Source organism: Manis javanica, chromosome 3 (assembly GCF_040802235.1).
Source record: "Manis javanica isolate MJ-LG chromosome 3, MJ_LKY, whole genome shotgun sequence".
Classification (NCBI taxonomy): domain Eukaryota; kingdom Metazoa; phylum Chordata; class Mammalia; order Pholidota; family Manidae; genus Manis; species Manis javanica.
The window spans coordinates 208,376,183-208,448,271 of NC_133158.1; the positions used below are offsets into that span (position 1 = coordinate 208,376,183).

The 72,089-nt window shown below is 43.5% G+C and overlaps 2 protein-coding genes and 1 pseudogene across 2 annotated transcripts; 1 reads left to right on the forward strand and 2 right to left on the reverse strand.

The window, feature by feature from the left end:
• Positions 1–16,433: 16,433 nt before the first annotated feature.
• Positions 16,434–21,951, forward strand: NEFM (neurofilament medium chain). Its single transcript, XM_017673495.3, has 3 exons — positions 16,434–17,979; positions 18,704–18,828; positions 20,083–21,951. The coding sequence occupies exons 1-3, from the start codon at positions 16,588–16,590 to the stop codon at positions 21,455–21,457; spliced, it is 2,892 nt and encodes a 963-aa protein (XP_017528984.3). The 5' UTR covers positions 16,434–16,587; the 3' UTR covers positions 21,458–21,951.
• A 21,680-nt stretch (positions 21,952–43,631) lies between these two features.
• NEFL (neurofilament light chain) lies at positions 43,632–48,952 on the reverse strand. The gene is made up of 4 exons (XM_017673494.3): positions 47,788–48,952; positions 46,678–46,802; positions 45,939–46,258; positions 43,632–45,354 (listed from the first exon to the last, which is right to left on the reverse strand). Exons 1-4 carry the CDS (start codon positions 48,832–48,834, stop codon positions 45,212–45,214), a joined length of 1,635 nt encoding a protein of 544 aa, XP_017528983.2. The 5' UTR covers positions 48,835–48,952; the 3' UTR covers positions 43,632–45,211.
• A 20,059-nt stretch (positions 48,953–69,011) lies between these two features.
• Positions 69,012–69,105, reverse strand: LOC118973603 (U6 spliceosomal RNA; annotated as a pseudogene).
• Positions 69,106–72,089: the final 2,984 nt, after the last annotated feature.

Genomic DNA, 72,089 nt, shown 5'->3' on the forward strand with positions numbered 1-72,089 from the left:
ATTTGGTATTAGGGAAAAATAAAAAGTGAGGCATCAAGCAGGACACTCAGACTGGGGAAATGACAGTGACATCATCAAATAAAGGAACATTTGGGTTCCCATTTTTGGATGCTTCTGGCCAGAAGATCATTCTAGAGGAAACTTAAACAGTTGAAGGTCTAGATTAAGTACTGAAGTCTGTCCATGTGTCTATAAACATGTAAATAGTCTTTTACAAGTTAGTATCTTTAAATCACAGTCTTAAGCCAATATAAACAGGTTTAGAACTAGTCAAGTGGGCTCTCGAATGTAAACCAAGCTATGTGTCCTCAGTAATCCACAAGTCCAGGTATAGGTATATGGGTTTTCTACTTTGATGCACGCATTCTCCTCCCACAAATCCCTCACCCCTGGATCACCTAGAAAAGGGAAAGTCAAGGTGCATGAGTCCTATAGTATTGAGGGTTCATTCACATCAAATGATCCTTACTTACTATGCTCTGATGATCTTGCAGCCTGGTGACCTTTAAGCAAATGGCATAATCTTAGAAAAAGTGATGCAGGAGCTGCAGATGCAGCAGAATGCATCACCAGATTTTCAGGATAAAATTGAGGATACCAAGCAATGCACATTTGTGGCCACTCTGCTTGAGCTTCTGACCCTAGCAGGTGGAGGGCGTCTCTGCCCACCTGCCTCAGCACAGAGACCGCAGAAGTGAAAAGGGAAAATGACCTCATCGAGAGATAAAAGTGCATTCTCCAATAAATGAACAAGTGAAGGTACCAGTTCACAAACAAGGCAAAATCCCCACACACTTCTTCGTAGCTAACCTCATGCCCACCCCTCCCCAGTCAAACACATTCCCACACATGATCACATCATTTGATCTAGAATGAAGGCCTTTGAAGGGAGCTTTGGCTCCAGCCATAATGTGATAAGCCAGGAAAATACTACCTTTCTTTTATTTCTGTCATACTAACCCTTTAGTACCACCCAAATGGGTGGCACCTAAGGATTCACCACGAAAAGCTGTGTGTTCTGGAAAGAACATTCCAATTCCAACTCTGTGGCTTCCTAGCTGTGACACACTTCTTTGAATGCCACTTTTCTAATGTATAAAATGAGAACAATGCAGACTTCACAGCAGCATTTGGAGGATTAAAGATAATGTACGGAACTGTACATAGAACAATTGACCTTCCTGCACGATTGCTCCCAGCCAGAGTGCTCCGTCTGCCATTATTCCAACGTCCATCTCCACTGCGGTTTCTTTAGAACCCGGGCCTGATCTTATTTGTTCCTGATTTTCCAAGGAAGACCACAGCGTCTGGCACATTGTAAATGAAAACGGGAAAACAGTTGCTTTGAAGCGTAGGAGGCGTCTATACTTAGTCGCTGTTACATTCTGAGCAAGCCTTCATTTAGCATCAGAAATTTGTCTGACAATATTCAGATCTATGCTGGACACATTTCTGGCTGGGCACCCTGAGGCCGGTGGGGAGAACTCACAGCTCCTAAGCCTAACATTTCAATCATTGTATAACCCCAATCAATGGAACTGACCAACCAGTTGAATGAATGAATGAACACATCTCTGTGAAGCAGATTCTGAAAAGGAAGTTGATAAAAATCATTTAAGAAAAGATCTAAGCAATAATGTGGCTCAAATTACCGATAACCATGATATATTACCCGGCTGAGTTTGTTTCCCTGGTTCTTGTTCCCGCTGTAACAAAGAATTGAAAGACAGAGACACAATAGCAAAGCAGTTAAAGTCTTATTGAATACACTCCCAGGGAGGAGTGGCCCAGAGTCAAGGTGGACAGTAGGCTGGAGGCCTTTACATTGCATTCTGGCCAGGAGGCACCTCCTTGACCGACGGGGTGAGGTCATTTGATTGACAGGCCCATCTATGCAGCCATCCCTCTCAGGGTGCATGTCCTTTTCCATGGTTAGGAGGGGTTTGGGCAGTTCCTAGTTCTGTCTGATTATGCCCACGTTGGCATCTGGTGGGGAGCAAGGAAGTTACCTGCCAGCAAAGCCTTTGTTGTCTTCACACAGGACCCCCTACCTGGGCAGAGTTTGGGCAGTTTTATCTTTAAACCTTAACTTCCCCTTCCCCGTCTGCTCATGTCTGTCTCTTCACCTGATGTTCCTGACAGATGGAAGAGATGATTTTTCTTTGTTCCAGTGAACTAATCAGTCCCAAGCAAAGAAAAGGCTGGAGCAGTAGAACCACCAAGGGCATTTTTAATGCTGAGAACTACAGGTTATCCCAGGACATAGTAAATAACTTCCAAAAGAGGAACCAGAACATACACTAAAGGGAAGAGCCTCTTGTAAGAGAATTACGATCATAAACTGGGATAAGTAACACAAGCGCACATTGTTTCTGGACCCTTGATCAGGTTCAGGGGGAACCGTATCATGCTTTAGAAAATTGTGATTCTGAGTGAAGTATGTAGCAAGACCCCAAGAGATATTGCTTCATGTTTAGTAGTATTTTATTCATCTACTACATGAAATACATCATTTTAACTCAAATGTGGACCCTCCTCTTAGTAGATTTTTGTAAAGCAAGCTAAGTTCCATCTACCTAAGACCTTTTTGTTTCAAGTATGACCAGATTCAATGAATCTCTCAAAGAACTTTTCAGTCCTCAGAGCCTACCCATTTTGTTCCATCAATCAGATCACTGCAAATCAGAGGCTGGCAAAAAGTAAGGCCTAGCAACGGGTTCCAGCCCCTGCTCAATAACACTTTAAAATGTTTTAATCCTCTCCTGCCTCACTTTCCCTAGATGGACAGTCACAAATTTGGCTCACAGAAGCATTGTCCCTGACAACGAATCTGGGTGCTTCCCAATCACTTTGGAAATATAAAATGTGATAGAAATGTTCAATTTTTAAAAATGACATGTGACACAGTTGCTATTTTTACTACTAACAAGAACCCACGCACTTTTTTAAAAATAACCTAAGTTCAAAACCAAGAAGGAATCCAAGCCAAGATATCGAAGGCTGCACTTTGATTTCAGAGGCACCGCCTATCCGGACCATCACATTGTCCTTGTCACCCAGGAATGGAATAGATTCCTGGGGGAAAACCACTAGTTTGGAAGGCCCGCCCTCTTCGATGTCCTCTGAAAGCAGAGGTTCTGGCTCCCAGCACCTCGTCCGTCCGGACAAGCATCAGCCACAGGCACAGGAAGCCTTTTGTTCCCCTTTCTCCCCCTCTGTGCAAGCCCCTCCAAGTAAACACAATGCATGACCTTAACTGAAGCTTAGAGCAAAACCAAAGGGGAGACCAATGAAGCTGATGAGCGTCTAGCGTGCCCAGCAAGCGGTACATTCAGCACCTCAAGGTAAGGATTTTCCTTTGGGGTCAAAAAGGTCAAAACCAACAGTTTTCTCCATACTGATTAGAAGAGATCACTGGAAAAGAAACTTTCAACTATCACAGTCCAGCTTTCCACATGATCACCAAACATTCGTTGACTATGTCTATAAAACGCTGAAATGCATAATCACCCTGTCATTGTTCCCAGTTAAAATTTACTTTGAAGGTGGCATGACTAGATACTATCTTGGTCAGCATGGGAGATAAGCAGAAGATGGAGAGAAGCCAGGAGCTGCACGGCCACAGACATCCTCCGTGCCAGCCGGACTCCTGAAATGGCACGATGCCTGGCTCTTGCTAGGGCACGTCTGACTTTGCTTGACCTATACTCTTGGCTTTGGGAAGGAGTTCCCAGGTGAATAACCAAAGTAAGAAACCAAATCTAAATTTAAGCAAACCTAACCACGTTGCTTTCAAAAGGCAAGGAAAAGACAAGAGTCAAAACCCTGTTTCCTCTGAGTCTAGGTGCTCATTGTAGAGAAGGCAGAACTTGACTTTCTTAACCTGGCACTCATACCGGACATTTCCTTGGATTTATTGAGTTCAGTGAGTCTATTTCCAGAGCACTCTTTCTTTCTTACTATTGTTCAAGGCACTGGCAGAGATTAAGGGAGGAGTGGGGAAGACAAAATGGAATTCAGGAGAGGTGTCTGCCTTTAAGGAGCTAGAAGTCCCACTGTAGGGACGAGATGCACCCACATGTGCCATATAAAGCAGTAGGACCCCAGAGAATCAGTCAGCCCTGTGATACCCAACTGTAGTGCAGGGGGAACTTAAAGAAGAAAATAGAGGTGGCACAGTCTTCGCAGCAGGTAGGGCCTGAGCCGTGCTTCGGCGGACAGACTGGATGGGAGTTGAGTCGTAGATTAAGTGAATTCAGGAAGAACAGAAGCCATAACATTGAAATTCCAAGCATCGCACCCAGTGGCTCAACTAATGCATCACAAATCTCACTTTTGGAACCCTGGTATGGTGGCATCAAATAGATGTATGTCCAATTTTGGCTCTGCCGTCATGAACCCCTTGAACTTGGGTATACTGCAAAACATCTCTGGAGGTCTATTCTCTTACAAAAGGGCATCGGCCTTTTAGGTTTCCTGAGATCATAAAGCAAGGTGTGTACAGAGCCAGCTGACAGAAGAGTTCAAATAACATTAGGTTCCTTTCACCTTAGGAGCACACCAACAGTCATACCTGTGGCAGAGACAGTTATTTATCCACCAATGTCAGTTCCCTCCTTCTTCTATAATAACAGAGTTCTAGCTGGGCCAGACATGCACTTACCAGAAGCCCTGCCAGCTCCTCCATCAGTGTGACTTTGTCCTGCCCAGCGGCACGTAAGCAGAAGTGATGTGTGTCTCCTCCAGGCTTTGAAAAGCACCTGTCACTTTTCTTCTTGTGAGTCAGCATGTGGTTTTGTCTGAAATCCAACTCTGACCATGCAGACTAGGACATTGCCCTGGCATGTGGCAAAGAGACAAGTGCCCAGGAATCTAGGACCTCCCAAAATGACTCTATGGAGCAAAGCAGGCCACCCACCCTCAGGATCAGTCCAGAAAGGAATAAACTTCTTTGTTCTCGTCATCACTCATTTGGGGTCTCTTGCCACATCAACCTAACCTTTTCTCCTAATTTACACAAGATCTCATTTGTCCTTTGAAAACATAGTCTGTTTTAGGTAGAGCAGATATTATTCCCATTTGACAGACAAGCACGTAAAGGCCAAGGGAAGTCCAAGATCACCTGACCTGTACATGTTCTCCTGTCACTGATTCCCAGAGCCTTAGTCTTTGCGTGCGACAACTTTGTCTCTTCTCATTCCTGAGATTGTGAACGGAAGAACCGTTTAGATTTCGGTGTTGATGAAGGTTTGACAGGGTTGAATATTACATTTCAAATATAGAATCATGAAACTAGGCTTTAAATTAAACTGCACATTGCAAGCGGCTTTCATAATTGTTGCTATTACACATTTCTTGCCACTGTAAAATTTCAAGGAGCATTAGAAGATGTGATTGCAAGGCAGAGTTCTAGAATGAATCCAGGGCAGGAATGTTTCACATCGGGGGTAATTTACACCCATAATGTAATTAAACAGGAGGCAATTTGCATTCAGGTTTGCACATTACAGTATTTTGTTCTGATTATAAAAATTAAAAAGAAAAAACCCTGGCAAGTGCAGGAGGTTTTTGAGTGTTCTGACAGTTAATATTTTAGACAGATGACATTGGGAAAGAGGACTTTTTAATCCTTTTCTGGAGGCTTAGCAGTTTGCCAAGAAAATAATAAGCTGTCTGTCAGATATTTTAATATGAAGCATGCTGTGATAAATAAGTGTTTTCACCCCCACTTTATTTTTGCTCAAATGTATTTATAAGTCTTCTCTGATTCTAACCTATTAACAGGATCTGCCTATAAATAAAAGATCTGAAAAGCATAAGCCTAGCCACTCAAAACAGAGAGGCATCACTGAGTGTTATATTAGAAGGAAGTTAGAATTGAAGGTTATTGAAAAAATATTCACTGATTCTATCCCACACCTGTATTGTGGTAAAAAGAGCTCTGGCTCCTTTTTTCAAACCCTAAAGACCTGTGCCAGGTATTTCAATTCTGTGTCCCAGTCTCCTATTTAAAAAAAGAGACATGTAATATCATCTCAATGGGCTGATATGTATATTAAGTAAGATGTTTACAGAAATGTGCCAAGCTTACAATAGGAGCTCAATAAATACTTGCTACATAGTTCAAGCCAAGCATAGAGAAAGAGCTAATCTAACAGTAGCTAGCATTTATTGAGCATGGCTCTAAAACAACTCTATGAGAGGGTGCTAACATTATCCCTACCGTATTACAGATGAAGAAACCAGTGAATGGAAAGAATTGGTGACTGTGTCTAAATTCACCCAGCTGGGAATTGGAGAAGGCAGGATTCGAACTCAGGAACCCAGGTTCTCAGTTTGTAGGTGAGTACCAGGCTACATTACCTCATCCTATAGGCAGGCTTCCTCTCCTGTCTCTAAATCCATGGACCTTCCAATTTGTGCTTTTCCAGATGCATCATTAGTGGTCCTGAGATAAAGATTTGGTCTGTATCAAAGCTGAATGCACTTTCACAAAATTACATGTTCTGTTCATACACGTAGCTCCTAAAACTGGTATCAAGAGAAGGAATGGAAATGAAAAGGAAAACGAAATGAGAGTAATCCGCTCTGCATGATCCGTTCCATGTGTTACCCTGGCCAGGCAACTTTCTGTTTCTGTTATATCTGTATGCAAGAACCTTCGACAGTGAAGAGAGAGGGGTGTCCTGTGAAATATATGTATATACGGGGTCATTTGAGAAAATATTTTTTTTTATTATCCAGACATTGAACTATTTGCCTGAAATCAAGCACCCAACAGCATTCTGAGTGAACAGATTTATAATCAGCTTAGTTTTTTTTAACTGCTAAATCTGGTAAACCAAGGCACATCCATTTATTTCTGGTTTACCTAGAGCAAATTCTTGTCTGCCTGTTGAGTCTTTAAACTCTTCATGGAAGGGTTGTATGATGTACTTGTCTTTAATCTTCTGTAGTGCCCGGGAGCACCTCCCCCATGCCCGGTGCGGCGCTGAGCACGCGGAGGTGAGGTCACTCAGTCATAATGATAGTAGCAGTAACTGCCATGTACACAGCATTGTCACAGGCTGAGCACTTTGCACACACTATTTCATTTAATCCTCAAAAATACACTAGCAAAGAGGCATCATTATTATTGCTGTCTTCCAAATGAAGAAAATGACACTTGGCGTGGGCCATTTGTCCTGTGTAATTCAGAGTAGGGCCTTCCCTGCTAGAAAAAGAAATTCAACCACGTGGAAGATTCTTCACTGGGTCACCACAGACACCCCCGAGTGAGCATGTACATGTGGTCCAACTTCCCCCAACCCCTGCACTTGGTTATCTGCCCACACTTTATATGGTGGGGTGTGTGTTAGACTGTATCGTGACCCCCCCACCAAATACAGTTGACCCTTGAACAACAAGGGGGTTATGGGTGCCCACCCCTCCCCCAGCCCAGCAGTTGAAAATCTGAGGATAAGCTGCCTCCCTGAAACTTTACTACTGTTAGTCTACTGTTGACTGGAAGCCTTACCAATAGCATGAACAGTTGATTAACACACACTTGGTAGGTTGTACATATTATATACTGTATTCTCACAAAAATGTACGCTACAAAAAAGGAAATGTTTTCTCATACTGTCACAGATCGGCAAAAAAATTTCCAATTTTTTACTGAGAAAAGTCCTCAAAGAGGTGAACTTGCACAAGTCAAACCCATGTGGTTCAAAGGTTAACTCTATGTCTACACCCTGCTCTGTGCACCTGTGACTATGTTACCTCGCATAACAAGAAAGACTTTAGAGGTATAATTAACTGAAGGATCCTGCTATGGACTGAGTTGGGTTCCCCAAAATTCATATGTTGGAGCCCTAACCCCCAGCACCTCAGAATATACCTGTGTTTGGAGATGGGACCTTTAAATTGGTTATTAAGTCAGAATGGTGTTGCTAGAGGGGCCCTAAGCCAGTCTGACTCGTGTCTGTGTAAGAAGAGGAGAGGAGAACACAGGAAAGAGACACCGCACAGCAGACACATGCATACACAGAGGGATGACCTTGGGGACACAGGGAGAAGACAGCCATCTTCAAACGAAGGAGAAAGGCCTCAGGAGAAACCAATCCTGGGGACACCTTGATCTTGACTTCCCAGCCTCCAGACTGTGAGGAAATACATGTCTATTGTTCCAGCCCCCAGTCTGTGGTTTTTGTTCCAGCAGCCCTGGGGAAATAACACAGATCATAAAATGGGGAGGTTATCCTGGATTATCAGACAGGGGGAACTAATCGCCAGGGCTGTATAAGGAGGCAGAGGGGTCAGAGTGCGAGGAGGAGGCGATGTGAGCGGCAGCAGAGGTCAGGGAGGAGAGAAGATGTGCCATTGCTGACTTTGGAAACAGAGGAAGGGACCACAGACTGAGAAATGCGGACAGCTCCCAGAGACTGGAAAAGCAAGGTGGCTTCTCCGCAGCTCCCAGAAGGAGTATGACCAGGCCAACCCTTTGATTTTAGCCCTCTAAGACTGATCTTAGATCTGACCTCCAGAACCATCAGATAATAAATTTGTGTACTTTTCAGCGACCAAGTTGGTGGCAATTTGCTCCAGCAGCCGTCTGAAACAAACACGAGGGCTTACATTACCATTCACTGCTCCTCCAAACCCTGTCCTTCCTCTAGTCACCCCTGCCTCTCCTCACCCACCTTTCTGAACTTAAACCTCCTCCTGTCTCACTGGATTATTGCAATAGCCTGCAGACTTCTCTTCCTGCTGGCCATCCTCTCCACTTTCCAGACTATTCTGCTCACTTCTGCCAATGTGATTTTTCTGAAACTGTTCTTAAAAGCTTTAACTGCCTCTCATCAGCTATAAGATAGATGCAAAGGTCATGACATAGGAAGCCTTCCGTGGTATCTCTCTGCCTCCACCTCCAGCCTGGGCTGCATCTCCTATCTTGGCATCCTTGACCCTCTTTCTATTCCGGGCCGAATTTCCTCTCTCCAGCCTTGTCTGTGTCCCCTTCTCTCCAGCCTGGGCTGCATGACCCTGTCTCTCTGTCCTGGGCCATAGCCCCTCCCTCCAGTCAGGACCCCATTCTGGTCCCTTGCGATCCTTGAGCATCCTGTTCTTGTCCTCACCTCACTGCCTCTGTTTGTTTTCTCTGCTTGTTCACCTAGACATTTCCTAGTTATACCTCAAAACTCACCTCTGGTGTCACCTCCTCTAGAAAGCTCTCCAGGGGCCCTTCTGCCCTTATCACCAACTGTTTGGTTGCTCACCTCCACGCTCCCATGACACACTTGATCTCGAGCAGAGCTAGAGATAGCAGCCCCTTATTTCCCTCAATGTCACTCTTTCACTTGCCTGAACGCTTCATTGGATTATGTTCATCCAAGTTAAGACTGTGCCTTTCATATCATTCCTCAGTGTCCCGCATAGTACCTGACATTGAAGAAACTAGTGGTTGCTTGAAAGTTTTAGGAAAAAAGAACTTCATTTTCTCATTCATGCCATAAATACTGATCGGGCACCCACTATCCATAAAGCTCCGTGGGACACACAAATACGTCTACGACTTGGTATCTGCCACTTGGAATTTTAAGTTTAATCAGAGTTGAGATGTTTTTTAAACGTCCAGCAGGTGGTAGTACCTAACCAAACAAAGCCCTGAGCTTCAGGGTTTAAGAGGAAGAATCCGTACCTGGAAAAAGTGGAAAGGATGTGGCGAACAGGAGGCTTCCCAGGGCCAGGTCATGGGAGCACACGAGACTGGCTACCCAGAAACAGAAGACTCTCATTACTGCGATGTGGGACTTCAACAGACACCTAACGGCTTGATCATGACATGACCGTGCCCCTTGTTCAAGAGGGCCCAGGAGCACACTCCTATGAGTTTCCAAGGAGACATCACATTTCCAAGTTTATTGAACATGACAAAAGGGAAGGAACTTGTAGACTAACAGGAGGCAGGAGAAAATGCAAATTGCATTCGATGAGTCACAGTGGCTAGGGGAGAATTTGTTTCATCATTAGCGTTCCTAATATTTTTATGTAATCCAAATGCAGAAGCTGATTGCTAATGACTAATAGAGGATACATGCTTTCTTTTCAAGGTCAGCTTTTCTTCAGGAAAAACGGGAAGTAATTTTCTTCCTTGACCCTATCTGATAAAGCGGAAGCCAATGAAGACTTAGGGCAAATGAAAATAAGGATGAGTCAGAGCACTTTATCCCATAAAAAACAAAAATGGATTAAGGCTGACTTGTCTCTAGGCAACCTACATAAATACAGTCACATAACCCTGATTTTAGTTTATAAAATAGATGATCAAGAGATTCACTTAAAAGTATTCATGGCTGTCTCTTCACTGTTCTAATAGGTTTTAAAAGCTGCTGCTGTTTCCTTGCCAGACATCCCATCGTAAACCTTCTCTGATTAAGACTGTGGGCCAAGCCATCTCTTCTGCCAAAATTCAGATGCTTATTATTAGATCTCTCAAACTAGATTTAGTCTAAAGAGTTTGACATCTACAAAAAATTGTGACTAGATAAGATTTTACTTGTAATTTACATGCATATAAATATATAGCTATCTTAGTAAATGAATATGACAATAAATTAACATGTAGTACAAATTAAAATATCCTAAAAACTAAACCAAAAATGCATGTAAACCTGAATGATAGAAACCAGATGCAATAATAAATGACTGGGGATATGATCCACAGATCATGGACTAGAATGAAAGATTAGATGTCCCTTATAGTACACAGAAAATTAGCTTAGGATAAGCAAAGACAAGTAACTCGAAGTTTTCATTTTTCATATCTTTAATAAAATTGGAAATCAAGATATAATGTTCATCTGAGAAAATGTTAAAATGCTTTACTTTTATATAAATAGAAAAAAGGCAGCAAAATATTACATACTGGATGTCCTGTATGTTTTTAACTGACCTAACAGTTAAACAATTAGTTTTTAAATGACAGTTTTAAGATAGACTGCATGGCCATCAAGGCAGTGTTCCACAGCAGTGAGGGTCATCCTCACTCCAGAGTCCAACATTCCTAGATTCATCTAAGCTCTACCACTTCCCAGCTGTGTGTGGTGCTTAACCTCTCTGTGCCTGCAAACTCAATTGCTTTCTACAAAATAGGCATGAGAATAGTGTCACCTCAAAAGGTTGTTGCAATGGTTCAATGTGATAATCCAGTGAACTTTTGGTGCAGCGCTTGGTACCTGGTAAGCACTTAATAAACACCAATGATCGTTTATTGACATTACTAACATCTGCCTACTTTCACTTTTATGATAATAGTGACTGGATTCGATGCCCTACCAAAGGGATTTTTCATGTTGGTGTTAGTATCAGAAGCTCTGAGTTCTGATCAGGACTCCACTACTCACCAGATGTGTATGTGGCCTTGGACCAATCTCTTAGTCAATTCCACCAACTGTAAAATGGGAATAACTGTTCTACCCTGTCTACCCCTGGTGCTGAGGCCAGATGAGATAAGATAGTTCTGTTTTGCTTTGCTTCTTTGATGTAAAATGTATTCACAGGTAAAGTCTGATGGCAGCGGTGATGATGATGGTGGTGAGATGCAGGGCACCATGAAGGCTAAAAGAGGACAGTAGGCAGGCCTGTCTAGTCCACATTACAGGTCACCACTTCTGACTGTCACATCACGATGACACTTCTCTCAATAAACAAGGAGAGACAAGCAGAAAGAGAGACAGAAATTAATACCCAGACCCATTAGACTTTCCTGGTCCACTATCATTACTATTATATTATTAATTGCTATTGTTATGTTATCATTCTTGATCTAAAGCGCCCTTTAAAAATATTTTTTTAAAGAGGAAAATGAAAGTCAAATGTGTGGCTAGAACCCAGATCTAAGGGCATTCAGTACCACATTCTTTCCCCTAGATAGCAAATTACATATTCAGATATCCGTATTTTACAAAGCACAGTATGGGATTATGGAAACAGAAAGATCCCATCTAAATTTAAATTACAAAGAAAAAGCTAGAAAAAAGTACTCAAATTATTGTTTCTCTGCCTTCTGTGAATTTCTACACTAAGTATATGTTAATTTTAACAAAAATGTTAGCAGGAATATTCTAAAATGTATGATGTTCTGGACAATCTAAGTGAAAAGAGATAGCTACAACAGTGAGTCCATTTCCTGAAGATTTTGAAAGAATACTAGTTTTGTGAATTGCCAAGATTGGAGGGATAAAAGAACCCAGTCCTGGGACTATGAGACTCCATTATTAGGTGGGGCTTTTTTCTGACTTGACTTTATGTCCCGGGGTTTAGCTTCCCTCAGAAATTCAGTCCAAGGATAATAAATAGATCATTGATCTGCTCTGGTTTTACAAAGCTCATTTTAATTAAGAGTTTCTAATAAAAGAATTATGTCTCTTGCTAAGTCAGGCCTTGGTAATCTTGGGATAAAATATGCCATAAATATTACATGACTGCCCTGGTGCAAAGTTACGTGCAATGCAGGGTTTGAAAAATTTAAGTGCATATCAGCAAGATCTGCCGCTATAAAGCCGATGTGTTCAGGTAAAACATGCTGAAAACTGATGCAGCAGTACTGTTTATCATGCGCCTACTGAACTTCACTTTCAGAATCACTTTTAGCAAGGCTGTCTTAAATACTTTCTTAAAAATTCTAAGTCCTTCTCCTCTCCTTCTCTGGCTTTTACGGAACTGATTCCCGGTGGTGAGGAGAAGGCATTACACAGCAAAAACATTAACCAAACTATGTTACAGCCAAAAGCTAAATCTTTCCCCCACAAAATATGAAATTTCCAGATATAGACTTTCAAAACTGATGAAGCTTATAATTGGAACAATATAAGGATGTGAAATATTTTTCATTCCTTAAATGCTCCAATTAACTTTTCATAGAAACAGTCACTGACGGAAATATAAGGCAATATTCAATGAATAAAAGTATTTGGCAAGAGAAACAAACACCATTCCAGTCCTTAAAGGTAAGAAAAGGATGCTGTGGTTCAGAGACTAATTTTTTTTAATTAAAGACAATAGGGACATGTATGTCCCAATTTTCCTGATAAGAAATAGCCTTTCTCCCCTGAGGATATTTTTATTTTGCTTTCGATATCTGGAATCCAAAAGACGGAAAGTCAGAGCTGCTTTAAAGCATGCCTTCCTGAGGCTCAAGTGGAAATAAGTACAAGAGTTTTTATTTCCTTTATGTTCCTACTCCTGGGGACTCAGTCCCTAACTTCCAACATCAGCAACCCTTTGAATAATTAGCAAAGGACAATCTATAATTACTCATCCTGAGGTCTAGAATCAGATCCCAGGCAAAACGATCAGGTTCAAGACATCACAGTAGGTTGGGAGAAAGTACAAATCATCTGATTTTAAATAGGTTCAGCCTGCCAATTTGACAATGGTATCTTCTACCCGGGGCATCTTGCTTGCCCCCTAGTTCCACACCCTATCCTCCTTGCACTGTTGTGTATCAAAAAGTATTCTTTAAAATGTAAGGAAATATAGGAAAAAAGAAGAAAATACTCGACTCCTTACTTTTCTCACCTTATTGTTTGACCCAACGAATGAACCCCTTACATAAAGGACATTTTTCCCTCTATCATCAGATGATAGCTCATAATAGCTATCTCTTAACCACAAAGTTACCATTTGCACTGTACCTACTAAAAGAACACATAGCATACTCCATGTTTCCAATAAAGTGATTCAAAACTGTAGTTTATGGTACAACAATCCAAAGATAGTTTCATTAATAATGTCCTAAATCTGAATCATATGTGTAACTTCCTTATTTAGAATAAATTATAAAAGTATCATAGTCAAACTCAACAAAGTTGTAAATTCAGATAAATTCTCATGCTTATTTTCTCTCGTTAATATTTCCATACTTAGTGTCATTAGGACAAAAAGGCAAACCTTACATTGCTCCCTTTGAAATATGCTAGGGTGATAGATGTTCTTCAAAAATACAAGACAAAGAAGGAAAAATGAATGTTACAGCTTTTTAAAAAAGTTTTTGTACTACAATCACTGACAAGCATGACTTTCAAGTCACCTTCAGAAAGCATGATTAAAGTGAAAAGTCTAATATAAAATAAAACATTTTGCTAAATGTGGAACTGGAGCAATCGTTCTTTAAGCCATGGCAACTTTTTTCTCTAATAAGGTAACTGTGAGAATTCTCTGTGTTTTCCCGTTGTGGCTGGACTGAACAATCCTTCAGGTGACACTGAAGTTAAAATTTTAAGCTATAGTCACTACCTGGATTTAGCCTGAGTAATTGGCTGTTATTTTATTTGTGTGCAACACTTTCCTCCTTCTGTAACCAGCTGGAAGCTTAAGGATTTCTGTGGTGGCTTAGATATAAGGCAAAACAAGCTAATTGTGAAGTTAGACATGTGTTTCCTTATAAATGTCTCTCTGCAGAGTCATTTCATTTTCAAAGCCCTGAAGGAAACTAAGAGCAGCAGCAGCCCTTAACCATTTGCTCTCATTACAAAAAGTCCTTTCAGTGCGTGAAACATGAAACTTCCAAGGGTTTTACTTTTTTTTTTATAAAAGCAGAAAGTAATAAGTAACTAAGGCATAATTACTGCATAATTGAGCAATTGGCCTCATCCAATGGTATCTTTCTTCCACAGTGCAACCCCGACAGTGGTAGGGAATTTTCTTTCTCTTTTCCTTCATTTATCCATCTGACAGTAGAAAATCCCATTTTTACAATATTCACAAAAAATAAATAGAAGTATGTGCACCATGCCCTCCCTCTGTCATCTGCCTCTCCTTGCCTGCAGGATAACCCAGCAATCAGCAAACTAGCACATCCTTCCCCCACACCACCTGCAGTGCTGCAGTTTCACATTAAGGAGACAAAGTAACTCCCTAAATTAACCCCATCTATTTTAAAATACAAATGGGCCAAGAGAACTTAGGAAAGTAAAAAATAAAAACCTCTAGAAACCGAGGCCTTTTCTGCTTACTCAAACAAAGCCTAGAGAAAGCAGGCTGTGATAAGAAAACATTTAAGTCTGGGCTCTCTCTCTACTTTTCATAAGCAGTGGTTTCTTTCCAGCCACAGCAAGAATTTCACATGCAATTGTTTGTACTTGTGACTCCAATGAACATGGTCATTACTCCTGCGTTCTGCTCTTCCTTGTGTCCTGCGGTATTCTCAACTTTTTTTATCTTCAATTACTCGCAAAGCACTATGCAAAATAAAGGGATATTTTAACAGCTAGCAGTGCACCAGACAGGAGGATGTCTGTCATCTCTGCAGATGCCTTGTTTAAACAAACATGTTTAAATACATGGAAAATCTATTCCACATCAGTCATTAAAACCTAAATGGGGACATATATTACATTTTAAATGAAGGAAATCATATCTGGTTTTATTCAAGGTTGCGGAGAATCTGATTAGCAACTTTTAAAAGAATGCAGGTGCATCAGTTACATACAGGGAGCACTGAGCAGAAGGATGATGAGGCAATTGCTTGTGTTCAAACTTATAAACTGTATCTCCCTGGACTTTTCATCTCAGCAGATTTCAAGTTCCCCTTTCCAAGGAATATTTGACCTTCAAATTTCAGGCCCTGTATCTCTTGATCTCCCACATCCATCATATCTTAGAAAACTCAAGCTGGGCTACAGGTATATTATTTTTGTTACCTGACTTTACTGAATGTTAGTTGTTCTCAAGATCTGCAATCTGTCCATTGTGCCAAACCTGCATTGCAGGGAAATCTTAGCGTGCGATTCCAGCCTGGCTCCTGCAAACAGAGTCACTACAAACAGGCTTTAATTGTATTTATTCCAGGAGAAGGGAGGGAGGGAAACCCCGCCATCTGACAGGCGAGGCTGGGTGATAAACCCCCAGGGCAGCGAGTCCCAGCTCGCCAGCCTGGGCGCTGTCCTTGGTGCTGCCGGCGCCATAGCAGGCACAAGCGCCTTACCTTCTGCCCTGCGGAAGCTGCGGACGTCCCCCAAACGTTAAGAAGAATGTAGAGTCATATCCCACTTTTAATACATAGAACTACCCCGGCCTGTCCTCTTTGACCCTTTCCCGAAGGCTTCAGGCCGACCGTTCCTCAAAGTCTTTCTGTGGCTTTCTCCGAGGCCCAACTGCGCTCACCCGAGCAGCTTTAAGAGGGGGAGTGGGGGAAGGGGAGAGAGGGAAGGAGAGATGAGGATGGGGGAGGAGAAGGAAGCGGGGGCAGGGGAGACGGGGAAGGGGAGCAGGAAAGGACGGGAAGCAAAAGGTGCAGGAGTAAGGGGGCAGAGAGAGGGGCGGGGTGAGCGGGGCTAAGGAGGGTTTTAAGTGGGAAGGCGAAGAGATGCCAAAAAGAAGGGGAAGTGATTAAGCCCAGAAGATGAGCAACGAGAAAAGTAACGGAGACAGGGCAGAAGAAGAGAAAGCCGTGGGGGTGGGAGTTCAGAGGGCTGGAAAAGAACGCGGTGGCCAGGGCGCCTGGAGAAAAGCGGCCCGAACGGCGGGAGAGTGACTAGACAAAGAAAGGGCGTTGGGTTGATATCTGCACCGAGGGCGGGAAATGCACCCCGTAGGTGAAAGGAAATGGAGAGGGGGCCAGAGGGGCGGCACGTGGCCTGGGGCGGACAGGAGAGCAGGGGAAGGGGCCGGGACCCGGCGGCCCAGGCCGGGTGCGCTGCGGCACGGGCCCACGTGGAGCCGGCGCTGAATCACCGCTGGGCTGGCGTTACCCCCACCCCCACCCCCACCCCCGGCCCCGGGCCCGCAGTCCCCGCCTCCTCGGCCGCCGCCTCCGTGGGGCGGGGCCCTGGCCCGGGACCAGCCGCCGCGGCTATAAATGGGCTGCGGCGAGGCCAGCTGAACGCTGTGACAGCCACACGCCCCGAGGCCTCCAAGATGAGCTACACGCTGGACTCGCTGGGCAACCCGTCCGCCTACCGGCGGGTCACCGAGACCCGCTCGAGCTTCAGCCGCGTTAGCGGTTCCCCGTCCAGCGGCTTCCGCTCTCAGTCGTGGTCCCGAGGCTCGCCCAGCACGGTGTCCTCCTCCTACAAGCGCAGCGCGCTCGGCCCGCGCCTCACCTACAGCTCGGCCATGCTCAGCTCCGCCGAGAGCAGCCTCGACTTCAGCCAGTCCTCGTCCCTGCTCAACGGCGGCGCCGGGCCGGGCGGCGACTACAAGCTGTCCCGCTCCAACGAGAAGGAGCAGCTGCAGGGACTGAACGACCGTTTCGCGGGCTACATCGAGAAGGTGCACTACCTGGAGCAGCAGAACAAGGAGATCGAGACTGAGATCCAGGCGCTACGGCAGAAGCAGGCCTCACACGCCCAGTTGGGAGACGCGTACGACCAGGAGATCCGCGAGCTGCGCGCCACACTCGAGATGGTGAATCACGAGAAGGCTCAGGTGCAGCTGGACTCGGATCACCTGGACGAAGACATCCACCGGCTCAAGGAGCGCTTTGAGGAGGAGGCACGGCTACGCGACGACACCGAGACGGCCATCCGCGCGCTGCGCAAAGACATCGAGGAGGCGTCGCTGGTCAGGGTGGAGCTGGACAAGAAGGTGCAGTCGCTGCAGGATGAAGTGGCCTTCCTGCGGAGCAATCACGAAGAGGAGGTGGCCGACCTGCTGGCCCAGATCCAGGCGTCGCACATCACCGTGGAACGCAAAGACTACCTGAAGACCGACATCTCATCGGCGCTGAAGGAGATCCGCTCCCAGCTCGAGTGCCACTCCGATCAGAATATGCACCAGGCCGAAGAGTGGTTTAAGTGCCGCTACGCCAAGCTCACCGAAGCGGCCGAGCAGAACAAGGAGGCCATCCGCTCCGCCAAGGAAGAGATCGCCGAGTACCGGCGCCAGCTGCAGTCAAAGAGCATCGAGCTCGAGTCAGTGCGTGGCACCAAGGAGTCCCTGGAGCGACAGCTCAGCGACATCGAGGAGCGCCATAACCACGACCTGAGCAGCTACCAGGTACGAACAGCGGCTGCGCGGCCGGCCTGAGCCAGCGCCGGCGCCGCGCGTCCCCGACACTCAGGCACGCGTCCTGGCGCGCTCTCCGCAGCGTTCTCAGGGGGCCGCCGGCCGGTGCGCGCGCGCGCGCGACTCAGACCCAAGTTCAATGCACAGACTCCTTGCCCCTCCCCATCCCTTCCACGCTCCTCCCCCACTCCGCTCCCATACCCCCGCTCCTTAGAGGCCTGACGTTTTTCAAAACATGCTCTTTTCCTGTGGAGTTTTAGTTTTGAACGTTTGCACATTTAAAGTAGGGGGTATACATTCGGGTAGCTGATAGAGAAACAGTTTTAGGATAACTTGTGCAGAAACACTTGTATTCACAACTTTTACGGCCAAGATACGAAAAACCCTCTAAATAGGCTTCAGCCCAAAGGCTCAGGTGGGAAGGGCCAGGTCAGCCGTGGGGTTTCCCAATGCACCTTGTTTCCTGCTGAGACATGTTCTAGGTAGACTGGTCCCTGGGCATGACGTGCCCACGGAATTGTCTTATTGATCCTGTTTGCTTATTTGAGAATTCCTTTTTTTTTTTTTTTTAAGGGAGGTTGGGGGCTGGGAATGGAATCCTCGAGGGCTGCAGAGCCGGAGGGAGTCAAGGGAGGAGAAAAAGGAGAAGGGGGTAGCCAGCTTGCAAAAGAAGTTGCTGTTTGGAAGGGTAACTCTATGCCTGTGTCTGTTTCAGGACACCATCCAACAGTTGGAAAACGAGCTTCGGGGCACCAAGTGGGAAATGGCTCGCCATTTGCGAGAATACCAGGATCTTCTCAACGTCAAGATGGCTCTGGATATCGAGATCGCTGCCTACAGGTACGGCGGGTGGCGGGGGGTGCACACTGCGAAGTGGCCGAAACAGTCGCCGCACTGCAGAGGCTCTTTGGGAAGGAGCTTCACCTCTGAAGTTAAAGCGAGCACGTTGCAGGGGTCTTAAATCAGGCGTGGTTTTCTACCTTAATTAAAAAGAAATTATTCTAAAGAATTGCAAATGTAGTTTTACCACTTTTTATACAGCTTTAAGAGAGCAAATACTGAGATGCGTTGTTTGAATAAAGTGTTTTGAAGGAAAGTGCCATTAATTCCAATGAGTATGCTTAACCCTTTTTTTGTTTGTTTTAGTGATGTTTTCCGAATGTTTGAAACAAACGCAGGATTTTAGTTTTTAATATTTCAGAATGTCACGGCTTAAGTTTTTCAATTTGACAATGTCAAGGACAAATACCAGGATATTCTATTTCTTTTGTTTCTCTGTAATAGCTTACTATTGCCATCATCTGGCTGATAATAGACATAGATTGACAGAATATATATATATTCTATTTAGATTTATATCTATAGATCTAATATACAACCAGAGAAAGACAGAAGAGGTCTATGACTGATGTCACCTTGTTGTTGATTGAGTTCATAGCAGAAAATCCTTGACTAAACAGTTTCTCTGCTTCCAATTAGGTCATTATAATATTATAAGAATAAATTGCTCTCAGAGCTCTGTCTCCTTGTAGGAAAGCTGAATAATTGGATCAAACAGACACTATGATTAAAAGCGAGGAATTTAAAAAATTAAAATCCAATTTATAATTTGATTCCCATTATTAGCACTTAGCTATGATACACACACACATACACATAGAGGCTAAATTCTGATACATGCAAAATAATTCTGTAAAGTTTTTTATTATGTTTGCAAGAAATTCAGGACACAATACTGAAAGTCCAAATGCTCAAGGTCACTAAGGTTTTTTTGGCCACTAGGAGTTTTTCAGCATATTCATGTTGCACCAAATGAATTGCCGCAGAGCTGAGATTTGGAGGCTGGGTGTGGCTAGTGGACTGTTGGGCGTGGTTACTTACTGCAGCAGGTGATTGGCTGGTGGAATGTCTCTTCACTGACTCTTACACAATATACCAGTGAAATGATAGCAGGTATTTCACTGGTTCGATGGAATCTTTTATTTGTGTCATGCTATTTATTCAAAAGTTAGCTACTGCTTTACCCATAATATAGTGAACCTTCAGAGGTTCCCTAAGATTTTAATTATGTCTTATCTTTGATTCTCTCCTTAGAAAACTCCTGGAGGGTGAAGAGACCAGATTTAGCACATTTGCAGGAAGCATCACCGGGCCGCTGTATACACACCGACCGCCCTCAGTCACAATATCCAGTAAGATCCAGAAAGCCAAGGTGGAGGCCCCCAAGCTAAAGGTCCAACACAAGTTTGTCGAGGAGATCATAGAGGAAACCAAGGTGGAAGATGAGAAATCAGAAATGGAAGTCGCCCTGACAGCCATTGCAGAGGAACTGGCCGTTTCCATGAAAGAAGAGAAGGAAGAGGTGGCAGTAAAGGAAGAAAAGCGAGAGGCTGGAGAAGTCGTAGCTCCCAAAAAGTCTCCAGTGAAAGCTACAGCGCCAGAACTGAAAGGAGAAGAAGAAGGAGCCAAGGAGGAGGAGGAGGAGGAGGAGGAGGAGGAAGAAGACGAGGGAGTGAAATCAGACCAGGCTGAAGAAGGGGGGTCTGAGAAGGAAGGTTCCAGTGAGAAGGAGGAAGAAGGCGGCGAAACAGAGGCCGAGGGTGAAGGAGAGGAAGCCGAAGCCAAGGAGGGAAAGAAAGCCGAGGGACAGGGTGAGGAAGTGGCTCCCAAGGAGGAGCTGGTGGCAGAGGCCAGGGGGGAGAAGCCGGAGAAAGCCAAGTCCCCCCTGCCTAAGTCGCCAGTGGAAGAGGTGAAACCCAAAGTGGAGGCCGGGCCTCCGAAAGGGGAGCCAAGGAAGGAAGAGGAGAAAGTGGAGGCAGAAAAGAAAGCAGCAGCAAAGGAATCACCCAAGGAGGAGAAGATGGAGAAGAAGGAGGAGAAGCCCAAAGAGCTTCCCGAGAAGAAGAAGGCTGAGTCCCCAGGGAAGGAGGAAGCCGTGGAGGAGGTGGTGGCCGTCGCCAAATCAGTAAAGGTGAGCGTGGCGCAAGAGGTCAAAGAGGAGGAGAAGCGACAGCAGCCAGGGAAGGAGAAAGAGAAGGAAACGGAGAAGGGGAAGGCGGGAGAGGGGGCCAGGGAGGAGGGCGGTGACCGAGTCTCCAAGGGATCCACGAAGGAAGACACTGCGGTAAATGGGGAGGTGGAAGGAAAGGAGGAGGCACAGGACACTAAGGAGAAAGGCAGCGGGGGAGAAGAGGAGAAAGGGGTTGTCACCAACGGGCTAGACCTGAGCCCAGTGGATGAGAAGGGGGGTGACAGAAGTGAGGAAAAAGTGGTGGTGACCAAGAAGATAGAAAAAATCACCAGTGAGGAGGGGGGAGATGGTGCTACCAAATACATCACTAAATCTGTAACCGTCACTCAAAAGGTCGAAGAGCATGAAGAGACCTTTGAGGAGAAACTAGTGTCTACTAAGAAGGTAGAGAAGGTCACTTCACACGCCATAGTAAAGGAAGTCACCCAGGGTGACTGATAGTTGAGTTCACTGCAAAAGGTTAAGCCATATGACAATTTTAATATGCATGTGATTGACAGCTTCAAAGCAGAGCGGGTTCTCCCATGGGGGCTCCGGACATTGTATTTTACTTTGTGCAATATGAGGGAACTGCATGCAAGCTCAGGGTGCTCCCTCCTCAGTCTTTGGGGGATTCAAATGCATGATATTGTATCTACCTGGGGAATCAGCCAATTTCCTAAGCTTTTGAAAGGGAGGCACTGGGGGGGAGGGGAATGTCTTGAGGTGTATTATGCAAAGAACCAACTGAGCCAAAAATAATAAAATGAAACACAGAACTCTCTTAGCCTTAAGAAAGCTATATATGAATAATTATGTTTACCTCACTGGTGCATTTAAAATGGACTTTTGTTCATGGGAGAACCTCGTCGACATGCAGTTTGCAACCTTTCGTTGATTGATGTTAAATGTCACAGCAGTACTTGCTCAATAAAGGTCATATTGGAAACATAGTCAAATGCTTGGTGTCCTGGCATCTCAGCATGAAACCTCCACTACCTGTCCCTCTCTCAGAGATTCTTCGGAGGATCGATACGTGACCTGCATTTCCTATCCCTGTTTCCCCAAGGGTGATTACTGGGAAAACACAACTGCCAAAAACATTTTCAGGCATCAGAATCTCTACTTAGCCCAAGTTTCATCTCAAATTTTTTAAATTATATTTTTTGGAATAAAAATAAAAGCATTAGATAAAAAGCAAAATTGGTGGGATAGAAGTCTTCAATCTCCAGATGTTTCAGTCCCAACCAGAACTCAGAGAACCTCAGGGTGAGAGGGACAATAAAGGAATCATAAGTTGCTCCTTAGAGTTGGGACACACAGGAACTTACAGCATTTATAGCAACGTGCCCAGAAGGAGCAGGACTGAGATAACAATTCTACCAAGAAATATCCAATCTCAGCTGTGCAGTTCTGGTTCACACATACACACACCCCTGCACCACTGGTTTTTTATTTGATTGACAAATTTATACTATAGTGTTATACTAATTGGAGAGAATAATATCCAACATAAATCAATACTCCACTTAGAAAATAAAAGCCTTCTCTGATGTGGGCAAGAGTGTTTTTAGATTTTTTTCTTTTTAAAGGTCTGATCTTGACCAGGGAAATAATGCAACTACCTTTTCAAAATGTATCTGTTCTAGATCTTTAAGACCTGTAGTAATATATTAATTAATATATTTATCCCAAGTCCATATTATTTTCTTCTCAACAAGACCATCCCAATATAATCCTGGATGGTCTTTTTAATGGCTTTTCAAAATACCCCAATTTCAATACCTAAATGCATCCAGGAAGCTCATTGCTAAAACGGGTATTTGTAATGATGTTTCCCAATCATTAGCCACTTGCGAATCCTCACAATTTCTGCTCTATCTGCATATCATTTGTATAATTTATTTACATTCTTTTCTTTAGAACACCCCACATTTTATGCTGAAACGGTTTTTCTGAAGTAATAATATCGATGACATGCAAGGTGAAAGAGAACTTTTAAATATAATCAGCAACAACTTACTCTAGTTATGTAAAATTTAAAAATAAATCAGAGGATTGGAAAGAGGCAGCCTAACTTCTAGCGTGGGAAGATCAGCCGTAGGAAGAAGTGTTGGGAAAAACCAACTGGGCTTCGCAGAAGCGAAGGCAGCAGGATTCAGCATGCAGTCACAGGGCTGGTTGACGCCAATCTTTGTGTGCCTTCATTGGAAGTGGAGAAACAGCATATATTTGCCTCACACCTCAGCCAGTCGAGCAAGAGCACCCTCACTGACAGTCCCACCAAGACTGACCACCAATGATGTAAGAGCATTTCCCCCAGAAATGTCTGGAAGCTGTTGTCTGAGGTCAGAAAGACACTGGATCTATAGGCTATGCTAGTTGGATTTTTAAAATAACCTGCTAAATATATAGCCATTACTGTACAAATATCCTTTTGTCTATACCTAAAATCATCTCATTACTAACACTGGTCCCTGCAGCCTAGACACCCCTTTTGTTTAGAATGACAGAAGCAGTCAGCAGCCCTCCCCAAGGCCAGCACTAGAACTTGTCCCTTCAATTCTAACTTTGCTTTCAATCATCACATTTTCTTCCCTGAAAAGGAAAGAATTTTCGAATACTTCCACATATTTCAAAACACAGACCACTGTTCTGCCCACTTTAAAAATAATAAAACAGCATACCTTTGATAAGCCATGAGAACATGTCTAAAGATACCAAGTTTCTTATTCAACTCATGAGTTCAACAAATATTTATCATGGACTAGGGCCTGAGGATACAATTACCTACTCTTCTGGAATTCACTAATTTTATTGGCCATACTAATTGTTACACTACTACTTAAAGAAAAAACAACTTGAAATTCACGGTTCCAGATTATGTTCAGTGGCAGTGAAAGACTATACTTAAAGCTTAGCACAAACCTCCAAGAGGTTAGGAAATTCGAACATCTTTTCTCTAGCTACAATCATCCCTAGCTACATTAGGCAGATGAAAAATGGGATTTCTACTTCACCAGTAGACTGCCTTAAAGATACTATTTTGTTTTAAATGTTGTAATACTCCTTTTAAATATTTTTTAAAGTATTGTAAATATTTAAATACCAGCACTAGTAATGAGATGACCTTAGATGTAGACAAAATGTTTTCACCGTAATGGCTATATATTTAGCAGGTATTTTAAAAATCCAACTAGCATATTGTTACAGACCCAGTGTCTTTCCCACCTCAGCGCTCATTTTCAAACATAGGGAAACTGAGGCACAGAAAATCCCTTTAAAAACTTTCTCTGGGTCATGCAGCTAGTAGATAATGAAGCTGGGATTTAATCCAGACCTTCCAGAACTAGAGCACATACTCTGAATCCTCTGCACTGCAGTGCTCCCCAAACACATCCATGGCGGCTGCCTCAATTCACAGGGATATTCCGCTCTGGTCCATCTTTCTTTTCATATTAAAACAACAAAAGCATAGCTAAGCCATGAATATTCTGTTTAATATCCTCAGAAATCTCTTCACATTAAAAAAAAGAAGCAATATCCTTTCATTAGGGCACTATTTGGATCACAGGAGGAACAAAACATCCAGCTACAAAATAAGTGGTGATTCCTTCAACCACAACAGCTTGCAATGTACAAAAATGTGGCACCTTTCTCACGATAACTTTAATATTCCCTGCACAAGGGAAGTGCTGTTTCTAGCACACTGCTTTCTGTTGCCAGTCAGCACAGCAACAGTATTAAAACATTGGGATATTCATTTCCACAACAAATAGGTTGGTGGTTCCAGTTGGGAGTTATTTTTTCCTGGTGGTTTATGTAACTCATGCAAAGGGAAACAGGAGCTGTTTTTAAGTGCATTATCTTATTGGCTCTGCACAAAATGTGTCCAATTCTAGGGCTCCTCTACACTTAGAAGAGGAGAGCTTTGGTAAAAGCACTGGATTGAAGTTCAAGTCCCAAGTCTGTGCGTAGCAAAATTGAAGTCCATTATAATATCCCTCTAAGTTTCTTCTGTAGATTGAATGTTTGGGTCCCCCAAATTCATATGTGAAGCCCTAACACCCAGTGTGATGGTATTTCTTTTTGGAGGTGAGACCTTTGGGAGGTGCTTAGGTTATGAGGGTGGGACCCTCAGAATGGGATTAGGCCCTAATAAGAGAAACCCCAGAGAGCTCCCTTCCCACTTCCACCATGTAAGGATACTGAGAAGATGGCCATCTATGAAACAGGAAGCGGGCTCCTACCAGACGCCAATCATGGTGCCTTGATCTGAAATTTCCCAGCCTCCAGAATAATCAGAAATAAATTTCTGTTATTTATAAGCCACTCAGTCTATGACATTCTTCTATAGCAGCTGGAACAGACTAAGACAGCTTCCACTTCCTTATCTGTAAAACAAGGATACTAACATACTCTTCAAAGGGCTGTTGAAGTAATTAAATGAGATGGTATCTGTGAAAGCACCTATCACTGTAACAGGCACATAGTAACTGATCAAAGTTATTGCTGAATATATTGAATTTTAAAATGGATCAAAGCTATAGATACACAATTTATTTAATTTGAAGATATAAAATAAATTAAAGCATTAATTTTCTTATATATGATTTCAGTACAGATTGCAATTATGATGATTTTACCAGAATAGCGATACAATATAAATATACATGTATTCATATGCACATAAATATCTTTGTCAGTGTACACTGATAATACTTTGTATAATACATTGTAATATGTTCATACAGAGAATTTGGGTGATGTCTTCGTAGGCCTAGTACAAAACTATTCCTCTCTCTTATTATAAATATTGTTTTAAATAATTTATGTCAAGAAACTTTTAATCTCCATGATAATATAGATGGATTACTGGGTATCTAAACAACTTCTGTAGTTTATTACAGTGAAAAATGCAATTATTTGCCATGAAATTTCTTATCTCCAAAGCAATCTTGAGAAAGAATAAAGTTAGATGCCTCACACTCCCTGGTTTCAAGCTATTCTACAAAACTACAGTAATCAAAACAGTATGGTATTGGCACAAAACAGACACATGGGCAGGTGGAGTAGGAAAACAGCCCAGAAATAAAACCACACATTTATGGTCAATTAATACATGACAAAGGAGGCAAGAACACACAATGGGGAAAAGACAGTCCCTTCAATAAATGGTGTCGGGAAAACTGGACAGCTTTATGCAAAAGAATGAAACTGGATCACTATCTTACACCATATACAAAATTAAACGCAAAGTGGAGTAAAGACTTGAATGTAAGACCAGAAACCATAAAATTCCTAGAAGAAAACATAGATAGTTCTCTGACATTGGTCTTAGCAGTGTTTTGGACCAATCTCCTCAAGCAAGTTCAATAAAAGCTAAAATAAATAAATGGGGTTACATCAAACTAAAAAGCCTTTGCACAGTGAAACAGTCAACATAATGAAAGAGCAACCTACTGAATGAGAAGAGATATTTTCAAATCACACATCTGATAAGGGGTTTTATATTCAAAATGCACAAAGCTACATAACTTAATATCAAAAAACAAACAACCTGATCAAAAAATGGGCAGAGGACTTGAATAAATGTGTTTCCAAAGAAGACATCCAAATGGCCAAAAGGCACATGAAAAAATACTCAGCATCACTAATCATCAGGGCAATGCCAATCAAGAACCACAGTGAGCTATCAGCTCACACCTGTCAGAATGGCTAATATCAACAGGATAAGAAATACTGTGTTAGCGAGAATGTGGAGGGAAGAGAACCCTCGACACTGTTGGTAGGAATGCAAATTGGTGCAGCCACTACAGAAAGCATTATGAAGGCTCCTCAATAAATTAAAAATAGAATTACTATATGACCCAGCAATTCCACTTCTGGGTATTTATCCAAAGAAAACTGAAAACACCAATTAAGAGATACATACACACCTATGTTGATTGCAGCATTATTTATAATAGGCAAAATACAGAGGCAGCCCAAGTGTTCAGTACTAGATGAATGGATAAAGAAGATGTGGTAAACATATACAATGGAATATAATTCAGCCATAAAGAAGAAGGAAATCTTGCCATTTCCAACAACATGGATGGGCCGACAGGGTATTATGTTAAGTGAAATAAGTCAGAGAAAGACAAATAGCCTATGATTTCACTTATATGTGGAGTCTAAAAAACCAAACCACGCAAAACAGAAATGGACTCATAGATACAGGAATCAAATTTGGTTACCAGCAAAGGGAGGAGTTGGGGTCAGATGAAATAGACAAATGGGATTCAAGAAGTACAAACTTTCAGTTACAAAATTATAAAAACAAAATTTCACGAGAATATTGCAAAACAAAAGACTTGTACCTTGCCCATATTAACATTCTTTGATTCCATATATTATCAGAAAAGAAAAAAAGTATAGTTCACTGCCATGCTGACACTCTATTGAGGTTCCAACTTAACACACCATTGCATGATACATTTCATGATGTTGGCCAGGAATACCAATCTCTATATTCCATTGGTACACTGTCCCTGCCCCTGCTGGCACTACATTAGATCAGGGCCACTGACTGGAGTGTTCTATCTCCACACGCACTCCCAGATGCCACTTGTAATCACAAAGGCTGTATCTGAAATGTCACGTTAAGAACCTCTGAAAACTTGAAAGTTTTTTCCATGTCCATTCTTTTTGGCAGTCCTGGTCCAACAGAGCCTCAGTTTTCATATTATTTCCTTAGGTCTTCCCCCAAATCTCTGCAGACAACCAAAACAATCTAGGAAGTACAATATAGCTTTTAAGAACACAGATTTTGGTGTCTGATCAGACCTTGGTTGGAATCTTATTCAGACTTCCTAGCTGAGCTTTTAAGTCAGGGGTCAGACAGGATGAGAAAAAAAACAAAAACATTACAAGGGGTTCAAACAGAATGAAATTTCATGCCAGGAAATGATATCACTAAGTCAAGGAAAAGATGAGAAGCCAAAAGGGATGTGTTAGTCAGATCTGGCTGCCTTAACAAAATATCATAGACTGGGTGGTTAAGCAACAGAATTTATTTCTCACAGTCTGTAAGCTAGAAGTCTAATATCAGGATGCCAGCAGGGTCACATTCTGGTGAGGGCTCTCTTCCTGGGCTGCAGACAGCCACCTTCTTACTGTGCCCAGGGAAGGAGAGAGCTAGCTCTTCTGCATCTCTTCTTCTAAGGACACTAATTTCTATCAGAGCAGAACCTCACCCTTATGAGTTCACTTAACCTTGATTACTCCCATAAAGGTGCTATATCCAAATCTAGTCACTTGAATGGTGGGGCTTCAACATATGAATCTTAAGGGGACTTAATTCAGTCCATAGCAGGGGACCATGAGGCAACCAAGAAATTAGCAACAGAAAGAAGCCATTATCACCTCTGGGATTGGAGTGACACAGGCAGTAGATGCTACCAGAACCCAGAAGCCATGGCCATAGACCCTTGGCAGCAGGGGCAGCGTGATGATCAATGGAGGGAGGAGCTGCCCAGAAGGAGCTGGACTCAAAAAAGAGAAGCAGCTCTTGCCAGACAAGCGGCCTGAAGCAGGGCCAGAATGGCAGGGAGAAACTCTGATTGTCCCACCCTTCTTATCTCCAATCTTTCACCAGTACCTCCTATCAACCAATACTACCTGAAGCTATTCAGCAAGGGGGCCTGAGATACGTAGTTTCCCTGTCACACAGAGCGCAGCAGGGACAAGGGGAGACATGGAGCCAAGAACACAACGACCTGACTGGTACCCTCGCTGTGTGACCTTGGGCAACTCACTTGACTTTCTGAGCATCAGTTTTTCTCATCTGCAAAATGGAGTCAATTGTTTTGGTGATCAAGGAATATAATTCTTGTCAAGGAATGAAAACAGTATAAATTCTCTACCCTGTAGTAAGAGCTCAAGAAATGCTGCCTATCATTAGTCAGGGGATGTACATTTATTTCAGCTATTGTGTTAACAATGACTTTGATCAATCAGGAAGCGATGGTCACAATAGAAGCATCTCAGGATCAACAAACCTGGACAGTCCAAATATTGGTTTGAACCAAGTTATCTCTAAAGTGAAGCTTCTAGGGAGGTTGAAATGACTACAGAGTGTCTCTCCTAGCTTCCTTTCTTACTCTCTACTTTTCTTTTTACATACTTCCATTTGAGGCTCTTCTCTTTCTCTCCCCTCTTATCAAAGATTGTGTTTATGTGTGTCCATGTACAACAATCAAGAGCCTTAATCATTGGATCAGTGGACCAATAATCAATGAGTCATTAATCCATTCAAATTTTTCCCCACTTCCAGCCTTACATGAAGGGAATATGTAGGGCCTGTATAAAAATGATCTTTAGGAATGGCTCACCCAAATTCTGAGAAATTGGATCTTAGCAGGTGTCCTTTGGTGCTGAAGGATAAGGAAAGGACAATAGGAACCACTCAGCATCAGCATGAACTGCTTGCCAAGGGGAAGGTCATATCACTTTGCCAAGGTCACATCCCTTCCCATAAGGAAGAGACAATGCAGCAGAGATTACAAGCGGAATGGGTCTCAACTACTGTGCATCTCACCCTCTGGGAAAACTGCACTTCTCAGAACAAAAGGGGCCAGAGGCAGAATGCCACCAGCAAAGCTGAGGCCGTCCAGGCCAGGCACAGGCTGTTCCCACATGAAGGAAGGCAAGGGCATCTGATCAGCTTTGGAACTGGAACAACAGTAGCAGCTGGATTCAAATGCAGAAAGTATCAGGACACAGCTGGGTCATCAAGGACAGAAGAGTAACAGATTCAAAACCCACTTTATGCCTACTTGAAACCAATGCTCAGGCAGGAATCATTTCAGGACTGATGTGCCAGGAAAACTAGAGCCTTGTTGGAGCCAACAGTGCCTCCTGATTCCAGTCCCTGTTCTTTGGAGTGGGGCCTGAGCACGTTCAGTACAGTCACCCCAGAGGCATGCAAGGCCTGACTGTTTGTGCCCCAAAAAGACAAGAGATCAGAAGCTATGCCAGGGAAGAGCCACACCAGAGAGCTCGTCACCGAGCCGCCATGGTAATGGCACATGTGTCTCTGGCAATGCCAGTCATTGAAACACCGAAAATGCAAACGTTTCTCTACTGTTTAGAAAGCAGCTTCAGATTTGTCATCCTGCTGAAGCCTCACAATATGTAGGACAGATGTTGTGATTTCTCCTTTCAATTTGCAGAAATGGAAGCTCGAAGAAGTGACTTACCTACATAGGAAAGTCACCAGTGGACCTTACTACATGCACTACCAGGACATTGTTTAAAAGAAAAGATATTCTATTTTTTAAATTCAAGTGTTATGAATATTCATTGTAGAATACTGGCACTGTAGAATATTCAACCATACTTCTGCCATCTCAGATAACTGTCATACTTTAGCATATTTCACCCTTTTCCAAGCACAGATTTGATACAGCTTTGATCATCCTGAATATATCATTTTAGTAACCCACTTTTTCAATAACAATAGATTATAAATGTTTTTCCATTTTATTTCAAATTTGTCACCACAACTAGGTGTTGTATGGACACTTAGCATTTATCATATTCCCCCCAACTTTCTGCAAACAGCCCCCCTACTCATCTGTGGTCACTGTAATCCATTTATTCCAGTTAATTCAACAGCTTCAAAACCATAATATTACAGCCCCAAACTATTTAGATTATGAAAATAAACAGATACAGTTGACATTAATCATCTTTATTATGGGGATTATTACTACCCTTGGCCCTCTCTTGAAGATGAAGCCACCAAATCATAATCAGCAGGTGTTTATTGAGCATCTAGTTTATGCAAGAGACACATCAGCTATAGGAGTGAATGAGCTGATTTTTTTATTCATCCCACATAAATATGAGTCAGTGTAAGCAATCTGTGGTGAGGTTGTTTGTTGGTTTAAAAATGGGCATTAGGCAAAAAAAGTGTCAGCAGCAAAGGCCACCAGGTAGGCAAGACAGGTTTGAGAAAAACATTCAAAACAGAAGTAACCCAAGGGGCCAAAGAAAGATCAGGCGAGACGGGAATCTTGCCGGGGCTCAAGAAGGAAGCCCAAAGGTGAAGAACTGACAACATAGTTGGGTGGGGAAAGCTTGACCCAACTAACGGTCAAAAGGTGCCTCATCTCTTGCATAGCCTGGGGCTGGGGCGTGTGCCTTCACAGATCTGCAGAATCCCGAGTCGGGAAGGGACTTTATTATCAACATAGTTATGCTTGCTGCACATTTATGAAGTGTCAGGAACAAGGCTAAATGCTTTCCATGGATCATTTTAACATCACTCTCGTAACCACCCAATGAGAAGGAAAGTATAAAATCCCTTGTAAGAGATAAGGAACCAAGGTTAGAGGAGTTAAGTGAATTCTCCAATGTCACAGAACCAGTATCAGACAAAAGACTCAAGCCAGTTCTCTCTGACACATGCCCTACTCTACACCACAACGCTTTCCTCGAGGGACATTTACTTTAGTGATGGGGTCTGCTCTCTCCTAAGGCAGTCCGTTTCATCTCTGAACAGCTCTGCATTCATTCATTCAGCCAACAAGTATTTGTAAGCACAAATATTTTATGGAACAGGTATAGCTCCATGCCTAAGGAGCAGAGCAGTGAACAAACTAAGTCCCCAAGGGGAAAAACAAAAAGGAAATATAAAGGATCCCGAGACCTGATCTTTGGAGAAAAATTAAATAGGGTAAGGTTAGGAAGTGCCAAATGGGAAGAAGTTGTTATTTCATATAGGGTAGTTAAGGAAGGGCTCTCTAGTATATATGGAATATTTATATATATCTCTGGTATATATGAGATAATATGCATATATCTATGAGAGACAGGCAGCTACATATGAGAGAATCCTTCCCAGGCAAAAAGATCTCCAAGGCAAAATCTTGTTTGACATGGTTGCCAAATAAGGAGGCCAGGCGGGTGGGCACAGACTGGGTGAGAGGGAAGTGGGAGTCAGAGAGAGGCGGAACCTGATCAAGGAGCCCTTGTCGGCCACAGTAAGTGCACAACTTTGGGGTATCTTAAGCAAGAGTGTGACACAGGCTTATTTAGAAAGATTCACTCTGGCTACTTTGTTGGGTTTAGACTGGAGGACAGGACTTGAGGGCAAAGGGGCTAGTTAGAAAGCTACTGCAGTAATCTAGGCAAGGGAGTTTGGTGCCTAAAATCAACAAGATAGCATTGGTGATGGTAAGAAGTGCTGGGCCACTGGCCATATTTTGGAAGTTTAGTCCATGAGATTCGTGCATGGGGAACTGTACGTAGATAGTAGGAGAGAAGAGAGATAAAGTAACTCCACGGCAGTGGCTGGCCTGGGAAATGGGAAGCGTGGAGTTTCCACCTATCGGTATGGGAAGGATGGGGAAGACTGAAGAGTAGGGGCGGCTTAGAGAGGAGGAGGAAATGAGACATTGGTTTTTCCCTGGCAAGTTGACTGCCCATGAGATATATTTAAGTGGAGATGGCATCTGAAGGGATGCCAACCTCCATCAGCCTGTGCTCTTATGTTACCTGTAAAATGTGTACAATGCATGTCTCCCTGATTCTCAGTGTATCAACGCTTTCAAAACAAAGCACAGTATCAAACCCAAAACTTGATGATGGTGATAATTTTTGTAATCATTGAAATTAAAATCTCCACTGTGAAGAATGAAAGGAATGCACAGATAGGGAATTTGTCCCCATGTGGATAGTAGGCTGGGGACCGAAGAGAAAACAAGCCTGATCGCACAGACGTAAGATGAATGTGTCAGCTTTCACGGTGCAATGTAACTGGAGATGATGACATGCATGCACTTCTTGCAATCTCCATGTGACTATTTAAGTTTGTCAAAACAAGTTTCTTGTTTGGATGGTTCACAATCAAGTTATTTCTGGCCAGAAAGATGTGCTTTTATTCCTCAGGAAATATGATTGGTTAATGTGACTGCTCTGAAAGGAAATGCCTGGCTTTATGTCATGGTCCTTTAGCCACATGCTTCATCTCCATGTCCCACATGTATGTCTTGGAAGAAGAGGTCTTGTGCAACAGACAGAGCTCCAGACTCCATGTTGCTGAAGTGACAGCCACATCCTTTCAAGAGGACAGCAGTGTGTGGCTATCACCACATTGCTCTTGCCCCGGAGTGCCCACTTCCCCTCTTCTAGGGGAAAGAGAATAAATTGAATTCTCAGTGTGTGAAGTCTGATTTACTCAACCAGTTCCTTGAATTGAAAACTAGGCAGCTAAACTCAGTTTGTGTATTTCAAAGGCAAGTGTCTATTAAGAAAAAGAAATTTTCAAGTGATTTCCTGAACTGTGCATTTTTTTTCAAATGCACAATTCTTGTTGATCCGAAGAGCAAAAGAAAGATGAGTTGCACAGTGCTTGCAGCTTGCCTGGTTGACACACTTCCAAGGAGGTAGGTGACCCCTGATGTAACTATTTCACGTATTATATCAAACGATCATTTATAAAGCCAAAAATCCCAGAAAAGAGGCAGAAAAGGAGAGAGGGAGAGAAAATTCCGTGTTAAATAGTACTGATCTGGTCATTGTTGTACCAATGTGGCTGTAACCCAACAAGACCACTGTTCACTCACCTACAATCTAGGCCTTCTAAAATCTGGGCCATCAAAAGAGAGCAAGAATAATGATAACATTATTTCTGTGAGGCAGTGCTGTACAGCACAGGGAAATCCAATGGAGTCTTAGAATCTAGTTCCAGCTCTGCTATAATCAATTTCATCACATTTGGCAAGTCACTTTACTCCTCTGAATCTCAGTTTCCTTGTATGTAAAATAAGAAAAGATACCTTAGGTAGCTTCTTGCTTTGGGCTTCTATCTGTAAGGTTGAAGGCACTGGGGGGAGGGGGGAGCACATCAGACACTGATGACGTGCCAAAGTCCCCAGCTGCTGCCTCTTCTCAACCCGAAAAATGTGCCTTAAGCTAGCCAATCCTCACACCGCTGTAAATCTAAGCTCTGGCTCCCCCTACCTTCTTTAAAAACTCGCTGCCTGTCTACTTTCACGCGACTTCCCCAGCCTCCATTTCCATAGACTAGGGAACCTTACCCAAGGCGTTCAAATAAACTACTTGGCCCTTTGTTGCCTATCTTCACCTGCTTATTTCGGCTAAAATTTATCTTATACTATCATTCTATGATATTTTGCACTCATGGAGATCTTTCTCATAAGGGCTTACAGTAGAAAGTGGGAACTTCAAAAAGCTATCAAGATTTGTATCTCAAGCATTGAACTGTAGACACATACCTGATTGCTGCCTCAGATCTAACATGGACAAAGCCTTCCCTTGATGTTGCCCCTGCCCCAAACCCTCTTTGCATCTTCCCCCATCTCATTCAATAAAAACTCCATTCTCCCAGCTTCACAAATTAAAATCTCTGAAGTCATCTTTGATTCCACTTATTCTCCCATATCTAATATTCCAGCAGATTCTACTGGCTCTGTGGGCCATAAAATAGATATATATATAACCGGAGTTCTAGTCCAACCCACCACCCTCAGCACAATTGCCCAGGAATGAATGATCATCGTTACTCACTTGTGTGTATTGATAAGCTCCACACTTCATCCCTCCAACACGGTATCCTCAACCCAGCAACCAGAATGGTTCTTTTAAAACACAAGTCACACCATGTCACTGCTCTGCTAGAAACCCTCCAAAGGCTTCCAGTGGCTTTCCATCTCCCACACAGAAAGATCAAAAGTCCTCATGAGGTCTGTGAGGCCCCAGCCACCTACCCACAACCTCTCCAACGTCATCTCCCACCACTTTCCACGTTGGCAACCTTGTACCGGCCACACCAGCCCTGGTCGGACATGGATTTCTCCCTCATTTGTTTCAAGTCTCTGCTGCAATGACACTTTAACAGAAAAAGCTTCCCTGACTGACCAGCATGAAATTGCACCCTCCTGTCAAACTCTATACCACTCACCCTACTTCATTCTTCATGATAACCCTTGTCAGCTGACACAGCGTAATGTTTTTTAAATCACCTGCCTCTATGAAAATAGGACATTTTTATTGTAAATGCTGCATCCCCAGGGCCTATGGACTGTATCTGTCCCATCATAGGAACTTAGAAAGTATTTACTGAATGAATGAACAAATGGTATAAACTTCCTGGAACTCTTATTAGTAGCTGTGGCCTACAATGAGCCCCTAAACGCAGGGCCCAGCTTCAGGGCAAAGACAGGTCCAGCATGTGGGCTCTGAGCCCTTGAGCCATCTTCAGCACCCCGCCTTCTGCTTCCTGTTGGGCTTCCCGTGCACCAGGGCTGCTGACTTTGGCCCCAAGACAAACTAAAGCTCTCCCTGAGGCAAATATGGGGGCCAGAGAAATTTCTAGTGCATGTTCTCTAACCACCACCACCACCACCACCGCATCCTAGGGAAAGGGGGAGAGAATATTACACTGGAATATTCACTGGGGTTCCTGCATGAGTTTGCATCTCCCAAGGTCACGGGTATGAAGGCCCCAGCACATCACAAAGGGAGCTGCTAAACGGCCTTACCTCAGCAGGCCTCCAAATGGGAGAGCGAGCCCTCAATTTGCTATACAAGCCCCTCCACCTCAACTCCGTCTAGGACAGTGGGTGGGTGTTTGGAAGACTAGGGATGAGCTGAATCTCTTGCCTTGTAACAAGCAAAGGAACAGCACGGAGCCTCTCTAGCCCCTTTTTGGTTATGAAAAGTGGCCTACTTCCTTCTCTGCCTCCCCTCCCCATACCGAGTGTGGGAGTGAACTGCAGAGCTGAGCGGGTCCTGCTCTACACTGGGGCTCCTCACACGTACTGTGCACCGGAGTCACTAAAGATCTGGTTGAAACACAGACTCTAGTTCAGGAGGCCCGGGGTGGGGCCGCGATTCTGCATTTCTAACGAGATCCAAACGATGCACACGCAGCGGGTCTACGCCCCGTAAAGGAATCAGAACCGGGCATCTCCCGGCCCCCTGCTGCTGCGCTGCCCCCTCGCGGGCCGCTCGCTCCGGCTTCCACCCCCACAGCATCGAGGAGTCCGGCTTCTTCACATTAATATCGGATTCCCGAGCGGCCTGAACCCCAGACCAGGCTCAGAACGAGGGCAACAACCCAGAACGACTGCGGAGGGCCCGCACCCTCGCCCCCAGTTCCCGCCTGGGCTCCCTGAGCGCCCCCCTCCCCCGCCCTGGCTAAGATGCCGCTCAGCTGGCTGCAAAGGACCGGGAACAGAAGTTTCCCGAGGGGGGTCCTTTCTCCGCGCGGGGACCGCAGTGGGCGCAGTGGCCCGCGGACCTCTCCGCAGGGTCCTCGGGGCGCGGCGACCTGGAGAAAGGTCTATAGCAAAGGGAGGACTTCAAGCGCCTCGCCCCTTCCCTTCCCCACCGCATGCTCCAATGACTGCGCTTCCAGGTGAAATGTGTGCCACCCAACCCGCTCCAAAGTATTTTCAGTCTCTGAACCGTACCACGTGAGGCTGGGTGGGGCCCGGGGGTGGGGCCTGCCGGGGGCGGAGGGGTGCGTGCTGCGTCTTGCAAGGGTGGCGGTCCGCGGGGCGGGCGCGGCGCCCTTAGGTCTCTTCCCGGCGAGCAGTCGCGGGCTCCGGCCGTGCACCGAGCAAACCAGGGGCAGCTGGTTAAGCCCCCCTCCCCCGCACGCACGCTTCCCGTCTCTCCACGGAGGACGGGCAGGCAGAATCCAGCTGAGACCAGCCGCGACGGTGGACGAACAAAGTGCCATCTGGCCTTCGCAGAGCATGTGCGATTTTTCAGAGATTTACATCTCAGTTCATTAGATCCCCACAGGTTAAAGAGGTTTGTTGTTTAAATGATAGAAAAGATATTAGAATGATACCTGTTTCCGGTGTAATTCTAAAACACCTGCAGATGCACTCAGGCCTGTCTAGAAAGACTCCCCAACTCGGCAGCGAGCAGGCCACGGGAGGCCGTCTGGAGTCCCAGGCAGGAGGAACTGGGGGCCCAGGTCCCCCTTCCCGCTGTGCCGCAGAGTGGGCGGGTGGGGCATGTTGCTGGGAGCGGGGGTCTGTGGATAAAATGAAGGTCCCTGTGGCCAGGATTCTCACCTGGCCCTCGTTGGCTCGCTCACTACACACGTGTGGGCAATATGTTGTTACTGACTCTATATAATAAAGAGCTCCACCCAGTGCTCTGGGCGACAGGGTGGCACGGCTGCAAGGCTGCAGGAGAGGAAAGCAGAGCAGAGGCCCAGAGGACAGCTGTGCGGGCAGAGGGGCCTAGAGGCAGAGACCGGCTGGCTGCGTGCAGACTCGCTCTGAGTGAATGGGATTTTAGTGATTGACCTGCCACCAGGGAAATAAAGTTGGGTATAACCCTTTCACCCCAAGAACATTCTACTGTCATTTCTTTCATCACATTGAATCCATAGTGAACTTGCCGGGGGCTGAAACCCATTGGCAAGACAGGGTCAGTCCTAGGAGGAGGAGAAAAATGCCCTAATCTTCAAATAAGCCTTTCTCCCAGGAAACATGCTCTGCCAGTGGGTTGAAAGCAGTACATTTCTCCTCATTTTGCTTAAGTCGTCCTCCAGTTCGGTTCACAAGTGGGCAGGGTGGAGGCTCGGGGCTGCAGGGGCGGCTGACTCCAGCCGGCTGAACAGCGAGAGGCCTGTCTCCCCTCCCAGGAAAACAAGCTGAGGGTGGGTGTCTACGTGATGCGCCCCCCCGCTCCAAATGCGCCAACTTGATTGCCTGAGGAGTGGCCCGTCGTTTCATGGGTGTCTGTCACCCCAGGAAATGTGGCCCAGGGCTGTAAAAGTGGAAATCGGCTTCCACTGCCTCTTGTCAGGAGACTTGCTCGAGTTCTCCGGTGGTCAAGCGCCTTCGGAAGTCATGCCTGCGGGTTTCTAATTCCCACTGTTTGGGTGGGAGTGGGGGGCATGGCAGGTGGGATTTGGAGGCATTGAGGGCAGGCACCCGGAGGACGGAGGAGAAAGAACAGGCCGGCTGGCTCGTTTCCTTCCCAGGTGCTCCTACCAAGTCACTGGAGGGGCCCTTTGAAGACATGGTTCACACGTTCCCGCGGCTCCACAAGTCTCGCTTGAAGCGCGGTGTTACCAGGGCGCTTAGTCCTCAGAAGCTGCCCAGGCCGAGGCCAGCTGACACATTGGGACCGCACCTGGAGCAAGTGGTGCGTTTTATTCTCACCTCAAAATCGCCCTCTCTTTTCACACGTCTGACACCAATTTTTTGTCTTAAATTGTGTGAATAATTTGTGGCCTAAGATTCAGATGGTGTCAAGGTGGAGGAGGGGAACAGGAGGAAGCCAGGGTCTCATTCTCATGCGTGTATGTGTGTGTGTGTGTGCGTGTGTGTTTGTGTATGTGTGTGCACACATGCATGTATTTTAACCCCTGCAGTAAAAAGATGGGCTTCTCAGAGTGCATAAATGATTAGACACACTAACAAGTGATAATGAGCAGATCTTTCCTTTCTCCCAAACCAGAGATGATTAGGGAATACATGGATAGAGTTTTTAACATAGGGTTTCTGGTTTTACTACAGGCTAGATATAGAGTAAAAAGGGAATATTAGTTTTGCAGCATCAAAGCATCCTGCTGGTTGTTTCTTTTAATGGTGGAATGATATCAAGAAATGATACTCCCATCTGAAATTATAAGGATGTAGGGTGGTTACAGATGAAAAGAATGACATTTACGAAGAGCAAAGGGATTCATGGCCATCAACACACGAATGAAAATGCCTTTAATAGCTGCAAGAAACTGGAGACTCATCTGCAGCATCTCAGTTTTTTTAATAAAGCTACTTCACGTTTAGGCTACTTAAAGTCAACATAACTTTTGTTTATTAGAAGTGTCCCATTTAGACATAATGTAATTTTATTAGCAGATATTTATATTATGAATACCCCTTTTTTGTCAACTATGGTCAATGTGTTATGCACGTATTTTAAAAACAAATTTCAGAGGAGAGTGAAGAAAAAATCATCCTATTTAAAATCAAGTGTGCCCTGTATCAGAACCTAAGGTACTAAAAAAAAAAAATCCAAGGTATCAGCTAGAAGGAGTTTGATCACCACCTCACAAAACAATAAACACTCATTCTTCTATCACAACTTACCATAAGTCATATGTTAGCTGCCACCATATTTATCCCAGTTGACTAAAATAATACATATTTCATTTCATATGAATGAATGAATGCAGGAAAGCTAAGGCCTTGAAGCATAGCTATCAAGCTTTATAGAAAAAATACGGAGATACATATCAGGAGTGATTAAAATGTGCATAATCCCCTTTGAGCGCATAATCCCTCTAGGAGAGTGACTGCGGAAGTACTTCAAAAGAGGCATGAGTATGAAGATATCCATTGATGAAGATATTCATTGGCAGGCTGTCTAAGTTTCATGAACTTATTTTTAAGTTTAAATTAGGACATTTGATCAAACAAGAATGAGTGCACTTATGAGAACAACAAGGAAGAATATTTGGAGCTGAAATTGTTTCAGCATCTCTTGAATGGAAGATGTTGTTCATAAAAGAAATCATCACCTGCCCACTACCGTATGGTGGCCTCCAGTGAACTTCACCTTTTGACGTTTATGTCCTTGTGGAACTTCCCCTCTCCCTGAATCAGACAGGTTGGTCTCTGGGACCAAGAGAAAACAGTGATAATGATGATGTTACATATTAGGTTAGGTCATAAAAGACACTGGATTCTTCTTGGATTCTTGAAGGCCTTGGTGTGGGGAAGGCCAGCTGCAGTGTAGGAAGGATCTGCAAGAAGCTCCATGGGAAGGCGCAGATAGAGAAGAAATTGCCAGCCAGTGAGTAGTCACCTTGGAGCAAATTCTTCAAGCCAACTGATAACAGTAACTTCAGCCAACATCTGACTGCAACACTATTAGAAGCTCAGAGCCAGGACATCCTGACTGAGAACTTCCCAAATTTCTGATCTGCAAAAACTAATGATCAGGATTGATTGGAAGCCACTAAGCCTTGGAGGGACTTTTATGCAACAATAGGTAGCTAATACATACTGCATATTACACTTGATGAAGTATTATGTAGTTACCAAAGATAGGGTACCATTTACAACTTTGCATCTCCATCCATTCATAATGTCAGCGAAAAATTACCCCCAAAATTTCCCAGATCATTCTGTATCATGTCATCTCTATTGCTACTGTCCTCTTCTAAATCACCATAAGCATCTTCACTAATCTGGACTAAAACAACCTTTTAATTAGTCCCTCTACTTTGATTCTTGCTTCCCTAAAATCCATTCTCTTGACAGGAACCAGAGTGATCTTTATAAAAGAGAAATCAGACCATGTCACCTTCCACTGCCGAGCCCCTTCAAAATTTCTAATTGCACAAACCCCTGCCTACTCTATCCTTTGCCCGCGTCTCTCAGCCCTGTCTCCTACTCTCTGTCTCATTCTTAATACCCAACAATAAGCAAAATGACAGCATTTTTCTGGTTCGAACAAGCCATGCTTTTGAACTTGTTATTCTGTCTCCCTGGAAAAATCTTTCCCCAGATCACTGCAGTCTGGCCCGGATCCAATGTCACCTACTTATGAACTACTTTGCTTATTGTCCTTTATAGACACATGCACACAAACCACTGTAGTCCCTGAAGGCAGGCTATTCTCTGCCTTGTTCCTTATACTTAGAACAATGCCTGTCACATGATTAATATGTGTGGAATGAATGGACACACTATGTCCATATATGCATAAATAAAAGCAAAGACTAAAGAACACATCTACAAAAAATGAAAAATAATGGTATTTGAGTGAAGGAAATGCGAATTTTTTCCTTTTTAAATTTATTTTTAATATTGTTATACTATTTTTTAAAAACCCTCCACATACAAATAATTATGTGTATTGAAGTGGTATTAAAAGACTACCTACCAGTGGTCACTTTCTGGGGCTGCTGAAAATTTTTCTTCTTATGATGCTTTTTACCTTTTGGCTTTCTGGCTTCATATAAGACACTTCAGGGAATTCTCTAGAAGACCTTAAATTGAAAATGACCCCACTGCATAGCTTGTATAATTCACTCACTCTGTTGTGCTATACAGTTTCCACACAGGAATTATCCTGAATTCTCCACTGGAAGCCCCCTTTAAATATGAATCAAGGCTGGACCAATTCTGATGTCTCACATTCTGTCCCCAAGGGAGAAAGAAAAAATTCTCCATCCTGGCTGTGTTTATGGAAAGTTCTCACAAATATTAAACCTTTGCCAATCTAGAAATATGTATTAAAATGCCCACAAATACATTTTGTTGGGTGTTGTGGAAGGAAACAAAGATGTTTATTTATTTAGTCAACACTTAGCCCCTTCCCAAAATGGTGTGAAATAGCTTACAACAAGAAGACATGTAAAAGGGGGAAGTAGAAGGAAGGAGGAGAAGAAACAATTGAGGAACAATTAAATGTGAACAGAATTAGAAAACTGTGACCAGGTAGAAGAGGTACATCATCAGAACCAATATCCTGAAAGTTGATGATCCTTGACAATAAATTTCAAATTCATCTGTTTATAAAGCCTATTTTCTGCCTTCCACCAGCTTAAAATTGAGTAGAGGAATTAAGATATAGACATAAATAAACAAAAGAATCAAAGGAAAGCTTTGAGCATCAAAGTGGCTACAATGGAACATTGTATATGTAAATGTGCCCCTGGAATGGTGCAGGGACTGCATTGTAAGAATTCCAATAATTGCGTGAAAACTCCAGGCCACTGTCACAACACTCTAAAAACACACTGTGATTCATGAGGCTGGACTGCATAGGAGAAGCAGCATAATGTACTGACCAAGAGCATCGGCTTTTGGGCTAGACTCAGAGGAGGTTTGAATACCAGCCCTGGCACCACATAACTGTGTGACCTTGGTCAAGGTACCTCACTTTAATTCCTCGTCTGTAAAATGAAATAATACCATGGTAACATTCTTGAACAAAAGGAATAAATGAGTTACTATATATAATGCATTTCGATCAATGCTAATTAGATCACTAATTAATCATTAGATCACAATTCTAAAAGCACTAGAATCTCCATGTGGGAAAAGAGTAACCAGATTGATTGCTTCCCCATTTAATGCTAGGAATGAAACTTTGCACTATGTTTACAAATTCCCTTTAAAAGATGAATTTTCATGTGGGCCCAATATTTATGGGTATGTTTCCCATTCAGCTATTTAACCTGAGAATATAAGTTTTTCAGGAAATGTTGGATCATGAATCTAGAAAGGATCTGATACATTAGCTGTTGGATCCTTATATAGCTGGGAAATTGGGGCAGAATAGGGTTGTGGGTGGCTGTGCTCCACAGTAAGTGATGCCAGAGTCCAGACTAGTGTTGACTAGACGAGGACTGATTATTCAATACTCCAGGCTTTCATGACATCCTAAAGTCACGTCAATCTATCCAGAACTTACGAACTCAATCCATATTTATCATGCTCTACTATGGAAGGAACTATGGTAGATGCTGGAGATAAAATGGTAGGCAGAATGTCTGATTGCCGTGCTTCCAGAGGTCACACTCTAGCAGGGATTGCGGGCATTTATCAAATGAGCATGGAAATAGATGCAGCTGTAAGTGTGTCAAAGTCTACATGGTCTTATGAACCCAGTTAATAGAGAAGGAATTTGGCCCAGTCAGGGAAGGCTTCCCCAAGGGCATGAGAACTGAGCCAAATCTGGAAAAGGTTCAGGGAAAGAAAGAAGAGTGCACGAGGTAGAGAAATCCGCAAGAACCCCGTGGCAGGGGGGAGAACAAGAGGCCAGGTGGTTGGAGCACCGGAAGTGAGGATCAAGAAGACACACATAGGAGGAGATTGGGGAAGTAGTTCAGGGTCAGGTCTCTGCAGTCCTTGAATCACCTTAAAGATTTTGGTTTTTAAAATAAATTGATTTATTTAATTTACTTAACAGCTAGTGTATCAAATCCTTTCTAGAAAAAATTGAATTAATTATTTAAAAATAATAGTTTTTGTTATATTAAAGTAAATGGGAAGCTATTGGAGATTTTTAATGAAGGGCATGACATGAATCAAAATTTCCTATTCAGAGGGTTAGCTTACATTCGTGTGCTGACTGAAGGACAAGAGTAGCCACGGGGAGGTTCTGGGACGGCGACAGAGCACACGGGGAAATGTGGATGGATTCACGACAGAGGCATTAAATCAATAGGTCTTGGTGCAGGTTAGACTCGGAGGGCTTGGGGGGCAGAAATGGGAGATACATGAGATGCCCAGTCTGTTTTGCACAATGGGATGACTGGGAGTGGTGGCAGGACCTGGGAGAGGGAATACAGAAAGAGAACTGGAGTTCTGGGGGGAGCAGATGGGAGAGGGGTACTAAGGTGCCAAAGTTGAGGAAAGTTTTACAGACATCAAATCCATTTCGTTTGGGTTTTTTAGTATTTTATTGTGGCACACAGGATAGAGAATGGTACAGTGTTCTTACTTCAAATCTCAAACCAACCAGCTGTTTCCATTTGGCTAAAGTTACTTTTTTTTACATGTAGTTTGCATCTGTCTGAGACTTACCATGTGCAGCATCCCATGTCTAACGAACATAAATGTGAAAAGCCTGGTTTCTGAAGTGACTCCTAGTCTATTCAGGAGCTGATATCCTAACAATCTTCATAGTTCAAACCCATAGCAGCATGGTAGATAAAGAAACATTTTACCCATTTGCAGGGTGACATATAATCTTAACTAGTAATAGGTAGTGTGAAGAACTTGATAACTTTAAATGGAGGCCACTTTGCTTTTAGGTTAAAGTTGGCTAAAGAAGAAATATTGAATGACATTAGCTGACCAAGCAATTGTGTAAGAACAGAAGCAGAACAGCAGATAATCAATAATTTCTTCTACATTCCATGTCAAATATACGTGCAAGAGCTTTCATAACCTTAGAGTGGACAGGCTGAGAGGGGTGTGTTATTTGATGCAATGTCTAACCAGTTAGAGCTATCGCTGAAATCTCAGTATTTCCTGATAAAGACATACAGAACAATAGCAATGCAACCTACAAGTGTATCATCTTCCCCCTTTAGTGACTGGTAACAATTCCATTACCTCTATTTGTAGTTTTTCAGAAGTTTAAAATGAGTGGCATTAAGTGTCATTTACTTGAGGCAACAGTATCAAGCTAACACACTGAATCATGAGCTCAGGATTGCAGGCAACATGTTTGCAATGGCAAATGACCTCTTCTTCTCTCCATCCACAATTATACATTGATAAAAATTACTCTTAATTATCTCATTTGCTCAGGTTTCAACTTCTTCCCACAGTATTTAGGCTGTATTTTTTAAAATATGGTTACAGTGATGGATGGGTGGGATTCACATTCTACCCATATTACATTTACTATTATATACTAGCAGTAAAGTTATCTCTTTACCGTAAAGGGTATATTTATCACAAAATTTCCAAATTGCCTCCAAGAAAGCCATTTCCCGACGTTAGATAGTACATTTTAGAGGGCAAAGTAAAGGAAAAAGAACCCCAGGGACTCTCATTTACTCAAGTTTATGATCAGTAATATTTTGGAGGGGAAAGAGTTCATGAATGGCCATGACTTAACTGTAGCCCTCAGAATCACCAATTAAGGAGAAAAATGCACCGTAACTGTTACAATTTTGACTTAAGAAATTTGGAGATCAAATTTCTATATGACTCATATTGGTGCCTTCTTTAAGGTATTTTAATTAAAGTCAACAACCACAGCAAGAATTGTCATTCAGTGTAACTTTATTTACTATTTATTGCACATAATTTGAGGTCTTTAATTTCTAGCCACCAAAGGTTCAAAGGACTATTTCTTCCATGAAGTTTAACAGTAACATTAGTGAATTCATTTATTCATGTTTTTTTTAATTGTAAACATCTGAATTATTCACATGGCCATAAATCCTGAACTCATAAGCGTGGACCATGCACAGGCTGGCAGCAAGCCAGGAAGCCACTCTGCAAGCAAACAGATACTCTGCCTAAGGAGAAAAGTCATAGCACAACATTTAATGTCCAACCTAAGTCATCTCAGAATTATACATATATTGACTTCTTAATTCATATAGTATCTGGAACTCAACTGGTTGGTTGGTGATGGGGTTGACCTGATTTTGGGAGAATTATTCCTGGAGTAATTAAGGAAAGGGTAGGGGGCTCAATCTTTCTTCTTAGTTGCCTGCTCCTCCCCAGAACCTTCATCTTTTTTCTCATCCTCCTCGGCTTCTTTGGCTTCTTCTCCTTCTTCGCCTTCCCCTCCTTCTTCTTCCTCCTTTGCTTCCTCTGATTCTTCCTTGGCAGCTGTAAGATAAGAGGAAAACTTACAAACGCCAAGCCAGAGAAAGTCCAGTCAAAACACTTCTGCTCAGGTTTTGTGTGAAAACCCAGATGTCAGAACACATCCCACACACCTCTCAGCTCTGTGCTCCCTAAACACATGCAACTGCCAGGAATAATTTGCCACTGAGCAAAGATTTAAATAGAACGAGACAACTTCTAGGTCCAGGAAGCCCTGCTCCTCTCCAGGACCTCGGTTTTTCTTTTATTATGTGTTTGGTATTCATTTTTGGTCCTTAGAACACCAACAGGCTGAGTTCAATGAATAGATTTTTTTGTAACAGGACTAAAAAGACAGCAGGAGGAGGACATTTTCAAATGTCACTTTCACAAAATTACCAAGCTCAGTGGAGATGTGCTCCCCTGGGAGGACAGCCAATCTGAGAAATCAGGTGCTTCCTAAAGGTTCATTGATTAAGCAGTTAAAGGTGTTCTTTAAGGGCCCCAACTCACACAAGAGCAAAACCTCCTTGGCATATCCTATCCATCTCCTAACAAATATCCCCGCCGAGTTTGCACCTGAAATTACAGGGGTTCCTTTCTTATACCTTCTTCCTCTTCAGCCCCCTCCTCTTCCCCCGCCTCTTCCTTCTCCTTCTCCTCCTCCTCGGCTTCTCCTTCGGAGCGGGGTTCGTCCTTGGCCTCCTCGGCCTTGGCAGCCTCGATGGTCTCCTCCACCTCGATCTGCTCCTCCTGGACGTGGCTGGTGTAGTAAGATGGGAAGGAGCGGACGGACATCAGGTAAGGGCTGCTCTGTAAGCCGCCGTAGGCAGACCGGCCAAAGACCTGGGAGCTCTGGGAGTAGCCGCTGGTTATGCTTCCCACACTGGTGAAACTGAGCCGGGTCTCCTCACCTTCCAAGAGTTTCCTGGGGTGACAGGAGGAGAGTGGGGGTGAGTAAACACAGACGCAGGAAGTGTGCTGAATGACGTGCCCTGAACCCACTCTTCGTCACCTTTCCCTGATACCGCCCTCACTGGCAAAGGCAAGCAGGGTTGGAAATTATCAAAATTTAGTGACTGAGGATGTTGCAACTGAGACAAAAAAAAAAAAATCTAAATAATCCCACCGATTAGATTCAAAATGTAATGGGAAGCTAAAACCAGGACTTGTTATTACAATATTCAATGCTTATATATTTGTCTAAATATGTTCTTCTTGGAAAAAGCTCAGGAAAACACACACAATTATTTCAAATGCCTATTCTTGAAGATTTCTGATTCAACATAAATGAAATCTGATTTTTCTTCCTAAGGCTGAATGGCGGCCACCTGTGCCCGTTTTCACCTGTAGGCTGCAATCTCGATGTCCAAAGCCATCTTCACGTTGAGGAGGTCTTGGTATTCTTTCAGATATCGAGCCATTTCACTTTTCGTGGTTCTCAGTTCATTTTCTAATTTGTTGATTGTGTCCTGTGGAAAGGCCAAAATAGAAGAAATCCCAGCAGAAATCCCTACTGCTCTTATTTTACTGTAGTATAGTTGCAAAAGCCTAGGTTTAATTAAAATCGAAATGCACACCTGAGGTAAAAATCACCCCTAAGATAAAACACCTTTTCTCTTTTTTAATCTATCCTTCCTTGCCTAATAAAGATCCAGTTTCAGGAAGCATGAATGAAAACAGCAAGCAAAGACACTGGTGGGAGAAACGTTCTTTTTTCTTTAATTAATACAGTCTAATGATCATCATAAAATGCCTGCAAGGAACGAAATCGATTTTTTTAAAACTTTGTTTCTTCATCCAGGTCACATGCAAGAAATGACGAAGTAGCTAGGTTTTAAAAATATTTTTTTATCTGAAGTATTTTCTATGTATCTATACTTTCTTCTCCTCAGAAGACGGTGGTCCTTAGAAAAAGAAATGTTTTACTGTGAACCTCATTACCTACTATAGTTTTGCCTGTATTTCTATCTGCCTGCTAAGATAAAGGAGTGGTTGGTACAAGAATATAGCACGCTGGTCACAGGCACCCTTCAGAACTACGAAGAGCTCTTTCTGTATTTGTTAACTAGGTGGTTCCTTCTACGCTGCAAAGCAGCTGGTGGTTGGTTATTGAGGCAGGGCAGGAGAGGGGCAGGAGAGGGGCAGGCCCGAGGCAACGCCCAGCTCCCGCCCCCACTCCCACTGCGCCCATCCCAACCCCCACCACCCCCACACCCCCCTGCAGGGCCGAGCGGCTTTACTGCGGAACAGATTCATTCAGCTGCACCAGGCACGTCTAGCCAGACTGCAGTGGCGCCGCTACCCCCGCCCTCCGAGGATCCCATCCCTCCCACCTCCAAGTATCTGCATGCAGATGTCTGCTCTCCACTTTCAGGGCGCGCCCTCAACTCCTCCCCACCCCACCCCCAACGCAGCCCCCTTCAAACCCCCACTGCGTTTCGCAAGGCGCCGTACCTGCATAGCACTAATGTCGGCGTTCTGCTTGTCTTCCAGCTCCTGCAGCTGCTTCTCCAGCGCTTCGTTCATGCCCCTGCACGCTTCGATCTCCAGGGTCTTGGCCTTGAGCAGGCGGCGGCTCTCGGACACCTCGTCCTTGGCGGCGCGCACCGCGTCGGTGTTCTTGGCGGCGCTCTCGGTCAGCACGGTGAAGCGGCTCTTGAACCACTCTTCGGCGTTCTGCATGTTCTTGGCAGCCAGCTTCTCGTACTGTGCGCGGATGTCCTTGAGCGCGGCAGAGAGGTCGGGCTTGGAGGCCACGTCCATCTCCACGGAGATCTGCGCGTACTGGATCTGCGCCTGCAGCTCGGCGATCTCCTCTTCGTGTACTTTCTTCAGGAAGGCGATTTCGTCCATCAGGCTGTCGATGCGCTTCTCGAGCTCGGCGCGGGCCAGGGCCGCCTCATCGGCCCCCTTGCGCGCCTCCATCAGCCGGCCCTCGGCGTCCTCGCGACTCAGCACCTCCTCCTCATAGCGCGCCTGCAGGTTGCGCAGAGTCTCCTCCAGCCCTTCGCGCTCGCCCTGCAGCGCTTGCTTCTCGTTGGTGGCGTCTTCCGCCGCCAGGCGCAGGTCGCGGATCTCCTGCTCGTACAGCGCCCGGAAGCGGGACGGCTCGGAGTGCTTCTGGCGCAGCACCAGCAGCTCGGCCTCCAGCACCTTGTTCTGCTGCTCCAACTCGTGCACGCGCTCGATGAAGCTGGCGAAGCGGTCGTTGAGGTCCTGCAGCTGCGCCTTCTCCTGGGTGCGGATGGACTTGAGGTCGTTGCTGATGGCGGCTACCTGGCTCAGGTCGAGGTTCTCGAGACTGGGCATCAAGGAGCCAGAGCTGGACGAGTAGCTGCGGCGCACGGACAGCGAGGAGGAGACGGGCGCCGAGTAGCTGGAGTAAGCGGAGCGCGCGGTGCTGTAGCCGCTGCGCACGCTGGAGATGTGCACCCGCGGTGCCTCCACGTAGCGCCGCTTGTAGGAGGTCGCGTAGTACGGCTCGTAGCTGAAGGAGCTCATGGTGGCGGGCGGCGCCCCTCCGGCCGGCGGCGGAGATGGGGGCCTACAGAGGAAGGAGAACGGGGATAGAGGGAAAGGGGACGGCGGATGGCTGTGTGCGGCTCGGCGCGGTCCAGCCACCCCTACTTATACGCGGGGAGCTCTGACGCAGCCGGCGAGGGCGGGCGGCGCCCGAGGGGGGCTGGGGCGCTGCTGCGGCAGCCGGGGCGCTGCGCCAAGGCCGGGGCGGGCCCCGCGGCGGCATGGCTGCGGCTCTCGGCCTCACCGCTGCGCTCGGAGGCCTCGGTTCTCCGAGACCCCATACCCCGTGCTCATTTTATTGCCTTACTCGCCCACCTACCCCAAGCCTTGACCCTGTACCTCGGACAGCCCTCCCCCGCAGCTCTCCCCTTCCCCACCCGGGGCCTCTGCTGGTGACAGGCGGGACCTCTAGGGCAATGGAGATGCAAATGGTAGTCCAAGGTTGCATGTATGCAGCATCTGTTCAAGAAAGTTTAATACTTCTTTGTAGCTGTTTGTGACGCTTTGATTCATCTCCCTTTCTGTTGGTTATTTTTATGTTTCTTTAGCGCGCTGCTTCTACACACACATACACACACACACCTGCGGCACTGCAGGTGTGGGTTTTAGCATTTCTAAACCCTTAGAGCAGTGAACACCAGCCCTTTAGGGTCCCTAGAGGTTTCTTTTTTCTTCCTGGGGAATGAAGCCCCCCGTTTGCTAGCGTGGAGGAGGAGAGCCGGAAATGAGTTTGAAACTAAACCGGCAGAAAACCGCCCCAAAGGCAGCGGCGAGCTGTGCAGCGGGGTACTTGCGAGGGTGGTACGCTGCCTGTCTCCTCTTCCAGCTCGGTCCGTTTGACCGCGCCGGCTCCATCGCAGGAAGCCCCTTGGCCTCCTTGTACATCTGTGCAGCCCCCAGCCTGATTATTTCAGCAAGCCGTGCAGGTGGTGCTTTTCATGGGGAGGCTGCGACTGCCAGCCCCGAGCGCCGGCGCGGTCCCCCGGGAAAGGACCTCAGACCCAGACATCTTCCCCGCGCACCCTTTTGAATAGGTATCACATGCAGTCAGTAATCCGTGGATTTCCTTTAGCAAACACCCCGATCCCTAAAACTGTGCACGCCATAATGCACACGGACATCGCCCCGCAGTTTGCCGATCTTTCTCCCACACCTCGGGTCAGGGAGTCCTCCGCTTTCATAGAGCGGGTGCCTTTATATAGGATGCCTCAGATTTTTTCTAAGAAAAATTTAATTTTGTTAGATTTGTATAAGGGAGCATTGGACATGTAACTCGGCACTTTTCAAAAACAGAAGCCGAATCTTTTGTCCCTGTGATGCCGAGAAAGGGAAGGACGTGCAGCGGGTACCCCAGGTGCTCCCACAGGCACGGCACTCCTCTCCCGACAGGATGGTGAGGCTCCCCCTCTGAGGTCCTAATGCAACTAGAGAAACCTGCGATTCTGATACCCCACCATCTCCATGGCAGAGGGAAAGACGGCAGCAGAGAACTTCCATGGGGTTTCTAAACAATCTCCAGTGTCTCAACGCAACTTTAGAAACATGAACATTTATAGTTTAAATCCATCAAGAGTTCCATCCATGATTAATCGTTCTAGGATTTCAAGACTAAGCCCTTAGGCTGTCCTGATTTTTGTGTGGCCCTGGCAGACTGGTAGAGCCTGTATTCTGATGACTTTCTATAGCCCAGGTACTCTGTCTTCTCACTCATCAGTGAATCAACAGTGGGAAAGGCTTCTCTGGGGAGAGGGATGGTGGAGAGAATCTGGGTAAGTCCTATTTGTCTGGGAGCAGTGGATGAAATGTGGTAGAATGAATTCTTTTTTTTACCCTGTCCGATGTAAATCACCTTGTTGCACACTGTGTGTGCGTCTGCCTACACCACACTCTTAGGATTCATGAATTCATTTGTGCCAGCTCCCATTCCCCGGAGGTTCAGGTCACCCTCAGAGGCCTTCAGTCCATCAGCGTTTTTTTGCCACAGCTCCTGGCGGAAGCCTTTGACTGCAGAGGAGGCTGCCCAGGAAGAGGGAGGCGGCTGATGGATGCTGCAGCGGCAGATTGCTGCAGAGGGGAGAAACCTGTGGGTACCATCCTTTGAAATGGCTGAAAAGGGAGGCTTGCTGGAACCCTGAAGGGTGGAATGGAGAGGGCAGGGGCCCTGGTACTTGCTGACCCAGGTGAGCAGGGAGTGGGGAGAGAAAGGGGCACATCAGCTGTACATACGAAGGCTACATCTCTGGTCTTTTGAAATAGCTCCTGACACACCCACCTCCTTTTCCACTACTGCCTGGCTTTAAAGGGACTTCTGAGCGCAGCCGGTGTCTGGTTTGCGTTACCCTACCTGCAGGTGTTTGCCTCTTTCTGTCCAGTCATCCTCCTGTTTAAATCTTCCCAGCATTTTGCTCTGAATGCCCATGTAGCATTTGTCCTGTATGTCAAAGCAAAGGTCACATGAGTAACTTGAGAAGGTCTGTTCAGAAAAAGAATCTTGACTTTTCCTTCCCCCAACCATAAATGTTTTTGCATTAGTGCTGTTTGTAGTGGGTTCCTTATTTATTTGGAAGGTGGTAGGGTCTTGTTACACACCTGTGTGTTTGTTCCCTTTGAAGTATATTCTCCACCGACATGAAACTGGTTGAGGGCTGACAACAAAACACACGCCTACGAGGGACAAAAGCAAATATAGAAGTTTTGTCCAGTTTATTCATGAAACTCATTAATAGAATTCCTACGACTCTGGGTACCTACCCCTAATATGTCCATAATCCCCTAAGTGACTATTTGAGGTCATTTAGTGAAAAAGTAAAAAATCTTCACATTACCCCAGAGCCTTTGAAGGATAACTCTTAGAACCACTGAAAAGATCCTGCTTCTTTTCTTCAGTAGAGCCCAAAGCTGCAGATGGATGGGACCTAGTGACTTCTCATTTCATCGCTCTAAAACTTTGCACAATAGGAAGTTATGCATGGCATTTGTTTTGAAAAGCTCCAGCTTTAGGCTGAAATTCTTCAGAGGCAGGCCTCATACAAGCATCAGTCTGGGAGTGAAGAGATCAAAGTTCTCCCACCGGTGAGCTGTGGGAATCATCCTAATCCACAACAAGTTACAGCTCCCTTTACCCCACCATCAAGTAGATACATCAATGTCAGCAAAACTGGCATCAGTTTGTCCATGCAAGGGGGAATGAAGGACCTAAATACACACAGAACACCTGTATTATTTAATAAGTGCAAAGTCTCCATGAGATGATGAACAGCTGTGGCCCAGAGAGGTTAAGTAATTCACCAACTCACTCAGTTACTTTTTAAACCTGAACTCTACCTGCTTCCAGTCTGCACATTACATTTACTGCAGCCAGTGGCATTTGCTGCTCCCATAGATCTGTGGAATCTGATAACTGCATGCTGCAACAACATCTAGTGCACATGTAGTAAGTAAACCTCTCATGTTTGGAGGACAAAACAGTATCAGCTGATTTACACCATCAGGGAACTGTTAATGAGCGTGTTTCATTTGGGTAGCTAGTAGTGGCAATAAGCTGTCGTTGTTGTAGGTTTCTTAAACATCCCAACATAAAATAAAATGGAGGCTACAAGTGGAACATGGTAATGTATAACTGATGATACCACCTTGTAAACACTAAATATCAGCTTACAAAACACCTTTTCTGAAATTAATGAGCTAAAATGCAACTTAGCTGAGGTAAACTCTATAAAATGGCCACACCATGACTTCACATTTTTTCTAATGAAAAGACCTTTATATTCTGCCATTGTAAATAGGTTTTCTTGTTTTTTAAAGTGACCTTAAAAAGTGCTATTATGAATAAAAGAAAAAATGCTGGCACTCTACATCTTATTATTGCTGTTTATCATGCTGTCTACAAATCTTTAACTTCTTCAAAAGAAACAAGAGTAAAATTAACAGGAAATGTATTGTTTGTAGAAGCCACAAATATATTTCCTCTCTCTTCCTGGTAACCAGTTTATGTCTTTATATATTATCCTTGCTGTAGGAATCATCATACAGATCTCTTGGGAAATATGTTTGGAAGAATACTTTACCCATTGTAATATAAAATATGCCTGATTTTATAGCATCACGTTGTGAAGTAATGCATCATAAAGTATGCTATGTGGCTATATAAAATTTAGACTGAGGCAGGAACAGGATTGTCATCTGAATAGATTAAAGATGAAGAACAGGTTTTTATTCAGAACACGTGCCGTATTAGAAATGACAGGAACTTGCTGCTGTCCAAGCAGAAATGATGGTGATAGGTTCACGCCCCTAAATGCTTGCTCCACGGAACTAGCCAACGTAATGTATTTTCTCCCCAGAGGTCTCCATTCTATAGTGCCTTGCCAGTAATGACAGCCACCAGACGCAGAGGTAAGGGGGTATGTTGGGGACGGCAAAGGGCTTAATTTGCAGTCATTTCAGGCAGGTCACAGCCATATCGGTCAGAACCGACAGTACCAACCCTGTTGGCTCAGTTGTATTTCCTGACTGCAAGGCAATAATTGCTGTTTCTGCAGTTTGGTTCCTGACTAGCCACAAACACATTCCATGCAGCACCTGGTTTCTTTGCTGACCTTTACAGTGGTTTAATAAATCAACTGGAGGAATGTGAGGTTTACTGTTTGCCAAGACAGCGGATCAGCATTTCCATCTGCAAGAGACAAAGCCCTAAGGTTGGCTCCTCCCTGGCCACGCTGGAGCCCATCCAGGGCAGCAGTGTGCCTTCTCGCCAGCGCTTCACTGCTGCACGAATGCAGCAAATGCTGCTTCAGACTTGCAGATGGGCGGATCCCTGGAGTCCTACAGTAAAGCAGGCAGGCTACTCGCCCCAGGATATGTAACGCAGGTGTTTGGTAATTTGAACCCGTAAGAGACTGGCTTAAAAAAGCGAAACTTGATTGTGTCTAAATGGCTTGTTGATTGATGAAATAACTCCTATGTTCATTCATCCATTGAGTCACCAAGTGTCAGTGGAACATTTATAATGTGCATAATTTGGTACAAGTGCCAGGAGGTGGGGGAGGCGCACAGGGAGTTCTCGCATAGTCCCTGAAAAAGACTAGCTACTCATGCAACCACATGGATGAATCTCAAAATAGACTGATACTGGGTGAAAGAAGTCTTAGTTAAAAGATACATGCTGCACTTCCATTTATATGAAATTCTAGAACAGGTGAACTAACCTATGATGGAAAAAAAGCCAGAACTGTGTTACCTCAGGGAGTATGAGGTGACAAATGACTGGCAAGGAGGCACAAGGGAAATTCATGGGGTGATGGGGCGGTTCTTCTCAGTCAAGAAGTTTGAATTGTGCAAGTGTGTGCATTTGTCAAAACCCCGCATGTAACAAGAGTTGTGCAATGCACTAAATGTAAATATTACATCAAGAGAAAAAAACGTAAACCAAACACACACACACAAGCAAATCATTTTAAACAGAGCTGAGCAGACAAAACTCATGCACATGAAACTTTCAAGAACTATGCAAAATTTAAATGATAAATGGCAAAATCCTAAGAGATGTCACAAGGAAGAAAAGAATGGTACAAGCAGTCATCGCTATGATTTAAAAAAGGGACAGTCGAACGAAATGGATTGGCATTTCTGTGGCCAGTGCCAGTGCCAGATGCTTTCAGCAGGCATCCTGTGAAATCCTCACAGGAGCTCCATGAAGTGGATGTTCCAGTCATTGTTCTAAAGCTGGATACTGCATTTCTACTAGCCCATTCCCATACTGCGTTAAAATTTTTTTAGCAATCTTATGATTGATGCCTCATATTCAATTTGTATTGACTTAAAAAAAACTTAGAAAGCTAAAGCTAATAATTAATATTGTGGCTGTTTTGAAAATCCCCAAATGTGTTTTTCATACACTTTCTTTAAATCTAATCTTTTGGTCCATCCTTCAAATCTGCTATAAGCGTTTGTGTTTGTTTCTTGGGGGAGGGTATTGAATCTCTTTTTACTTGTTTAATTGTAATATAGTTGATACACACTATTATATTGGTGGCAGATGTACTGCTATACAAGTTTAAAACCTTCCAACTTTATGTAGAATTCAGTAAGAATGAATTTTCCAAGTTTTAAAAAAAATTAGCACCGTTAGAAATATGTTTTATATGCTATGTTTCATAGACTCTTGGGATTGGGAAGTAATTTAAATGTTTTCCATTCAAATCCTCCACCAACTTCATGTTCAACAGCTCTTAACCTATCTTTGCTAAGCGTTTTGTGGAATGGATGATTTCTTCTAACTCTCCCTCCACACTGTTGCATACTGGACATTATTCTAAACTGAGCAGAAATTCCTAGGGAGGCAGAGTCATTAGCACCCAAAAATGAGCTTTGGTTTCATTTTCTGTTTCTCGCTACACTCAGATTCCTTCTCCATGGCATCCTTGCATGACTGAGCTGATAGCAGTGATATTTACGTGGATGGCCAGTTGCTGGAGCATTTCCGTTATATCGCAAGATTCCTGCTGCAGTCCTGTACGGCAGACATACATCGGCAGGTGTGCTCATGTTCTAGGTAAGGATGCTGAGAGGTCTGCAGAGGTGAATGGATTTACCCCAGACCGTATCTCCTGGGACGATAGAGCCAGAGCTGTAAACCACCATTCCTCTCATCAATTCAGTGGGACTCTTTCCTCTAAATCTTATAGCTTCATATGTGCCAGACCTGTGCTGTCTCAGATCCCTTCTTGGTGCCATTCCAGAAAGATAGGGAAGCCCAAGTTGTGTCTCACTTTCAGATAACTGCTCATATTACAGCACCATGTCTTCAGCTTTGATCACTGCGAAAATGCCAGTATCAATGGAAGAGGTAGGGTTAAAGCTGATATTGACTCTCTATGCCTGAAATTAAATATGAAGTTGGTAATAGCTTTTGAAAAGAAAGAGGGGAGAGAGCAAGCTTGAGGACCCTGAGCAGTGAGTGCAGGGCAGAGAAGAGAAGAAATGCCAGTGGGAAGAAGTGGATAATCAGAGAATATGCCAGAAGGGTGGCAGGGCTGGAAGCTTGATATTCCTTGAAGACATCAAGTTCACCATGCTTAAAGCAAATGCCTCTACTTTCATGGTAGGATCTGAGTAGGATGTAATCCACATTAGTCACAACCAGTGTATTTGAGTCAGGGAAGAACCCCAAAGCTTTATTTCCAGGTTCTTTCCCCACCTCAACTTTGGTCAAAGAAATTCTGTGCATTGACAGGCATCAGTCTGAGCTTCTCAGCTCTTTCATACTCCAGGAAAGTACTAACCAACTGGGAACTCATGGAGTAGGCTAAATGGAGTAGGAAATAGAAGAGAAGCAAAATGACAGAACATACGTACCACATACCAGGTAACCGAACCTGAGGAGGACTGACGGGAAATGAAATCATAATCCTGTAATTTAAGAGGATAAGGGAAAGAAATATTTGCATTTATTAAGCATAATTATGTGCAATAGCTTTGTATCAGGCACTGTGCAAAGCCATTTGCTCAGATGATTTCATTTAATCATCACAAAATCCCCATGTATTGGATATTAAAATCATCCTGATTTTAGAGATGAGGAAACTAAGGTTTAGACCAGAGTCTAAAAAACTCAACTATATTGTGTCATTAAGTCCTTAAAGAATTCTAATGAGATAAGTATTGTTTTCATTCTGTAAGGAGAAAAATGAGGTTCAAAGAATTTAAGAATGTTGGTCAAGGTCACAGCTGGGTTGAGGTCTGTCTGAATTCTCTCACTTCCTGCTATCATCAAAGTGCAAGAATGTTCTTGAGAGCCTCTATGCAAATAAGAGCTCGCACTCATTTTTTTTTCCCCACAAAGTTTAAATCTGCATACTGAAGCAAGAAAGTGCAGCAGTTATCAGAGTCAAGGATACTCAAATCATGTACAAGTAAAGTAATCCATGTAATGGTCATTTAGTCAGAGTACCACAGACACAAACCAAATAAGTCAACACTCTGCTTTATTAGCAGGCTCCAGAAATAGACATCCATCCCTGCAATAATTTGTAAGCACCAAATTGCATTTGAGCATATCTCTCTAGATCTGGATGCCTTTTTGCTAAATAGCAATTCCTTTTATTATTATATTATCTGGAAGAGAAAAAAGCACACCAAATATGATTCCCTGCACCTTTCAGTATCACTTTATCTTACAAATTTAATAAACTGCACTACCAAATTGCATTAGAATAACAGATGTGCTTTTGAATAGGTCTGAGACATTTCAATTTGCAAAGTGTTTTCTTTCCCTTCTGCCAAAAAAGTTTTTGCCTGTTACACTGATTAATATCACTTTAGAAGTTATCCAAATTAAAATTTTCTTCTAAATTAGTTCCCAGCTTGGAAAGATTACTTAAGTAAAGCACCCAGTCCTGTCCTAACACTTAAATGTACAGAGAGGTGAAAGGTTTGGTTCCCTATAAAATGCAAAGCTGTCCAGAGGTAGAAGAAACTGCTCCAGGCACAAAGCAATTGTAGTTCAGAAGGGAATCATTCCACCTCTGAGCTGGCCTTGACCCCAGATAGCCCCTCAGGTCCTCTGGCAGCCTGAGATTCTCTGATGCTAAAGTGTTGAAATGGTGAAAAGCACTGTTAAGTAGGACGAAGGGGCACTCACCTCTTACAGCGATCATGAATGAGACTTCAAAAGCACAATATTACTCCCCAAACTGAGACTTGTGAATATGAATTCGCCAAAAAGTATGAGCAAGTGCCAGCAGAATGAGATTCTTGAGAGCAGAAAAGTATGGTACTAATTGAAGTTTTGGGGGGAATATGAATTTGCTTATTAGCATTCAACTCATCTTTCCTACAGAATAGAGCTAATAATAAACAGCTGAACAACTGTCAATATTTTATCAGCTGAATTAGTTCCCATTCAGCTAACACAATACAAGTCATTTTCTCTCTTCTGATCATGAAAAAAAAGGAGAAAAAAAAGCAGATGCTTCTCTTCAGTTTCAGAATTAAGTGTTTCAGTAGAACAGGTATGATGTCCATTTACACTCTCTTCTAGGACCCAGACCCCTGCATGGAGAACAGAATGTCTTTCCCTCACTTTTCCTCTCTCTCTCTTTCTCTCTGTCTTTGGTTCTTTATCTCTTCCTAACATTTGTGTATTACTGGTTTCCCTTTGAAGAAAAGAACCAACAGTTTTAAACTCAGTGCCCAGGGAGTAGCAGAGTGTGGAGTCGGGTTATAAAGAGGCCAGACAAACCATCTCTAGCTCTAGGCATCACCATGGCAACCGTCCTAGAGGGTGAATGGAGCCTGCCCTTTAGAAAAGGGATAAAGAAATTCATCGGAGTCAGCAAAATGAAGCAAGTATCATCTTTCTAGATTTTCTGGCAGTGATGTTGTCCTGCAGATAATTTTGAAATTCTGTATAGCTTTGGGAAAAAACATACAAGAGAGGGAAAAGCCTGGAATTGAGGTTGAGGGGTCTACCCCAGATCTAGCTCCGTCACTAGTCTAGCACAGCTGCTTTCCAACTGGGCACACGTGCCCCGGGGAGGGAGTGGAGGACTTTCCTGGGGTGCACAGGCATAGATCATGCTCAGGGGATCTGTTTCCAGTTCCCCAATGGCCATAGGTATGTAGTCTTTTGTAAAATCTATCTCTTTGTGAACTTGTGCTAATTCTCTTTCCCATCTTCATTATAAATTGAATGAGCTACGTCTGCAGCAACAGGATTTTGTCAAAAATGCATTTAAATCACATAGGAAGATAACTTTATTTTTAACATTGTATTATTGATAAGGATGTGTTAAAATGAAAAAATGCTCCTATTTCAACCCTTTGTAAGTATAATGAGTTAAATAAGTAATAAACAGGTATAATTAATAGTCATTTGAAAACCCTTGGTGAAGCTGCTTTTGGTGTTCTTCTCAGAAACTGAGTGGCTAAATTACTTTAATCATCCAGAGATAAGCCCTTGTACAAGCTTGGTGCTTTCTACATCTATCTTTTTAACAAAATTAAAGGAGTACTTAATAGATTGATTAACTGATACATCATTGAAATGTTTTTATTATAGGTCAATATGTGCTTTTGACTTAAAATTTGGAAAGATTTCAAATATTGAGTGACATTGCTAAAACAGTATCAAACAACATAAAAACTTCTATCTTGTATACTTATATACTTATTATTTACATACTTATATGTATACTTGTATACTTCTATACTTATTTAGATAAACAAGATCTTCAGCCATTTTATATTTTATATATTGTATGTGTGTGCACATGTGTGTATTTTTTTGAATAGAGGAAGCAATCATTCTAGTCTTCATTTCAGCAATCAGTACTATTCATTCATGGATACATGAATTAAGACATGCATTGCAAATAAAAGCTCACTCTCTATTTTAATGGTGACTTTTTACAATTTTAAGATGGCCACATTTTGGACAGCTGTGTGCTAATAGGACTTGTAGTCAGAATTCAACCCAGAAAGCTTTGTAATACTTAGATGCTTACAGTTACATGAAATAAAATATTTAATTTACATTCCACTACCTATTTCTATGCAGAAAAGAATGGTAGAATTATAATACAAGATTTATAAGCATAAAATGTGCTAGGAATAAAATAATGTGGGGAAGAGTAATGGAAAGAAGAGTTCAAAGAGAAAAAGGAGCTGTAGAATTGGTGAAGTAGAAAGAAGAGCGCCCCTTGTGTTTTTCTCAATGAATACTAATGGCTAACATGTTGGTATTGTATTTAGATTGCATTTTATATCTTTAAAAGGTAATTTGGTATTTTTAAATGTCTATAATTAAAATACATTGCAAATTAACTCTTTTGCAAACTCAACATATGATGGAAAGTTCAGATATCAATTTAAAATTTAAAAAGGGCTATACAGATCTCCACATAGATTACATAGATTTTTATCCTCCAAGTCCAGTAGGTGAAGAACAATAACTTAGATAAGAGATTTGAATAAGTATTTCCCCAAAGGAGATATATGAGTGGCTGATAAGCACATTAAAAGATGCTCAACCTCATTGGTCATTAGCAAAATGCAAATCAAAACCACAATGAGATATCATTTCACACCCACTAGAATGAATCAAATAAAAAAAGACAGACAGTAACCAAGTGTTGTCAAGAATGTGGGAAAATGAGAAAGTTTGAACGTTGCTGGAGGGAATGTTAAATAGTGCAGCTACCTTGGAACTCAGTATGGCAGTTTCTCCAGATATTAAATAGAGTTATACAATCCAGCAGTCCTACTCATAGATTGCAGCGATGGTTGCATAATCCCATAATTATATTCAAAACTGCTGACTTGGACACTTTAAATGGGTGGCTTTTATTGAATATAAATTATATCTAAATGAAGCTGTGAAAAAATACCACAAATGTGATATATAAATATACACTGGTTAAAAAAAATAAATGAATGTTCTTTGGTTACCTTTACTTCCCTTACTTGGGGGCAGAAGGAATTGATCAAACTCTGAGAGATCAGGGGAAGGATGAGGCCTCTCCCCGTCCCCTGGTGCTGGCAAGGTTGCCAGGGCAGCCAAAGGACCCAGCATGAGCTCAACCCAGGGCAGGGTGGTGCAAAGCAGAGGCTTCTACAGACAGCCCCAGTGTTTTAAGGCCAGAGTTATGGATTTTATCCTCCAAAACAGTTACTGTTCTGTGGCCAGAGCTAAAAGTACCTAGTGAAACTTAACAGCATTCCCTTTTCCATGAAGGAATTTACACAATTTCTTTCAACAGACTAGGTTAAAACTTCTGCCCAATTATCAATGCTAGAAAAGAGAGCTACCTCGTTACAATGCATCTAGAAATATCACAGAGGAAGTAGACAAGCAATTAATTCTCAGTCCTTCTAGCTTCAAAGAAGGCTGCTTTTGTCTATCTCTCAACTGAACATAGAAAGAACTAAAGTCACAGTTACCAATTGAAGTTTAGAATACATTGAACATTCTTTTTCCAAATGTCTGCTTTCATATTTGAATAGCATAATGAAATAAAACAGGGAGTAAGATTATCTTTAGAGTGCTGTTGTACTGACACCCCTTGGGGGACTGCATGCCGAGTCTAGTCATACTCTCATTATTTGAAACTGTTTTGTTGATTTAGAGCCAGTTTCTAAGTCATACAAAGAAACAAGTTACCTTTACTTTATGGTCATATCATGCTTTTCTTACAATGTTACCCAGTTGTATCTTTGACTTTATTTTCTAGTTTGAGTTCTCAGTAACCTTGACAGTTTCTAAAAAACAAAAACTAAAAATGGGCCTCCAGTGATAATTTTCCAAATAATAGATTTATCACATGTTCTAAGGACATTTCCCCAGTGAAAATTTCCACCAATGTTTGGAGTGTTTCTGCTCCTTGGAGAAGTACTTACCTCTAAGTTAAATAATTTAATTTTAACCCTCTTTCTTGATTTGCCAGTTTGGGAATGCTGTTGGAAAGGAGGATGTGCGTCTCCATCAGCACCATCCTTACCTCCTCACAACAAAATATTACACTTTTAGTTCTTCAGCTGGTGCATTTTGTAAGTTTGAAAAAGATATTTAAACCTCTACTGGTTCATCAGATACAGCTGGTGAGGAGCCCTGCTTTTTCACATGAGAATATTAGCGCGGACGTCTTGTTTCTTTAGTTTGCTTCTCTCCCCGTTAGCCTCCCACCCGTGCTGTCTGTGCTTCTACTTGAACGTCGTTCAGATTGGTGACGTTTAGACCATGTTGTGTATTAACCAGAAGAAGTCTCCTTTGCTTTGGCTATATTGATTTCAAAAGTCGAAAACTTATTGATGTTCTTGTAACTACATAATTGTTGTTCATTGCAGAAGAAAAAACTCTGCTATATAATTGTATGTCTTTTCTCAGCCGTCTTTTTGGTTTTCTTTGGAGTGTCTAACTCTTTTTGTTGGTTTCTCTTCCTTCTTGGCCTTTAGCACATCCTCAGTTGGCCCGTCTGCTAATCATACTACCTGGTTTGGAGTCTTCTTTAGTCTGAGTCCAGACGGAGCTCTCTGCTCTCCTGCCCCACCTTGAATTGACCATTCTCCAGGGCAGTTGCACCCTAATATCTTGGGAGTTCTTTCATTGGGAACAGGGAGCGTGGGGGTGAGACTGGGGATCAAATGTTCTACCGACCACCCACCAGTCTCAGGGTCTGGGCCTGTCTGTTTTATTTGTCCTCTCCAGGGTTCTTCCTGGGCGGGCCAGCTGCCTCTTTACTGCCCAGGGGCCGGGCTTTGCTGCAAACTGTGGGCTTTGGCCTTCTGCATTTCACTTTGTTAGGAAGAAAAACACAGGCCAACATGGAGTCACTTCTGCTAGGCCAAGGCACCAAACTGGGACGTAATATGCTTAATTACCCAACCTAACTGCAATTTCAAACTCCCACAGAAAGGCAGTCAGTCAGGAATATTCTGTTTTCCATTGCAGCTGCACTATTTTACAATCCCGCCAACAATGCACAAGGGTTCCAACTTCACTTTCTCACCAATACTGGTTATTTTCTTTCTTTCTTTTTTTTGGATGGTGACCATCCTAATGGGTGTGGTTTCAATGGGCATTTCTCTAGTGATTTGTGATGTTGAACGTCTTTTCTTATGCTTTTTGTCCATGTGACTTTTTTTTCTGGATTAATATTATCAAATATTTATCTATAATAGTAGTCTTTTCAATGGATTGAATTTTCACTTGCAATCCTTTTTTCTTGGGCCCTTCATTTCATAAATCAGTTTATTAGTATTTCATTCCCTCTATTTTCCTTTGATTCTTTTCCATCTTCTCGAATTTTTACCTTGTTTATTTTCCATCTGTTATCTTTTCTAATACAAGAAATTCTTACTATAAATTTCCTTAAAGAATCCCTTAGCTGCATTATTCAAAATTGTGGAATTTTCATTATCATTCAGTTCAAATGCAGTCTAAGTGCCACTATGATTTATTCTTTGACCCAAGGTCAGTTAGAAGCAATCTTTAAATTTCTGAGCATATAGGTTCTTTTATTTACCTTTTAATCAGTGATTTCTAACTTATTTACATTGTGGTCAGCAAATGTGCTTTGCATGATTTTTTTGTTTGTTGTATCATTTGTTAAAAATTGCTTTATGACCTGGTGTTTGCTCAATGCTATAAATGTTGCACAGATCCTTGGAAAGGTTGTATATCCTCCCTTTAGTGAGTATTGCATTGTGTGTATATCCATTAGACCAAGCTTGATAATTGGATTTTTAAATCAAGTCAATAACAAAGAGACAAGTGTTACAGATTGGGATTGTCAGCTTCTTTTTATAGATTTCCAATTTTTTGCTTATTTATATTTCAACCTGTGCTAATAAGTGCATGCTGGTGTAAAACTGTCACCTTTTTCTGGTAATGAGTTCCTTTTTTCATTATGTACTTACAAATCTTTACTTGTGTAGTTATCTCTTATAAGGAGCAGATAGATGGATTTTTTAAAACTTCCTTTTATTCAGTCTGACCTTCTTTGGCTTTTAATTGGTAAACTAAGTGTATTCACACTGATTATAATTATGAATACACTTGGATTTATTTCTACCATCTTATATTATGCTTTCTGTTTAGCCTGCTTTTTCTATGCTCCCCACCCCTCTCCCCCTTTTCTTCCTTTAATTTGGATTGGTCCAGTTTTCTTTATCTCCTTTTTCAATCTCTTCCATTTCAAAAACTTTAAACTTTGTATTTCTATTTTTGGTGACAATGAAAATTCCCATGTGGTTAGTTGTGGGGAAAGGACCCTGGATTTGAAGCCTAAAGCCTTGCCTTCGCATCCCAGTCCTACAATTTACTACCTGGAGGGTATTGAAGACATAACTTTTTTGAGTTTTAATGTTCTTATCTGTACATGGAGTCAAGTGTGCATAGAGATCTGTTGGGAGGGTTAAATAAGATAAGTATGTAAACTATCTATTACATTACTTAGGTTAATAATAGGTAGCCAATTAGTATTTGGCACTTTCTCTGTTGGTTTGTTTTATTTTCTAAGTCTTGTTCTTGAGACCCGAAAGACTCACTAAATATAAATGACCTAGTTTTGATAAGGGTATATTGTTTGTTGTACTATCTATCATTTTTTTTTTGAGAGGGCATCTCTCATATTTATTGATCAAATTGTTGTTAACAACAATAAAATTCAGTATAGGGGGGTCAATGCTCAGTGTACAATCATTAATCCATCTCAAGCCTAATTCTTGTCAGTCTCCAATCTTCTGAAGCATAACGAACAAGTTCTTACATGGTGAACGAATTCTTACATAGTGAATAAATTCTTACATGGTGAACAGTACAAGGGCATTCATCACAGAAACTTTCGGTTTTGATCACACATTATGACCTATAAACAATCAGGTCAAATATGAATATTCGTTTGATTTTTGTACTTGATTTATATGTTGATCCCACATTTCTCCCTCTATTATTATTATTATTTTTATTTTTAATAAAATGCTGAAGTGGTAGGTAGATGCAAGATAAAGGTAGAAAACATAGTTTAGTGCTGTAAGAGGGCAAATGTAGATGATCAGATGATCAGGTGTGCGCCTATGGACTAAGTATTAATCCAGGCTAGACAAGGGCAGCAAGACATCCACGGATGCAGAAGATTTCTCTCAAAGCACGGGGGGTGAGGTTCTGAGCCTCACCTCTGTTGATCGCCAAATTCTCACCTGATGGCCCCCCTGCGACTGTGCCTGTCTTAGGTTGTTCCTCCCTTGAGGAATCTTACCCGTCTCTGGCTAACCAGTCATCTTCCGGGGCCATACAGGGAAATGTAAAGTTGGTAAGTGAGAAAGAAGCCATATTGTTTGCAAAGGTTAGCTTTTTACTTCTTTGCAGATTTATGCCCTGTGGCTTCTATGCCCAGCACTTGTCTCGAGGTATCTTTACCACCTGGAGGAATTATGATACTCGGTAAATTCGATATGAGGCACGAATTCTATTTAAGGGTTGTAATTAGGAAGGAAGAAGAAAAGCTATAGAGGTAGCATATGGAAGGAAACATGGGAGGACTGATTATTTCTTTGACATATCTTCTTGTATAGTACCTTAAGTATGTATAGGTTTTAAACTACTAACTAATTTGCACACACATATTAACGTAATAGGAATACGGTGACATAAACAAAGCAAGTCTATAATTACCATCCATCTCCAGTGAAGCCAAGAAAACCATTTAGGCACCCTAGGCATTTGTGAAAATTTATCTATGATATGATGGATTGTCCAACTGTACTTGAACAATCAGACAAATTAACGCAGCCCATTTCTGGGATCTGTTCACATCCCATATGTTCTTTTAACCGTAGATACTATCTATCATTTTATTTTTGTTTTGGTTATAAGAAATCGGCAGTAGTTTTCAAGCTGGCTAAAATTTCCAGCTTTCCTTCAGTTTGCTAAGTTTTCCCAGAGCTACACAGACATAATGGCCCAGGCATTACCCTGGGGGACTGAACATTCAGGCCAATGAAGTAGCAAGGGACAGATCCATTTCACGGCTTACTTATTTTTCTAGTTCGACTAGGTTGTTGCAAGTAAGCAGGAAATTTTTCAAAAAGCAGGCTGCCTAAGTGAACTAAATGTGAACAACTTTATTCAGACAACTTGAGTATCAGGTAGCTCACTGCAAACGCCGTGCTGATGAGTCTGAAGATTCTACCTTCTGGGCAAACCTGCAAGATTCAGTTGGGTTTGGGAATTAGGGACTGAGATTCTGTTAAACCCACAATAGGTCATTCGTGTAACTTCCTCTGAAAGAGGATCCGAGCACAGCTTTCAGAAGCACTCTATAGAAAAGTCTTGGCTTGAATCTGTTGAATTAATTTTTATGCAGTTCTTTCTGTATATATGTGTGTGTGTGTATATATGTTATTTATTAAAACTAGGCAGGTTAGTTGGAAATTTTTAAGAAGTTTTCTATATCTTATAAAGTACCTTTAACATTTCTGAAGGCCAAAATAACTTTTCAAAGTTATCAAAATGACAAGACCAACATCTAGTGGCGAAGTCCTGTACTGCAGGATAAATTCTGGCCTAGGAAGGTTAGCAGTATATCCAGCTCCCCGGGAGAGGTATTTACTTACACAATCCGGTATTCCTAGGGAGTCACCCCAAAAGATTACATTGTTGGTGGTAAAAATTCCAGATCTTTGACTACCTAGGCAAGATTTGGGGGTGGGGTGGGGGTGGGAAAATAAGGGTGGATTTTTAGTGCTACTTAACTTTTATAATACAAGCAAGTCATTACCCAGTTTATTTTTAAGAGCTCTGAGGGTAAAAATTGCCCAAATTTTAGAGGAGTTGTATATCAAGTGTAGCAGATACAGTGTGACTATCATTTATCATTTTTACTGATGCTTCTGGCATGCAGTAGAATCATTACTGCTTTAGATAAATTTCTAATGTAAAACTTAGCTTACATTATGTAATGTTTTTACAACAAGACTGCCTTAGTAAATAAATCTGCTTCTTTTGAATCCATAAAACTCATTGGAGCACTTATGCAGTGTCTCATAATTTACATCTCAGGATCATTATTATTCTGGTGCTGAAATTGTTCCATGGGAAGGTTAAACATCAAACGATAACTCTGCAACTATCTAAAGGGCCCAGACATGCTAGCATGTTCTCAGAGTTCCCACCTACTCACTCATCCCTCTTTCCCCCAGCATCCTCAGAATCCTTGCCTTTGCTCAGCTACCTGAGGCTCCATTCTCTCTTGGCCATAAATACAGACAAAAACGGTCCAAGCTATACTTGCACATAATCCCAAGCCCATTGCAGTAGCAGTGGGATGTTATGACATCTCTTCTTGGCTTTCAAAATACAAACGCAAACCTTCCTCTCCGGCTGGTCAGCTCTAGCTGGTTTCCTGGGAAGACAGCATCACTTCACCCAGGTGTGCAGCCCATCTGTCGGGACCACCAAGTAAGTCCAGTGGGGTTCTACTCTCTCCCAAATCGCCCTTCTCAGCCTCACAAGATGAGAATGTGACGCTCCTTGGTAAACGGTGAAGGGTGATTTTCAAGCATTGTCATTTCATAAGGTCTCCTCAGACTTCATTAATAGGCTCTGTTCAGCCCATATGTCAGGAGGAAATGGAGGGGGAATTTAAATAAATGGCTCTTTTCATCAGGTTGTGTTATTCACTAGCTTGGTGTCCTTTGCTTCAGTTATCCCAGGGCAGAGAAGCCATGACTCAGCCATTATGGTTTCTCACCACTTCTCTAATAAATATCTGTGCTTGGATTTTGATGTTAATTGTGCACTGGAATTCAAGAACTGATGGTAAAGTTGTGAATCTGGCCCAGTAACTGAGTACAAACCACTTCTGAGAGAATGGGTACCCATGGTCCTGTGATTCTTGAAGCCAAGCACTTAGGAGTCTCTGTGCCTCGGGTGACCCCCAACCTCAGTCCACCCTCCCACTGTTGCCGAAGGACTCCCTGGAATGCAGATCTGACATTATCACCAGCTCCTGCTCAGCAGAATCCTTGGCTCTTTATTGGAGGCTCTCCCCCTTCCAGGCACTGCCCTAAACTCCCGTTGCCTCACCCAGACTGACCTCTGAGCTCCGGCTTTATCTGTTCCATGTTATCAACAACACTGTTCCCTTTCCCTGCACTGCCTTTTCCCCATCCTTCAACACTGAATTCAAATGTCTTCTCCTTTCTCTCCTCTGAACTGCCGTAACTCAGTTCCCATAACCTTCTGACGTATCTTAGAACAATTCCCTTACTCATCTCATTTTCCTTTTATGTAGCTATTTGCTCGGAGGTTGTATAGTTTATCTTTTTCACTCCTGAAGTCCCCATCAAATCTGGTACTCATGAGAAGTTGAGCAAATGTTGAATCAATGAGAAAATCATCTTTTAAAAAAGGCAAAGGTTCAGTGACCTTAATTTTTGGAATCTCCAACAAGGCAGATGCTCACTTTGAATCCTCAGCTGCAGTGTGAAAGCAGCAGTGCTGCACCCTCTTTATTGCAGAAGGTATGATGTCTCATCCTCCTATATCTTTGACAAGTGACTCCCAGCCTCCAGCCCTTCTCCAAGCTAAAAGGTAGCAATAAGAGCAGAACTTGAGACATATTGGAGAAACAGTCCATGACTGGCATAAATTACTGGGTAACAAATGACACTGCAGTGCAGATGGGCAGCGCCTCCTGCCCCAGGGGACTCAGCAGCACACTGATGACAGAACAGAGAAGCCCAGGACAGCCATACAGACGGTTTTGCTTTTCTCCACAGCAAAGGGCCCTGCAAGGCAGGTTTGGGGGCAGGGCCAGCAGCCACTCACAGGCTTGCTTGCTCTGTCTGATCAGCTGTTTGGGAATTATGATGCATTCAGTGGGATTTGGCTTCTGTGTTGTAATGAGGCACCTCAATTTCACCCTCACGTAATGAGGAGCTCTCATACACACCCAGTGCTGGGCTGGGCTACGCAAGGAAACGGATGTCCCGGGCACAAAAACAACTTGGCCCAGGTCACAGCTGGTGGGTAGCAGAGGCAGATTTTGAATCAAATCTAGCTACTTCCAAAGCCAGTGACCTTAATCTGTGTGTTCCTCAACCTTTCCTGCAGGAACACGCTGGACAAAGAGTCAGGGCGCCTGCGATTAAGCCACGCTCTGTCACTGATGTGCTGTTGACCTTAGGGAGCTCCTTTCGTTCTGTCCTCAGCTATAAAATGGGCTCTTCTGCCATGCCTGTTTCATGGGAAGCTCAGTTGAAATTATGGAAAATAAAAGGTAATAAATAAAGAACTACATGAACTACATGTAATTAGGTACTCGAGCAGACATTTGAAATGAGGAACTTAAATTCGCAATTTAAGGAACTTCTTGAAGGTCCTCGAAGAGTTTACAATCTGAAGAAGGAGGACAACCTGGGCATCACCAGTACGGCAGCGGCCCTGCCAGAGCCAGCACACGTACCCCTGGGTCACGAATAAGGGGCAGCTTCCCCTGCTTGGGGAGGGACAGGAAGTGGCAGGGAGGGCCCTTCTCCCTACAGCAATCAGAGCCAGCATTCACCCAGGGCTCAGCTGGTGCTGCTAGTTATGTAAAGGTTCATGTGAATTATCTATTTATTTACTGTAGAAAAAAATATTCTTCATTTAAGTAACAAAAAATATGGACTGCTTCATGAATTTGTACAGGGGCCATGCTAATCTTCTCTGTCCTGTGCCCATTTTAGTATATGGGCTGCCAAAGTGAGCACTTCATGTGAATTATTTCATCCCAACAGCGGCCCAATGTTGGAGGTCCTCCTCGCATCCTCGCTGAGGTCAGGGTGCCTGCCTCTGCGTGAAGTCTGTCTGACATTGAAGCCGGCTTGCTTGGCCACCACACCCCTGCAGCTCTGCCTTCCTCCAGAAGCCAGGAAAAACCTGAGTCCCCGCGAACGTGTGTCCGATGGTGAGGCCAATAAAGGAAGGTATTTTGGGTACAAGGAACAGCATGTGCAAAACCACAGAGATGAAAGTGGAAAGAGTTGGAGGCTCTGTTTGGTGGGGGCTTTGAATGCATTTGGAAGAATGTTGAGAGAAGAAACCAGGGTGGGGAGTGGAGATGAAACAGAAAGCTGATTGTGAACTTACATATTACTGTATGTATTATATAACATGTAAATTGTCCTCATACAGTACTCTTTAAGGCTGGGAAACTTGGCCTTTCTGATGGCCCACTTTGAGTGACCCAGGTCCTCAAGAAGAAATGAGATTAAATTAGAGTCATCTATTTAATCTTATCTACCTTGGGGTAGATAAGTCAACAGACTTGGTATAAAAGAAAAGGAGGCTGGCATCCCTCAACAGAAGAGAATTAGCAGGACTGTTGCTGTATTTCTCTCCTTGTGTGTCTTCAAACATTACAGCACTCACTTGAACTAATTATGGTGTAAACACTCAGTTGGAGCTGCACAATTTGCAAAATTGCAGGTATAGTCATAAAATGAAATATTGGATCACTCATTTTGGGAACAGAACTTCTAACAGGTTTCTCTGCTAATGCACTTTTCCACTCCTTGGCCAACTGGCAGACGCTCCGGTGTCCCGACCCTCACTTGATGGCTTTTTGAGACACAGAGAGAGCAGCATGTTGATGAGATAGAAGCCGGGGCCTTGGAGGCGGCCGGGCGGCTCACAGCTGGCCTCTCCCACTTGCCATTCTGTGACCCAGACCAGGTCGCTTAGCGGCCCAAAGCCTTTGCTTCACCATCCGTAACTGGAATGCCTCCCGCAGAGGGTGGCTGGAGAGCCAGCAGTGCACAGACTGCCCAGCGCCGCACCAAGCAGGTTGTTAAGCTTCAATTAATGACAAACAATATGATAATAAAGCGATGAGTCCGCAGCTACAAGCCAGATTCCCAAACCCTGCAATTCACATCATGACCATGAAATGTGAGCCCTGTAGAGAAGGAGTCTAACAACCGGTCCCATCCCCAAACCCGCATCACAAGTTTCCCTTTCTATAAGGAAGGACAGGGATGGCATTGTTATCACCCCCCACCCACAAGCTATAATCAGTCTAGTATATGCCGAGTTCAGTAGCTCAAATATGTGCTGTCAAACTGCACTGCAGTCACTTTCCATTGCACCAATAATTTTATTTTTGCTAGTCATGGACATAGTTCCTTCTCTGGTATCATTTTAAGCCAATCGTGGTAGTGGTTGGGGGGCAGGCAGGAATCACTCCTCAAGGACACGGGAGAATGCCAGCGAAAGTGATATTATGAAGTATTCTGCTTTTTTAAAAAAATAGACTTGCAGCCAAGCATTCAAATGACTCCAGAAGTAAAGTGACTCCCAAAGTAAATCATGGGGTCTCTACACATTCCATTCAACACTTGCTCAGCATCCATCAACATCCATCATGTGGCTGGCTCTCTGAAAAACACAGATATTAATAAGACACTGACTTAGGGTGGGCTGCTGTGACAGAATACCAGACTGAGTGGCTAAAACAACCACATTTATTTCCCAGTTCATTTCACAGATGTGAAGGGTGGCAAGTCCAAGGTCACGGCGCTAGCAGATTCCATCTGGCAAGAGCCTGCTTGCTGGGTCATGGATGACTCTTTCTTGCTGTACCCTGACATGACAAAGATAGAGATTGTCTCTCTCAAGTCTCTTCTTATAAGGGCACTAATCTCATTCACAGGGGCTCCACCCTATGGCCTAAGTATCTCCCAAAAGCCTCACTTCCAAATGCCATCACACTGGGCGTTGGGCTTCAGCACAGAACCGGGAAGGACACAAACCTTCAGTGCATGGCAGAAATCTGCATCACCCGCCAGCAGCTCTACCTAAAGAGGGATTCCGGCATGTATCATCCTAAGTCAAAATAGAAAACAGTGAAACGGTGTGAGAGCTGGAACCAACAAGCCAAAGGAGCTCACAGGACTGAGAGATTGTTTCTGGCTGAGGAATCTAAAGAGATACCGTGAAAGAGGCAATATCTGTGTTAGGCTCTGACAGAAGGGAGGATGGGTGTTTCAGAAAGGGAGCACTGCCCGGGGGCACCGGCTGGAAAACCCAGGCACTCCCTTCCATTCGGTTGAGGCACACGCAGCTCTTGGAAGCTTAATAAAGAGCTGAGGACTGCCTTTGAGTAGGTGTCCAAGCTGGCTCCAGGAAGAGTCCTTCGGCATCAGTGGTTGGGCTGGGCTGGAGTTGACAGGAGGGGACCCTGAGGCAGAGAAAGCACTGGGGAGAGCTCGGCCTTAAGATCTGGAGGGCCACTGGTGCCCGAGCTTTCACAAGTAGCTTGTACTCCTTATGGAACTGGGTGCCTGCCTTCTGCCATTGATTCTTGTGCTGCATCGTCTAGAGCTTTGTGTCAGGAAGAACCAACAACTAAATAAGGATGTACAGTGGGAGGGGGATGCGAGGCACTGCGAGGACCTCCAAGGTCACAGTTCTTGCTCTTGGGTGATTAAAGAATACTGATCTCAACCAATTAAAATGACATATCACAAGACGAAAGGGGCTGTTTGTTTAGCCATCTCCTTTTCATTCTTGAAGAATGAGCTTGATGTGTCAGTGTATCTGACAGACTGAAATGACGCTGTTAAGCTACCACGCGTAATAGCACCACCTTCTTAAGGAGCTTGAAACACATCATACGCTGGCTGCAGCGTGATGGCGGCCATAAAATTACAACACGGAACAGTAACTGTGTTCACAGTGATGTCGGGATTTCCTC

Coding starts and splice junctions, on each gene's coding strand:
- NEFL (XM_017673494.3), bottom strand. CDS start 48,834: ATGAGCTCCTTCAGCTACGAGCCGTACTACGCGACCTCCTACAAGCGG. Junction 46,259..46,677: donor ATCGAGATTGCAGCCTACAG/GTGAAAACGGGC, acceptor CTGTCACCCCAG/GAAACTCTTGGAAGGTGAGG. Junction 45,355..45,938: donor GGGGGCTGAAGAGGAAGAAG/GTATAAGAAAGG, acceptor CTTATCTTACAG/CTGCCAAGGAAGAATCAGAG.
- NEFM (XM_017673495.3), top strand. CDS start 16,588: ATGGAGAGGGGGCCAGAGGGGCGGCACGTGGCCTGGGGCGGACAGGAG. Junction 17,980..18,703: donor ACGACCTGAGCAGCTACCAG/GTACGAACAGCG, acceptor TGTCTGTTTCAG/GACACCATCCAACAGTTGGA. Junction 18,829..20,082: donor ATCGAGATCGCTGCCTACAG/GTACGGCGGGTG, acceptor TTCTCTCCTTAG/AAAACTCCTGGAGGGTGAAG.